The sequence below is a fragment of the Python bivittatus genome, unplaced genomic scaffold (assembly GCF_059951505.1).
Source record: "Python bivittatus isolate LINGU-HERP-01145 unplaced genomic scaffold, Pbiv_v1 ctg000980_np1212, whole genome shotgun sequence".
NCBI lineage: Eukaryota > Metazoa > Chordata > Lepidosauria > Squamata > Pythonidae > Python > Python bivittatus.
Window position 1 is genome coordinate 37,281,098 of NW_028277125.1, and position 62,730 is coordinate 37,343,827.

At 39.2% G+C, this 62,730-nt stretch overlaps 1 protein-coding gene and 1 long non-coding RNA gene across 3 annotated transcripts; one reads left to right on the top strand and one right to left on the bottom strand.

Annotated features, from left to right (window-relative positions):
- Positions 1-17,873: 17,873 nt before the first annotated feature.
- AMOTL2 (angiomotin like 2) lies at positions 17,874-35,561 on the bottom strand. 2 transcript variants are annotated; one of them, XM_007434747.4, is made up of 10 exons: positions 35,317-35,561; positions 31,752-32,604; positions 29,196-29,460; positions 25,999-26,143; positions 25,228-25,320; positions 23,352-23,647; positions 21,868-22,160; positions 21,347-21,546; positions 20,301-20,468; positions 17,874-18,831 (listed from the first exon to the last, which is right to left on the bottom strand). In XM_007434747.4, exons 2-10 carry the CDS (start codon positions 32,498-32,500, stop codon positions 18,773-18,775), a joined length of 2,268 nt encoding a protein of 755 aa, XP_007434809.1. In that variant the 5' UTR covers positions 32,501-32,604; positions 35,317-35,561; the 3' UTR covers positions 17,874-18,772. The 2 variants fall into 2 exon arrangements, with proteins under 2 accessions (XP_007434809.1, XP_087987915.1); XM_088131789.1 differs by lacking the exon at positions 35,317-35,561 and adding an exon at positions 34,406-34,673.
- Positions 35,562-35,675: 114 nt separating this feature from the next.
- Positions 35,676-60,392, top strand: LOC148213570 (uncharacterized). Its single transcript, XR_015794315.1, has 3 exons — positions 35,676-35,813; positions 60,031-60,098; positions 60,209-60,392. It is a non-coding gene; the product is annotated as an uncharacterized LOC148213570 (long non-coding RNA).
- The last annotated feature ends 2,338 nt before the right edge of the window (positions 60,393-62,730 follow it).

A 62,730-nucleotide genomic window follows, 5' to 3' on the forward strand; every position in this document is an offset into this window, starting at 1 on the left:
AAATGCACTTGTCCTGTTGTTTGTTTTCTTTGTTCTCCCCAATTGCTCACTCTCCTTCCTTCCTTCCTTCCTTCCTTCCTTCCTTCCTTCCTTCCTTCCTTCCTTCCTTCCTTCCTTCCTTCCTTCCTTCCTTCCTTCCTCTCTGCCTTATGTTTTAAAATATGTACAGGGCTTACACAATTGTAGACACTGAGTATATGAATAATAATAGTAGTAATAATTTACCAACTTAATATTAGAATCCATATTAGCTAACACAATAACATCTAAAACATAGATTATTAGAATCCATATGAGCTAAAACAATAACATCTAAAAGTTACTAATAAGCAACCTTATGTGGTGTGGAGATGAAAGGGTAAGAAATTTAAAATAAAAAAATGAGACTTACTCAAAGTAAGTATATGATTACAGCCTTGTCTTCCAAATTACTATTCTGTCAATATGATTGTATCATTGACCTTGTTTGCATAACATGCCAAGCACAAAGCCATAAATCAGGAATGGCCAACTTTTCAATGGCCAAGGGTCATGCTTAATACTTTTGGAACAACTGAGGATTTGTGCAGTCTCTTTTTGGAGAATATGAGGCTCTACTCTATCTTCTTTAAAACTATGATAACTTTTTTTACTGTTTGCTTATCAGTTAATTTCCATGAGCTTCTCACCTCCAAATAGCAGTTAAGTCTGCTGTGAGTTTTTAGTAGTCATGGTTAGAGTGGCTTCCAGGAGTTGAAAATAGAGAGTCAGTCACTGTATAGCCCATGCTTCTGCCATTAGCCATAGTTTACAAATGACAATAGATGGAACCGTACAACATACTAAGCCAAAATGAAATCAATCTAATTGTGGCTTAGCATGAGTCTAGTCACTGACTCTTAGGGATAACTGTAATTCCTTGTCCTTTCTGAGGTTGTATAATCAGATTTCTGCAATAGGAGATTGTCTTCCATGGTTAGTACATTTCTGACTGTCTGGTTTGTTATTTTTAACATGAGTTTATGCAGGCTCTTTTCAGAGAGTGTCCCTGGATCACAGGGCACATCTGCCTCATTCTTGGAAATGGAGGCAAATTTCTGAGCTTTCTGAAGGATGACAGCAGATATAGTTTTAAATACATGTCTAGTTACTATAAGTGCATCCACAAGCATGTACACACAGACGGCTTTCTATTTTTGCCCAAGATCTTTGACACTCCTTGACTCAACAGCACATTTACAGCCACTCCTAGTAGGAACATGTCATTGCACATACCTTACTGATGGGGAACTAAGGCCCAAGGAGAAAAGGCATGGCTGGGTGTCATGTAGGAAGATTTGTTTGCAGAGAAATTGACCCAGTTTTATTTCTCCCCTGAATATTCTCACAGAGAAATGAATCATAGACATAGAGCTGGAAGAGACAAGTACCTCAGTTACTCCAGTTCAAGAATCCAGGACATCCTCAGCTCAGATGTCTCCATGAATGTCAATTTATCAAACAACCTTAGGCAAACCAATCAACCAACCAATCTCAGCACTAAAAATAAGATAAAGAATAATTACTACAGTTATTTACTGTATATCCTATCTTTTACCTGAAGGTGATTTGCAATCAACATCAGTGATAAAAACCAAACAGAAAAAAATACAATTTAAAAAAACAATAACAGGGCAATTGACAATAAAGACATGGAAGGAAAGAGTCCAACTGGAACAGGCTTTTAGGGTTGCTGAGCTCTACCTTCTTCCTCCTCTCTTCAGAGAGCTTTATTACTAGGCAGTTGATAATAATAGCTATAGAGTGCAGAGTGGAGGGTGCAGTCAAGGAGACTTCTAAAGTAGTTTTCCTGCCTGCTTTTCTTCCTCTTCTGGGATCTTTCTTTTGGGGCATTTGTTTTGGAAAAGGGATAAAAGCCCAGTGGCAGCAAACTTCTGTGATAGTCTTTGAATTATAAGCTGGATCCATAAGCTGAGGTGGACAGCTTTGGCCAGCCAAGGGCCACCCTTAACCCTTGTGAGGGGAAGCTGACACCCACAAAGTGGCTGGAACCACTTCCTATTGATGTGCTGAGCTGAGAATTAAGAATGAATTTGTTTCTTTAATGTGATATGTCTGTTCAGGTCTTGCACTACAATTTTCATGTGTTTTCCATCTCAACATGAAAAGAAACCATAATTCTTTCTGTTTTAGCAATCATGGACAAAGAGTGACCTGAGGATGCCCCCCTCCTTATTATCTGGCAGGGATCCTAGAAAACAATTGTTGAATAGGCAGAAATTCAATAGATGAAGCTGTGCTGTCATTCTATCATTGCTCCAGGCAGTAGTTTATGGAATTCATCTAAACAGAATTCATCCCCTGAATTTCTATTTGTTATGTGGCAGTGAAAGTCACTTTAGATGGGAAGGAGGGAATAACTCTACTATTTGTGATCTGCCTTTCAGAGTTCTTGCACTGATCAGTGTAAACATTTCAGGGAGAGAGAAACATGTTTTTTTCCTCTGTCTCCTTTTAAATTATAACCATTCTTGATTAAGTTTTTTTCAGTTGTCTTAATAAATATATGGCTTTATTACTGATAATAAATACTTTTGCAAGTTAGATGAGTTACATAACAATGAATTATAAATATGCAACCAATTATATCTTGCTTCTTGTCCTCTTTGTACCAGGCAGTTGCTTTGATACAATTTTATCTGCAATTCTCCTTACCTTGTTAGCACAGCTTTTCTGTCATGCCTCCCTGCTTTGAACTTCTAAAGCTTTGTTTCACAGCAGCAACATTACACACTTTGCTCTGAACCAGCTACTGCTGAGGCAATCCTAATAAGGATTAGTATTCAGATAGATTAGGAACTGGAACTGAGAAAAGCACAGATATACATTTTATGGCACATCACTAGGAAATATCTAATTCAAAAAAGTAACTGAAGTTGGACTGGTGAACCCTTTGCTCTATTTCTTCTCAAGCCCTGTGCAGAGGGCAGAGGTAGATTTCATCATCTCTGGTACCAGTCCCCTGAAACTCTCCTTAGTTATCAGCTCAAGACAAGAGGACAAAGATCAATAAAAGAAACATAGGGTAGGATAGGGAATGACTTCAAGCTGTGCTCTTAAAATTTGGAATGGTTGTGTGTTAATCTTTCCACAGCTCTTATTGTGTATAGAAATGTACTATTATGTGACTGTGTCACACAAGTGACAGGATTTAGCATCCAATTCAAGACAACGTAAAACAAACACACAGCAATGAATCCACGACTTGCGCCAAGACAGGGACGATTTGATAATGTTTTGTTGAGTAAGATGTAACTAGCTGGGTTTAAGCCACACATAATGGTTTATAAATCTCAATGGCTGGGTTCATATATTGGGTTTAGCTAAAACCAAACCAGCCTCATTAATCATTCTGAGGGATGTTTTACCTGCTAGCATCTCCACTGAAGTGTGCATACAGCAGCTGGGTTATTTCCATGTAACCATATCTAGTAAGTGATACATTCTACATTCAGATACTTTGAAAAGCTATACTGAAAAGAGAACAAAGAAAGATCTCTCAAAACATACTGCATCTTTACAAACTGAATAAAACTAGTCTTTCATATATGTTAATTATATTAACCTATACAAAATATTTACTTATTTTAAAAGCTCCACCTTGGTCCTTCCTTACTAGTATATTTGCTAAAAACCAAAGGGTACTGGCCTTGTCTTGTCTTGAAAAGCTAAGCAGGGTCATATCTACTTAGTATTTGGGTGGGAAGCCCAAGGCTACAGACTGAGAAGTTGAAGTATATCCTGGAATAAGGCAGTGGCAAATCACTCCGGTACTTGGCCAAGTACAGTGAACATAGACATCTCCATGAAGCCACTAGGGTTGAGATTGACTCAGAATAGACTTTTTATTAAATGCACCACTCACTCAAACCTTAATTCATATTGCAATCCTTAAGCATATATCTGAAAGTATTCCACATTGAACAAAGTGGCTGGATTTGCAATAACATGCCTATTCATAGATAACTTAATAATGGTTTATAGCTTTAACTTGATTTTCGAGGATTGCATGGCACACTGAACCAAAAATGAGCTATATAGCCTGTGTGATTATGGTTTTGTGGTTCAGTGAGTCATGCTATGCAAGTTGAGCCAGCAAGACATATTTGAGTCAATACGCTTTGAATCGCACTGACTCGCATGAAAAACAGGGAATTTCAATTATTACAGAAACTGACTGCCAGATTTTTAACTGGTTTAGTCACAGGTGGAGTCATACTTCTTTATAATGGCTGTAAATTTGCTTCCCAGCTAAATTTAAGGCGGTTGCACTACATTTAAAATGCAGATGATCCAATGTTTGCTTTCTGTTTTTGCCCCAATACATTCTTTTGTTTGGGAGAGATGGAGGAAATTCTAAGAAAGTGGCCATCAAATCTTCATTCCCTTCTTATTTTTTCAACTGTTGTTTCCAGGCAGAGAATTAAGCATCTCATTCCCAGGTCAACTTTATCTCCTGGTTATTGACACATTTTTAGGGATGGGTCAAGAAATGCTTCAGATAAAGATCTATTATCTGTTTCTATGTGGTTTGGGCAGCTGAAATTCACTCAGCAGCATAATATAGTATTTCCACTATGAATGACTGCTGGAGTAAAAAAAACCTAACCCCTCACATTTATTAATAGCAGCCATCTCATAGTTATATGCTTTCCATAAAATTGTAGTAAGAAACAAATACTCTGGACAAGAGGAGTTGCTCTTCCTCATATAACTTTCTTACATCTTGTCTCTCCCCATCCCTGGATCCCCTGTCCTAGGGGATCTGTAACTGTTTCAGAAATACAAGCACATTTTCCTCATTGTTGTACTTTTATATTGGAGAAATTCTGTAACCACTGCATTTGTGTAGCAACAGTTAAACATACAGGATGATTAGTTTCATATAAGAAAGGGATGTGGCTCAAAGATGGTCAGAATTCACTCTTGATTAAACAGATTAATCTCATTTATTCAGATGGAGAAAGCCAGCTTGATGTAGTAGTTAAGGCAGTGTTTCTCAACCTTGGCAGCTTGAAGATGTATGGAATTCAACTCCCAGAATTCCCCAGCCAACATGGGGAACACATCTTCAAGTTGCCAAGGTTGAGAAACACTGGGTTAAGGCATCAGGCTAGAAACCAGGAAACCGTGAGTTCTAGTCTGGCCTTGGACATAAAGTTAACTGGATGACCTTGGGCCAGTTCCTCTCTCTCAAGCCTAGGAAACAGGCAATGGCAAATTATTTCTGAAATCCTGCCAAGAAAACTGCAGGGACTAATCCAGGCAGTCACCAGAGTCGACACTGACTCAAAGCTCCCCCCCCCCCCCGCTCCAATTCAGATGGAAGTGGAGAGTAGAGGAAGACACTGGTACTTTTTTTCTGAAAGCAGTATTCTGCTCATGCTCAAGATTAACCTTTTCTCTTGAACATCACTTCACATTAGGTTCCATAAACTATGGCCTAGGGTGCTAATCAGTCAAGTAAGTCATTAGGCTCCAAGGTACTTTCCTTAGGGTGCACTTAAAGCCATCTTTTCATTTTTCCTCCTGTGTTCCAAATAGGTATCAAACTCATTGCTTCCTCTGGAATAAAGCTCACAGCTGGCATGATTTCCTAGCTGAAGGAGGATAATAGAAATATAGTCAGGGAATATCTATTGCAGTGATTTTGGGAGTTGAAGTCCACACATTTTAAAGTTGCTAAGGTTGAGAAACACTGATCTATTGACCTTGAATGAGTCCAAATATGCAGGGCCAAGTGCTGAAGGAATTTGCTAGTGGTCTAGCTCAGGCTTTACATATTATCTTTGAGCAATCCTGCAGAACAGTTGAACTGAAGGAAGTGAAATCCTCAAAAAGGGGGAAAGAAGGATTCAGAGATCTATAGATAAGCCAGTTGGACATTTGGACTTGGAAAGATTCTAGAGGAGATTTTAAAATGATAAATTATTGATCACCTTGAAAACAATGGAATAATTATTGTAAGTCAGCCATAGGCTTGTCAAGAACAATTCTTGTAAGATTGATTTTATTTCATTTTTGTATGGGCAAAATACAATAGATTATAGTCAATAGATTATAGGACTACTGAGGGCATAATATATGCCACATTCATGAAGTGAAGAAGCAGGAGCTAGAAACATTGTTTTCTACCATGACTCCTCTACTCTGGAACAGCTTCCCTCCAGAAGCTAAGCTGGTCTGCTTGGTTGTGGACTTCCAGAAGGTAGTAAAGGCTCTACTCTTCAGGAAGGTCTTTGGGGAGTGGATTTCATTTGTTAATTAATTAATTTTTAATATACAGTACTTTATTTTTAATTGCTGATATTGTGTTTTTGTTTTATTATGTTGTAATTTCCTGTGAGTTGATTATGATATGGTAGCATATAAAATTAATAAATAATTAATCTTGATTTCAGCAAAGTATTCAACAAAATATATGTGGCATTCTGATTAGCTAATTGTAGTGTTATAGGCTGGATGGCATATTTCTTAGGGTTGTTGTGTTTTGGATTTAAACAGAGAAAAATGTTTCAGAGTGTCTACGGTTATACATGTAACACCAGTCAGCAATTCATTCCACCAGATACATTTTCTCTGGATTGTGCTATAATTATGAAGGTCAGTCACATAATCCTTGGGAAAAATGCAGCTGCTTTAAAAAGTATGTAGTGCCTACAGGTGCTACATTACCATTTCCATGAGCTCCAAAGGACTTTTGATTGTTTCTAAGTCAATGGAATGTTGGAAATAAATTATGTAAAGGGGTCAGGTCTTGGGTTGCCTGCAAGCAGGATAGTTCTGAAAACAGAACAGGACTAAATTTGATAGGAGGAGGAGAAGACAGCAAAAGAAAGATCAATTATGAAAATGGGCAGAATCCAGGCATGTGGTTGTGGAGAAAAACATCCAGAAAAAAAAATCCCAATCCCCTTTGGAAGGGGCAGTTGGACAGCAAGCTTGGACCTCTGCTGAGTGTTCCATTCTTAAGTCTGTCTCTTTTCTAATCACCAGGATGGAGCTGCTGTTAAGAGGTTGGAAGGATTCCAGAAATCACCATCGGTGTGCTTTCTCTATCTTGTTTCCTTTCAGATCTGAAGTGCTGCAGAGTCCTAATATTCATTAGTGGATCCATAGCCAACTTGAACATCATATTCAAAGAGTCCTTACCAACAGTCTTTATAAAACTGGAGTAAGGTATTTACTGTGGTGCTGCAGGCAGTTGGGGACTGTCCCACACCAACACTTTCATTAGTGTGTTGAAGGGGTGGAAGAAATATTTACCAAATTTGAAGAAAATGAGTAAGATAGCTAATACTCCAGAAGACAGAAGCAAAATTCAAAATGATATTGATAGGATATAGAAGTAGGCCAAAAATAACAGAGATAAGTTCTTTTCACTTCACAGTTCTTGGGGAAACCTGACTTGGTAACAGTGTGTGAAAAATATTTTGGAATTCTAGTCAGTCACAAACTGAATATTTGTCAGCCAGGTGATGTGGCTGCTAGAAAAGCAAAGGCTGTTGTTGTCTATACCAACCGAATTATAGCTTTCAAATTATGGGAAGCAAAGTTCCTCCATATTCTACATTGGTCAGATACCACTTCACCTATGGGGTGTAGTTCTAGGAGCCACATTTTCAGAAAGATTCAGAGAAAGTAAAATAGGAACAGAGAAGGATAGAAGATGATCAAAGGAGGGAAACTAAGTCCTGGGGGGAATTGGGCATATTTAGCCTTGGGAAAAGGTGACTGAAAGGGGAATATGATAGCACTTTCCAAGTATTTAAAGGGGTGTCACACAGGAGGAAGTGAGGCGTTATCTACCATCACAAAGTGAAGCATAGAGAACAATGGTCTTAGTTACAGATTCCAGTTGAATGTTAACAAAAACTTTCTAAACTTAAGATCAGTTCAACAGTGAAATGAGGCACCAAAGATGGTGATGGGCCTCCTTTTATTATATTATGTTGATATGTTCAGAACCTGGGCAACCATCTGTTGGGGATGCTTTAATTTGGATGCTTTAATTCTTGCACTGAATAGCGGGTTGGATTGAATGTCCATTTCCAATTCTGTGACTTTAAGTTTATTAAATATGACAGAGTTCTCTAGGTTCATACAACATGCTAAGCTATAAAGCATGATTTACAAACTGCAGTGGTTGGGATCAGACAAAATTTAACCAAAGCAAATCATGTTAAGACTATGTTTGCAGAACATATTAATCCATAATCTATGATTTACAAATCATAGTGGTGAGATAGGACCAAATAAACCAGGCCACTGCATTAAACTATAATATGTTTTATATACTTTGACTTCATATGTTATAGGAACACAGCCACTGTGCTTTGTTAACCACAGTCTTAGTATCTGTGTGTGAAAGCCACTATGAGAACATACTTGTATGTGCACTTATAGGAGAGGGTGGGGCAGGGGGAAAAGTTTCTTTTTTATTATTTACTTTTCTGAATGGTACTAGTGTTAAGATGTAATATAAGAGATGCTGGAAAATTATGTTGGGCCTTTTTTCTGGAGATGATGGAAGAGCACTCTGGTCCTGTTTAAGAACACCCTGTTCCCTAGAAATTTTCAAAGAAATAGCTCCATTTATTTGGAGTTGAGTGGGTGGGTGGAAATTGCAATTTAAAGCAGTATGGGAGGAGATCCTCAGGGACTTACTGAAAAGTGTCTTATGGGAGTTGGTGTGAATGTGAATATTGAACCCATTTGTCAATTTTGGGTGAGTAAATAAAAATGACATTAAAGGAAACCCTCAGTTATGTACTTTATGATTTGTGGAAACCAAAGAAGGTGTTTCTAAGCCTGCTGAACTACAGATCCCATCATACTGGAGTGCACTGGCTGTAGATGATCAGATTTGTGATCTGACATACCTGGAATGTACAACGTTAGGGAAGACTGAATAATCTGAAATAGTCCATCAATAAATCTTTTGTAATTATTTATGGTGCTGATTTGCTTGGAGGAATCTGATTAATCTTGGGATTTGGGGGAATCAACCTGTGTTCACTTGGGGGAAAGATAAATGCATTAACTCTACTTTGCTCGGGTCCTAAAATAGTTTATCCACTATTTTTATTACCATAAATACGGCTATGTTTCAGATCTCTGTTTATGTCAGAGAAGGAAAGCACAGAAATTTTTTTTAAGCATTGCTTTCCTCTTTGTAATAACCTTGTTGTGCTGGCTCCTTACTCAAATTCTTCAGGTTAATCACATACTGGGGCCAAATGCGTTGTTAATAGTTACAGATTAACCACCAAGGTCAGTGGCTACAGGAAACAAGCTGCTGTGGCAAAGCAAAATGTTAATGGACCTTGACAGGACATTTTGGAAGCATACCCTTCCCCACAGTGGAATGTGGTTGTGAAGTATGCGTGTTTTGCTCAGGGCACAGTGATTCCCATCGCTGCCAGCTCGGTGGAATCTGCCTCACCCTCCTTTAGAATTGCCACGTGCACACAGATTGTTCCCTTGTTAGATTCACTGTATTCACTCTCAAGCACCCAGGCAGAACCTAGGCCTTCAGGACACAACACAAAAAAGCAACCTGTGTCCTGATTGGCCAAAGCGGATGCAGCAAGCCGAGAAAGGGAGGTCAAGACATGGCAGAGTCCAGACAGTGGCTCCTGCGTGCCTGTTGTACCACATCTCTTACCAGGGCTGTCATGGTGCTTCTGCCAGCTGCTGGTGACATGTTAGCATACGTGTATGGCTTTTTTTACATTTCCCTTTACATTATCTTTTTTCCCTAATTATATTCTAGGGAGATACGAAGAATAATCCCAGCATGGCATCATTGTTTACACCACGATTAAAGACAGCCTCCTGGAGTTGTTTTTGACTGTATTTCCTTTTCATATATATTTAATTTAATTAATCATACTATAATGTATAACAATATAAGAGACAGCAAAAACGGAAAGATCAGAAGAATAATACATAATAATTCATTCAATTCCTATAGTTAGCTGCTAGGTTTGTTACTGTGAAACACAGAAACCTAAGTACACCTTTCTTTGGATCCATGTTGTTTAAAACTGTGGGACATTGTTTTGGCCAAAAAACTACCCCACAAATAAAGTGCTTTGAAGAATCGACAGTTAAAAACAGATGTGTTCTCATCTATTCATCAATTCTTAGTTTTTAACTGAGTTACTTAATAAGTTATATTAGCTTATTAAATTATATTTAACTTAATTATTTTTCCTAATAGATCCTTTATATAATTGTAAGTCTGAGAAAAAATACTGAATATGGATGTTTTAAATATCTGCATACTTCTTCTGGATCACATGTGTACCCACAGATATGTGTGTCTATGGGTATGAGTACAGAGGTATATGGAGACATGTATTTATACTTTCAAGTTTCTTATTTTTCTTTTCTAATTCTGTGGGTTTTTTAGTTTTTGTGTTGTAGGTTTGTTTATTCATTAAAAATGAATAATACATATTAATTAGAACACAAAAGAAAATGGAATGTATAACATATCAAATATAAAAGTGTATGAAGTGACATTTTCAAACATTGGTCTTTTTCCGTGTTCTGGTCATTTTGACTGGATTCGTACATTGTGCTCATTTAAAATGTGGCCTGTGTCTTTTTGGCTTAACATGTTTTGTGGACCCAACTAATTGTGATATATTCAATTAGCCATGGTTAAACATACTATGGAGAAGTGCAGTATAAAAAAGCCAACCTTGTTTGTTCAGTATTTCAGTGGACATGGTCTAAGGAAATCTTCATTAACCAAAGAAGGTAATGAAACCATATTTCAGCAAATAAATCTTGCATTGATGGCCTAATCCACCTATTTAGATATGCTGATTGCTTTCAAAGGTTCATTTGCTTCCCTGCAGCTTTTTCTTTTTTAAAGCAAACATTTAGCACTGCAGTTGTTATTAACAATGATTAAATTATTGTGTATCATTACAAGATAAAACCTATGAGAGGACTGACATAAATAGGATTAGATGAATCTGTTATGTTATTACTTTACCTATGATATAAAAAATCAATGACTACTTAAACATGAGGTGAAGTCCAACATGTGTGGAAAAGAAGGTGGTTCTCACTCCATTACCTCTGAAGTCTTCTTTTCTCAACCTGACACCCTCCAGATGTGCTAGGCTGGCTGCACTCAAAAATTCCCATCTGGCTGAGCAATATCTGGAGGGCTGTAGGTTGGGGAAGCCGCCTTACGCTGATGAAAGAAATGGCAATGACATAGCAGAACCAATATAGCAATAAGACTGATGTGCTTGTCCTCAGCACCCCTGGTAACCCTCTCCCAAAAATCTTGAGGTTGGTTAATGTGGCCTCACATGAGACAGTTCATAAAAGTTTTCAGTGAATTGATGCATCATAGTGATGGAATGATCCTAGGACTCAGCACACACCTGTTCCACTTAGAAAATGCATAACCAAGTTGGTGGGAAAAGCCCGAGACTGTCTGTGGAGTCATTAAGAATCATGCCCAATGAGATGATTGGGAGATGGAAGGAATATTCATTCCAGTGGTGGATATCTAATCTGACTGACTGATGATGTGCTGCTCAAGTCGATGTTGACTCTTATCAGCCACACAGACAGAGTTTCTCCAAGGGCTATCTAACTTTTTCCTAGCATAACCACAGAAGCTAGAAAAGAATCCAAAGTTCCCATCCATCTTACTGTGTTCCAGCCCTGTGCGCCTTTTGTTCTTTGTTATGATAATGCTTTGCCATGGTCAAGCTTTCCCAGTCGTCTGACTAGGCCACTTTACATTTTTTGCTGAACCAGCAAGGCAAAGGCTCCATCCACACAGGGGAGCAAGAGGAACGATCCCATGCTTCCTTCCCAGAATCACTTTGTAAGGGAATAGCTACTGGGAAACAAAGGGACATTATTTATGTAAAACACGAAGCCTCCAGATACAGTATAATTTTTTTTAAAAAGCCCTAAGGGAGCAAAATCCCAAAACAACACACAGGTCTGAGCAAGCACAACAGCCACAGGGGTTGACTATCTGTTCAAAAATAAAACTGGGAAAGTGGAAGTCGGGGCGGGGATGGGACAGGCAAGCTGTAATGCCTTTTGAACACCTAACAGTTTTCCCCAGCATGATGCTCTCCAGATGCTCATACATGATCCTACATTTATAGACTTAATGGAAGTCCACTAAGCACTTGTGGAGATCATCAAATTGTGACGGTCTCTATCTTGTTAGAGACTATGGAAGGAAACAGGATGCATTGACTGGCTGACTGATTGCTAGAAAAACATTCAGGCAAAGACCACTGTAGCTAGGAGATGCTGATGCCTTTCAACATTTTGTTGACTGCTTTAGGCTTTGAGGAATCTTTATAGGTCATTCTTGCATTACAGTCAACGATCTCTTATTCTCGTCTGTATTGCATTAAATGATATATTCAGTGCCCTCCCCTGTAATCAGAGGCATATTGTTAGTCCTTTTATTTTTCGTTTCCATCCCCTTAAATTGGACTTTTTCTTTTTTTCTTTTTTTCTTTTTGGCACATTTGACTCCTGGTAACTGCCTGGACAAGTCCCTGCAGTTTTCTTGGCAAGATTTTGGAAGTGGTTTGCCATTGCCTGCTTCCTAGGGCTGAGAGAGACTGGCCGAAGGTCACCCAGTTGCAGGACTAGAACTCACTACACCAAACTGGTTGTAAAAAAAAAAGAAGAAAAAAAAAGGACTGCTTCCTCTTAACAGTTTAAGATGTTTAGTTTGGACAGAGCATTAATCCAGAAATGATGTCTCAGAGTTTCGTGAGTCCCCTGAAAGCCTTGGATATGGCTCTATGAGACTTCCAAAAGTTTTTTTTTTTTAGCTTTTCTTTTATCATGCCTTTCTTATTTTTATAAATAACTCAAGACGATGAACTTAATATTCCTTCCTCCTCCTATTCTCCCCACAACAACAACCCTGTGAGGTGAGTTGGGCTGAGAGAGAATGACTGGCCCAAAGTCACTCAGCCAGCTTTCATGGATAAGACAGGACTAGAACTCACAGTTTTCTGGTTTCTAGCCTGGTGCCTTAACCACTAGACCAAACTAGCTCTAAAAGTTGTTACTGAATTGTAATTTTAATGCAACAGAAGGGTAAAATAATTAAACAGAAGACTAGAGAATAATAACGTGATGACATGCATTAATTATATTATTTTAATTCTGTTCAAGAGTAAATGAATTCAAATCTAGGTTTTGTTTGAAGTCCACCCATTATTTTTGGTGCAACTCCATTAGCACGCTCTTAAAGATCAAGTATCAGCCTTGAAAAGTTGTTATCCCTGATAACTAAAGCCATAGTTCAGCACCATAAATCTGCTGTCTCTCTCTTTTCTTCCTCTTGTATGATAATGTGGAGGAAACTGAAGTAATAGTTTATGGTTACATCTGAAATAAGAACTGTGGTTAATTCAGCTATAGTTCTCTTCCCAGTTTGGTGTCCTCTATATCCTGGCCTACAGCTCCTCTAGTTAGCAACAGGAAGGGACTAGCTTGAAGAAGCTTTTTAAAAATTAAATGCAATTTCGGTCCAGATAAAAACTGCAAGATGCAATTATCTTAAAATATCAGAAGAGAAGCTTGTGCATATAACGATAACCTATAGTTTAGCGTTATGTATTCTTTCTTCTCCCAGTAATTTATTCATCAGATAAGTAAACTAATACCCATAAGTACAATTTCCAGAATCTGACAAGGTGCAAAAGTCTTAATCATACTTTTAAATACAAGTGAGAACAAAACATTTAAAAAGTTTTCACATGTGGTTCCAAAATGCACATTTGAGTCTAGGTGTCCCCCTTTAAGCCATCTGTGAATGATGCTGTTGTGCAAATAAATCATGTAGGTTTTACATTTCTGTCATAGATCGAACTCGGGAAACACCAGTAAGACATTGATTTTTAAGGAGTGCCATCATTCAACGGGGACTTTAATACTTTCTTTTAACCCACGATTGAAAGTAACTGTTTCATCAGCCCTGCTAGTGGTATCTATAACCAGCATACTTCTTTTCTTCAAATATCCCCCCCTGCCTCATTCCCTAAGCATGCACAGACAGAGTAGCACTGTGAATGTTTAAAAAGGAAGTCATGTAAAAACATATTACAGAAAGGTATCACTCATGCAGTAAACTGTGATGCTAATAGCATATCCTATGTTAAGAAATCTTTGTTTCCTCCACAGATTTTTTGGAACTTGGGGTGGGGTGGGGAACTATCGTGAATTTTTTTCTGCCAGAAATTTGAAATCATAGCTTAAAATAATTTTATCAATTGTATTGTAATCATAAGCAACGGTTACATCACCTTCAGTGTCTCCAATTTTCAAATGCTAATACTAACATACAATGCATATCCCTGTTGGGACATGATTATATTATGTATTTTCTAGAAAAATGAATAAAAATGAAACAATTAAAATAATTTAAAGGATGTATGCTCCCTACATGTACTACTCAAGGGCAGTGTCCTTTTATTAGTTCAGACTTTTTTTCTCCAATGAGTCCCAAATCAAATCTATATTTTCTCTCAACAGAAATTCCTTATCCTTTCGGAAAGATTTTCATCCTTTTTAATAAAAATTGTGAGATCTCTTTCTCAAGTGCTTTCTCCAACACTGGAGTACAGTATTTAACAATGCAGCCAGCTTTATTTTTTTATTTAAAACATGACAGGAGGAGGAGGACTCCTGCTGGATCAGATCAAAAGCATCTCCAGGCCCAGGTTCCAATTCCCATCAGATAACTCCGGAGAACCCATAAGCAGGTAATGCTTCTGTTAATTTTGACTCCCAGAACCCATGCTGCTGCTGGATATGGAGATCCCCTGCAGTATCTCAGCTATTACAGCTGTTAATAAGCTTGTCCTCAGTGAGCGTTTCTATCCTTTCTCCAAACTACCCAGACTGTGGCCGTTGTCACAAGATACTATAGCCCATTAATCTGCTCATTCATGCACTATAAAAAGGAATTCTCTTTTTTTCACTCTGCCAGAGAGAATTAAAACTGCAATTTGTTTTGTTTGCACTAATCCATGAACTTATATACCTTTATCCTTTATCTTCTCTAACTTAAAAAAAAAAAAAGCATGGGTGTTGTTCCAAGCACATATTCTTTGAGATGCCCTTTTAAAAGCGTTTTCTGGAACAAGGCTGCACATCATCACCCATCAAATAGTACAGGATGATAGCAGCCTAAGTAAGCAATATGAAGGAAATGCACATTTTGGATATCAGCTTGTTCCAACATTGGCTGAGAATTATGATGTGAGGTTCAACAAGTCTGGAAAACAAGGAATTTGGGGTGCTTCACCCCAAATATTCCCTCTTTTAAAATTTTTCCTAGTCACCTAATTAAAACTTGTACCGATTATCTTGTCTAGCTGCCAGTCTACAGTGATTCTTAAAGGTTTGTGAACCCATCTGAATTTTCAATACCTGCATAAATATGATTGAAAACGTGATCTGTTCTCCACACAAGTCCTAAAATGAGATAAAGAGAACCCAATTAAATAAATGAGTCAAAAACTTTGTAATTGTTCATTTATTTATTGAGGAAAACTATCGAAAACTACAAATCATGTGTGATGTCCTATTTATGCAGAAATATTGAACATTCAAAAGGGTTCACAAACTTCTAAGCACCCATGTATCTTCAGGCAGGACATACTGCGCTGATGAATGACAGGTATTTTTAGTGCTGTTTTGAAAACTTCCAGTGACTAAAATTGTATAACCAGTTTGTTTCACTGATCTTTAAAATAAATAGATGATTTTCTGCCTGCATTTGAGTTAATTGTTCTGTGAATCTTAAATGAACTTTCCTAAAATGAACTCAGGTTTGCTGAGGACTCATGATTACATTAAGACTTGGAGTGAAGGGATCTTTTTTGAAATGTATGGATAGCTCACCCCTATAACAGGACAGGATTCCCATAAGATGTGTAGGCAGTGGCAATAAGAACTAATGCAGAACCTACCGTTTAAAATTTTCCACACTTTTGGATGTCTGATATGGTACTAGTGACATTGGGCCTACTGAAGTTCCAGTGTCAAACAGTTATGCTGAGTCTGTATAAGGCCACCCAGGATTCCAGCTAATGCCATCACTAGGACTGTGTAGTATTTTTGGTTTATTCTTCAATGATGCATTAGGACTTTTAACTAGAAAATGTGTAGATGTGCAACTTGCACTGTCTACTAGTACTGAGGAGGGATGATACGCACAGAATACCAAACCTCTAACTCCTGGAGTTTGCATAACAATCACCCGTTCTCCAGTTTTTAAAGATTTGTGCTATAAGAAGTAGAATAAGAGATAAGAAGTATCTCATTTTAATCTCATTTAACTAAGGTACTTCAGGAAGTAATCACAGCTATCCCTTTAGACTTACTCCTTCTCAGAGTAAGTGGGCAAATATTCTCCTGCCCCCCCCAACACATAGTTTCTAATGGAAGCTGTGGATGAGGCCTTGAAGACCATAAGGTAGCCTTGCTCCACAAGGTATCTAGAAATGAACTAGAATAGTTATTATCCTGCCACTTGGCAAGAGCATCAGGAGCAAATATCAGATGGCTGCACTTGGGAGGCCATAATAATAATGGTGATGGTAATGATAATTTATTAAATTTGTATGTACAAGAGTTTCAACATGAGTAGCCTCAAGACAGACCCACCCTGATTGCCTGTGGGTGCTTTAGCATCCTCGCATCTTCCAGTCACAAACATGCATCACATAGTAGAACATAACCTCCGTCTTATTAAACAATATTTTTATTAAAATATTGTTATACCAAGTGGAATGCTACAGCAATCTCGGTATAGGGCGGCATAAGAAACAGTCAGGTTTACATTTAAATACTTAAGATAACTTAAAATGCACCAAAAACAAAACAAAAGAACACCCCTCACTGTCTGGCAGAAAAAAAAAAAGTTCACAGCACAAAAATATTTTAAAAGGAATACCGAATATTAATACGAAATATATTAAGCTGTGTTTCTCTCTCATAACTTTTTGTTTGCTGTTTTTCACTTTGTAAACAACGCACAATAACCACACACCTTTTTTACACATTTATGGAGGGATTTTTCTTTTTTCAATGCAGTTGTCCAGCAATGCATATGTTTAACGAGGAAGCAGAGGTGGGGATGAAAGTGTGTGATGGCAGAATCAAACAAAAGATTTGATGGAGTAAGCAACGCACTCATCTCAGAGTCAGCTACTGTCAGAAGCCAGCTGTCAGTAGGCAGGAGAGCGCCAAGAGGGCTGAATGCAGATTCTGGAGTGGTTCCAAAGAAAAGAAGGGATGTGCCTTTAACAGATTCCTTCCCCAGATTCTTTTGAAAAAGACACATTTGGGATATAAAGTTGTTTTGCACCCCTATGTTCAATCACACATCATTCCCACAAATGCCCTTTCATTTACTAGAAAAATACCACTGTCAGCCACTTCAAAACAGTAACAGCTTAACCCAAACTCCTGCACACATACTTTGTCTCCTCTCTCAATGCAGTTTTGATTCACTTTTCCATTTTTTTACAAATAACGTCCATTCTCATTCATAAGAGATCTGGTTGTGATCTTGCTTTGGACCCAGATGGCATTCTCCATAAGAGCCCTTCATCCCCCATACAGCTGTGCTGATCTACAACACCCAGAGATGTATCCAGCTTAGAAGAGGATAACTTGGCAAGGGCAAGACAGAAACAGAAACAACTGGTTCCTGGCTGCTGCTCAGACAAAGAGCAGGGAAATTCCAGTCTGAAGCATCATGGGAAATGGCTTCAAAAGAAATGGAATCTGAAGGACTGCGAAGGCGGATATTTAACTGTAGACAAACAGGATATGAAATGGAAGGGGGAAAAAAGCAAACACTGAAGAAATCTGAAAACAAGACAAAGGGGGAAAATAGTTCTGTGATATGAAGCAGGTCCACTGCAAATATTAGAACAGAAGAGAAAAAGCCCAAAGAGAGGGACTGTGGCTAACATGTTGATTACTGGGCTTATAGAAGATATTTACAAAACAGTGGCACCTTTTTGGGGATCGCCCTTCCCCAGTGCCTATGACAGGTCATGTGCTATTTTTCAGATGATCACTTGGACTTCCCAATATTTGCAGCAGTCCCTCTGCCTCTGAACTAAAAAGTGGACACAGGGGGTTGGGGGAGAGTATGGCAATTTGATTCTAGCCACACCAGCACCAGACACTCTTTTGCTTATGATAGTTTACAGTTCAGGTCCAGGTACCTGCCAGAAGCCCTGTGAATTACACATATCACCTCTTCCAGCGCCAAACTTCAACATGCTACCACTTCTACGGCCTCACCCAGGCAGCATGAAAATCCCACTTGACTTCCCAGTTTGTATTCCCGTCTCTTGGGAAAAACCAGCAGCAGAGGAAAAAGTGGAGCAGCTGCCTTGATGCAAGCATTAACCTCGACTCATGGTGCCCCAGTTCAGTGTACTGCAGAGCAATTTGCCTGGGAGGCACTATCCAAACACAGGCATCTCCCACAGCTGGAGATCCTCATCCGCAAATATCTCTTCCAGCCCTTCTTGTAAAGTCTTTAGTCCTGCTTTCCATAGAGCATCCTAATTGGTGAAGGACTCCTCAGGCTTTGTGCGCTTGGTCTGCTACTGTCCCCTGAGAAGGCAGCAACCCACTAAGGCAGAAAAGAGCACCTAGGTCTGGTCCACAGAGGAGCTCCTGCTCCTCAGATGAGAATCTCCACCATGTCTGACAGGTCAAGAAGTTTAGCAGCTGGCAAAATCTCTGCAAAGAAAAACAGGCCAGGTTACTACAGATATTTGGAAGAAATACAAAGCTGCAAACTACAATTGGCTTAGGTGTCAGACAAACCATCAGTAACCCTAGCATTTGTCATAGCAAAACTTTCATTTTGATGCCACAAACTAAATTAAAAGCAGTCTTACAGACAAGATTTGAAAAGTAGGTTTTGTAGCCATGACCATCCCAATGGCTGGAGTTATAAACTGCCTTAAACTATGTTGATTAACCATGGTAACCAGATTCATATATCCTAAACCACAATTCATGACCTACAAATCACAGTGTTGGGGTTCAGACATTACACTAAGTCAAAACCAGAAAATGTTAGTGTTATGACTAACATAGGGTATGAAGCAGACATATGGGGGAGACATCAAAACCTGATTGAAAATTCCACTGTCTACTTCTGTAGCCCTTTTCTAATCACTAATAAAATATGCAGAACAGTAATCAATTCCCAAGACCATGTTATTATTAGGGATATGGGTTGGAGGAGGCTGATCAAACCTAGTTCCCTGTATAAATTCTATGCACATAGGAAACTCCTCTTAGGGTCATGGCTTTGAGCTAGGATACAGCCCGTGTCACAGAGACTGGAAATCACTATCAGCAACCAGTTGCTTTGATTGTACCCACTTGCCTTGAGCCAACTTTTGGAAGTTCTCTCACTTTTTCTCTCCAATATGTTTTAAAACAGGAATAGGAAACCCGCAACTACCCTGTGATCTTCCAGCTCCATTTTTGAAGCCAATCACACCACTGAAATTAGATGACAAAATTGCTAATCCATAGCAATTTTACTTGCTTTATTTTTTGACAAAAGGAAGGTTCAAAATGAGTGTGTTTAACCTGCAAAGCTCAACACACCTGTTTTGCACCATAGTTCTTATTCCCCTAAGAAGCACAAAACTGCCAAAGATTTTCAGCACCTTTCTTAAATGCCTTCACATGACCCCACCATGCCTTTTGCAGTCCATGGAGATTACACTGTGTTTCAGAAAAGAAATAGCCAGCTCCCCCTGAAAAACATTAGTTCACACCTGTTTTAAACAGTGGGATAGTAGACACTTTTGGGATTTACTGTTGAAGAAAATATCTATGACACTATTTAGTGAATACAGAGAGTTTAAACATCCATACAAGTTATTGCTTAATGTCTGTCTCTTGCTCTATTCCTCCCCCCTCTTCCTACTTCAGCCCCACCTGCTCCTCCAGGATAAGCCTATATTGCATTGCATGAAACTCATGATTAGTCACTATGGGAAGAATCTCAGTCCTGGTATTTGGCCTGCTGCAGGCAGCACTGTGTTCACCTCTTAGTTATGTGAACCCTGACAGGCATCTCTGGCAGAAAAGGCAGTTCACTGGGTATACTATGAGCATAATTATTAGGAAGGTCTAGAAGAGAAGGTCAGGCTCTATCTATGTGGGCTCACCCAGCTGGTCCTTACCTAGGGAACTTGCTGCAGCACCGTTTTTTTCAATATGGAGCTTGGGCTCCTCACATGGAGTATTCATGGGAAGACCTTCAGTTTGTGTACTTCCATCTTTGCTGCCATGTTTGGTGTGGAAGGGGATACAAGTTGTTGGGACAGTTGCTTCTACTGATGCCTTGAGTGCTGAAGAATAGGGAAAAAAAATTATCTAGTAGGCCAGTATAATCAAAGCAATTAACAGTATTATGGGTTCACATTGCTAAACCATGGTTTGATCATTTTCTGAATAGAATAACTGTTAATCTTGACATAAAACATCGTTCGCAAGCCACATCCATTCAAACCATTTAAAGTTATATATAACGTATGAACCCAGCCATGAAGTAATTAATAATATTTAGGGAATGGCCCTTAAGAAAAGGAAAATATCTACAATTGCATCCTAATTCTTTTGTATTTTCTCCTAACATAAGCACCCACAAGAAAATAGTTTGTTAAAAAGATTTCCTGTCTAAGCCATCATAGATATTTATTCAGCCTCTCATTGTAGGCTATATGGATGGAAATTCCACAGTTGGGCTTAGTTAATGACCAAGAGATGGCAAAGAATTGTAGATAACCATTTCAGTCATGGTTCTAATTAGTGGCCAATGGCCTCAGAGACTTAACTTGCATTCCTGATTTTCCACATCATAATCTGGAAGGCTAGGAATGTGACATTTGGAATACTCTCACAAGGAACCTTCTTAAAACCAGTTTGTCTTCACAGTTCCAGTTGTTTTCAACTGGATCTGAAAATCATAGTTTGCACTAACACTGTTAGACTGCTGACACATTACACATGTGTTATCCCAAACAGCTTCATTTCCCTGATCTTGCAAACCATGGATTTGGAAAATCTGAAGTGGGCCAAAATCACTTGGTAAAAACATGAGAGTATGGGAATGAAAAAAAAATGCAAATATTGTAAAAATGCAACCACCGCCCTATATTTCCTAAAAGGCCTAAATGGAACAAAAGGACAAGAACCCTTGTACATATAATATAAGTACCCTTGTTACCTGCATTGCTCTGGGAATCACTTTCACTGACAGAGTTTCCGGGCCAACATTGCATGCCAGAAGCTGCAAACACTGATGGTACTGATTTTGCAGGCCGCAGGGAGCCCTGATGAGCCTTGTTGGAGTCCTTCCGAGAGCGCTGCTGCAGGACCTTGATGACAGCATCCTTCTCAAGGATTTGGGCATGAAGTTCTTTTAATCTAGGAAAGAAAACAGACAGTAAGGAAGGAAACCACCAGCACCACATCACAGTTTGCAGGAAGCATCCATCAGATTTTCAAAGCTCAGCAGTTCAACAAAGCCTTCCTTCTAAGCATCCCATAACACATGCCCTCTTCTTGCATTTTGCAGATAAGGAGCTGCTGTTAATCTGCTCTTTTTTGGCATGTTCTGAATGCTGCCTGGTAAGGAAGCCATTTTTTTAAAGCAATGCAGGGTTAAAAGGATAAACTTCTGCCTTCCTGCTGGGACGAAGCCAATGGAGAAGTAACCCTGTCAGAACTTCCTCTAGCAAGACAAACCTGTTTTCCATCTCCTGATGCTTGTGGTTTGCCAGCAAAAGGTCTTCGTCAAAGCTGCTGTTGGGAGAATGGCGTGGGGAGTGGTTGATAATGGTGGTGTCCCGCTGTGCAGCAGCTGTGGCAGCAGCATCCATGGCAAATTGCCGCATAGTACACTCCTCCAGGTACTTTTGCTCCCATTTGGTCATGTCAGCCTCCAGGGCCAGGATTTTCTCTTCCCTTTCTCTCAGCTGTTCAGACAGTATGTGGGCATTCAACTCAGGAGATCCTCCACCTGGGGCTCCCATCTGTCTCTGGAGTAGCAAAGCAAGAGAGAGACTCATTTAATACTGTGTTTGGTGCTTCTGCAAAAGCAGCCTATTCCAGCATTTTGCATAATGGGCCCAGAGCAAGAAGAGGCACAGGTTTCTGGAATCTACATTGTACTTCACTATAGTCTACCAGTAAGAACCAGGCTTAAAGAATTTGGGAAGTCTGAACTCAGCTATTTGTTTGGACTACCAAAACCTAATAGTGCTTCCACATAACAAATTACTTCTGCCTAACTCAAAGCTTTTCTTTCCAGAAGTATAATGACTAAAATCAACCAGAGATCTACCAGCAGATCCTCATTTGCCTTCTGCTGAACCTTGGCATAGGGATATAGACCTAGAATGAAAGTAGTTTGAGAATTTGGGAATTCCAGATTAAAAGAAATATGCAACTATTAAGCACATTCTTTGCTCCAGGGCATTTTCCCCCAGGAATATACAACATATACCCTGCATTTCCCATCAAAGTTTGAAGGGACTCAACCTTTCCCTGTTTGGCTCATATGTAGATCATCTCAGTCTAGTAAGATGCTGCATATCTGGAAGTTCTCTTAACTTTTAAAATAAATACAGATTTGATTTTTGCATCCAGTCACTGTTTTCATTCAATTCCCTACTCAAACAGGACTTATTCTTGGTAGTGTGCATAACTTTTGCAAATTCTTACATTTTATGATTAACAAAATCTCAGTAAATGCTAATTAAAAAGGTCAACTTACAAACAGACTGCTAACCATTGCCAAACAGATTATTCAACTTCCAGTAGTAGAGCACTGTAATAGCCTTGGTATACTTGCATCTGCAAATTCTTAGTCACTACGCTATTTGATTAGTTGTATAAAAAGACAGAAGAGGAAGTACATCTTCCACAATGCTGTTAAGAGTTGTTCCACAAACATTCTTCATATTATTGGACTTCAGATAACACTAGTGAATATTCTAGAGATACTTTCTTAATGAAAAGTATCTAATAGTTTTAATGGACAGTGTAATGGACTGTTAATGGACAGTATTAATGGACAGTAAAATCGTTGGGTCTTCACTAAGGAGAGGAAAGAGGACAATAATTCATCACTAGGTGGTTGCTCCAAACTTTCAAACCTGCTTTCCAAACTTACTAAGCAAAGTATTCTTTGCCCCTTTCCTTCCATTATTACTTGGCCCTTCTCTTACCTGCTGAGCCCGCAGCATCTTCAGCTCCTGCTCTAAGCGAGTCCGGAGACGCAGTTCTAGTTGCTCACGCTTCTCGCAGGCAGCCTGGAGCTGGCCCAGTGCCTGCTGCAACCGCTCTACTTTTTCCACGTATGCTCGCTTCTTCTGCAGCTCATCTTCCATTTTAGCAGTGCGGGCCTGAGCACTGCTCAGAGCCTGTTCCAACAGTTCAGCCCGCCGACGTTGGTCTTCATTAGTGCCATGCAGACGTGCAATTTCCCGCTGTAACTTCTCCCTTTCTTGCTGATATTCATAGTCTGGAGACGAAACAAAGGGGAGAGGGCATTGGCATAAACCACAGCTACGTACTCTTTTGTAGTCAGGAGAAAACTGCATTTTTGACATACTATCCTTAAAGAGAACTTTTAACTGTAACACACTAAACCCAATTCCTAAGTTTTTGGAAGAAAAATGAGCATTGCCTTCATTTTCAACAATTGGACTGTTGACTATTTAAATAATTCCATGAAAGGGTTATATGGGGCGGACACCCAGGAAACTGCCAGACTCAAGAGGAAAACACACACACCCCTTTGTGCCAGAGTACTTTGATCTTACACAATGTTCCTACTATTTCTTAGCTCATGCTTCACGCCATAGTTTTCCATGTTGTGATCATGGCTGGGGCACATCAAGGTAAGATGAAGAATCTAAGGGAAGTTTGTAAACCATGCTGCTGTAGAACAGGTTTAAGAAACCTGTACCTTTCCAGATGATGTTGGATTGCAACTTGCATCATCCTAAATCATTGGTCATGCTGGCTAGCAATAACAGATATTGGAATATGACAATATATGAAAGCCACAGATTATCTGCTGTTATTATAGAGGAGTTCATTATGTGCCATACATATCTAGTGAGCTGTATCATTTCATCCCTCTTACCCTACCAGAGGATAGGGAAACATGACTATCTCTAGCAGTTTCATTCACGATTCTGCAGAGGGCACCAAACTGCTTTCCTCCATTCTCAGGAAGACTCCAGCAGTATTTGTAATTTTTCCTCATTTCCAAGACGTGCTAGCCAGACGGTCACAACTAATTATATGAGGAAGCTACAACAATAAAGGCATGATCCATACTATACCACTCTTTCACAATTTGCTGAAACGATTAGGAGGCAGAACCACTCCAATGAAGCAGAGCAAAGAGAGTCCTAACTCTTTAAACAATAAAATGGAGATTCTAATCCTAAACAACGGGATGGCTGCAGGGCTTTTTTCTGAGTAATTATGCAAAGGATAATCCTGTTTCCCACTGCTGTATTTAGAAGGCCAGGAAGAGAGCTACTTTTTGGAAGGAAGCAGAGCTAATTTCCTGGAAGGGAGAGAGGTAGTTTCTTGAACCAGATGGTGAAAAGTTGAGAATAAGTACATTCCCTCCCAACTTCCACTCCTTCCCCAGGCCAATTTCCATCCTTTGGCAACAATCCTTCTTTTCAAAAATCTAGAACAGCAGCAAGAAACAACTTGGACCTAGGACTCTAAGGAGAGGGAGTATAGCTTGTGTGCTGGAACAGCCAGAACAGCCATTGGAATGCAAGGAATCCAGGTCACACTGATGGTTGCTGTGATTAATGGCTCTAGTTTAAGTGCCAAGAATAACTTAGCGCTCCCCGGGGAATGGCAAAAAGCTTCCAAAGGAGGATCCACCTCCTCTTCAATCTTAAAGGGACCACAGGCTTACCTTCTTGCCCTGCTCATTTGAAGCAAAGGTACAAGGAACAGGACACTGGTATACCAACAAAAAAACTAGAGATATGCAATAGTATACTAACGGAAGGGCACATGTAGAGTAGAAATACAGATGAAATAGCAAAACGTTTCCAAGAGGCTTACTTTGGGCGACAAGTTTTGCCATAGTCCCTTGGTTTCCTTCTTGGTTTTCCTGTGTTCGGCTGGCCAGTTGTTTGTTTGCAGACTCTAATCGCTCTGTAACAAATTGAAAGAAAAATCAAGATTAGAACATAATTCAATGTCTGAATGTTCATGGAATTCTAGAAGTGACAGTTATTTGTCACTTGCCAAAGGTGCTATTCTGCTAACACTGTTGGAGGGCACAGTTTAAAGAAGAACAAGTATTTCTCTCAGTTCCAGGCTTTAAGAGTCTGCCACATTCTGTTCTATTATTTTATTTTTTCCCTAATAACAAGATTTACAATCTAGAGAAAAATCAGATAACTTTCTGGAACCTTTCAAGCTAAATGATTCAGTTCAAAAATGGTTTTGAAAAACTGTGAACAAGCCATGAAGTTGCACACTCTGTGCTCCCCTCACCTCTTGGTCACAACCTCCCTCTTTATTTTGATTACCATTAACCAGTGTGCCACTGGCTAGTGATGGTCAACTCTTGCCCTCCAATGCACAATCAAAACCCCACCACTAAAGAGGAAAGAGAAGCCACCTGCAGCAGCAGATGCCCAAATCTTAGGCTTGTGGATAATACTGAGCCAATGGCTGCAGCTGTATGAACCTGACTGCATCCTAGGCAGGATCATGTTAAGTGGCATAGAGTGGTTGTCTAGTATGTGAAATCAGAAACACAACAAACATCTTTCTGACACACAACATCACCCAAATTTAGAATATGACCTTTTCAAATTGCCTTACCTTTGAGATCCCGATTGAAGTCTTGCAACCTCCTCATTTCCCCATCCTTTTTGTTTCTCATGGTCTTCTCCAAAGCCTCTCGCTTTGAAGATGCTTTCATTAGATTTTCATAATCTTCTGAAATTTGTTGAATTTCGCTTTCCAACTAAGTAAGAAAACCAGGACATTTCGGTTAAAACATATCTGTACAATAAACCCCATAAATTATACTAATACTAATGAATATTTCCTCAAGAACTGAACTTCAAAAATTGCAGAGGAATACAAATTAACAAACATTTCTTAATATTTAGATTTCACAATCTGAACATAAAATTGAACACTGTAGTCTTCTTCAGTTCAAGAACTAAATATACATGAGTTAGAAAAGCCAGTCTCTCACAAGACATAACTGAACTGGAAACTGCAATAGTTAGAAAGAGGTTTCTTGATGTTATCACTCTCTCAAGTCACTGTTTTCATATTTAAGTTCCAGACAGTTTATCTGGGGTCAATCATCACTTTCCAACATTTTCTATAGCCAGACCAGAATGTAGGCTGTGTGCTGATGCTGAAATGGTACTATGTTACTATAATAATTTTTATTAAAGATAGTATTTTATATATGTAACGTTTTTATAATATGTAGTATACACATATCACACACACATGGCTCTGAGAAAATGTATAAAACCTTCACAAAATCTTAGTGAGAAAACAAATTAATATTTATTTTAAAGCAATTTAAAAGCTTTAAGGCAGATATATTAAAAGCAATCATATAAAGGTTAAGTCAGTGTTACTGCCATCTCCTTCAGGATAATTTAAACAAGCCAATACACTATTCTGATTTCTCAAGTGCCAATTTATCATTGCTCTTTTTCATTCTCCACCATTTGACACACATTCAACATATTCCTGAGACTCTTTAGAGTAGGGCTTGGCACCTTTTTGATAACCAGCAACAATGTTCAGTACAAAATTATAAAAGAGCAATGGTGGTTGTATCTTTCCCGTATACAAGGAAGTTGATAATATGAACTAGGCCCAAATAATACTGAAGCTGCGAAGCAATAAAGTCAGATCAGTAAAACCATGACATTAGATTTTTATAATTTATGACCTAAAACCTACTACATTATTCTATTAGGATACACAACTTCTAGGGCATGGCATGTTGTGGTTTTTCTCCTGTTCTCTTCCACACTTCTGTCCTATTCTTCCCTAGTTCCAACTGACATGCAATTTCATGTTCCATTGTTACCACTTTACTTTGCAGGCCTGGCACATTCCCCCTGCAGCCCTGGCACGTGCCCAACCATCCCCAAATAACTCAATGCTCTGAGAAGAGTATTCTTGCCCTTAGCTGAAGCTGGGCTACCACAGCCTCTCCTTGTGTGTTTCTGCACAAAAGCCTTCTGTGACTTGCCTAGCAAGATCCCAGGAGGGAGGGCCAGATAACAGGAGAGCACAACTGTTAGCAGAGGAGGTGAATAGGCTCTTTTCTCTCTCCACTCAACAACTGCTTCAGCTTAAGATCAGTTGGGTACTGTTAGCTTGTGCTCCACAGCTGTTTAAAGGAAAGGGGGAGGAATTGAAAAGTATTAAAGGAGATGGTTTTCAGGACAGCTGTTTCTGGGAAACCAAAGGCAAGAAGGAGAGAATCTGGGGTAATGTTGCTGAAGACAAAGCTGTATGAAGCACTATGATGAGCTCTCTGCTCTTCTAGGGAGCATCATGATTGTTCCAAATACAATAGCTGGATTCACAGATAGCTCCAAGCTCAAACCAATCTCAGGGTGATAGAACAGGGCAGAGGTAAGCGATCTTTTCAGTCTCCCTAGGCCTCACAGAGTTCTCTTACATGATAGTAGTATGTAAGAAAGTAAATAAAACCACAATCTCACAAGATTGTGTGGAAGTTTTGGGCAAGTTTTTAGAAAATCTCAGTAGTATCAATATTGTTATTTTATCGTAGGGGAACAGAGTGATGCTTTGGGTGTTTAGTGGATGTCATGTTGCTGATCCATAACTTGTGCCAACTGTGAATTCAGTCTTAACTGAATTACCACAACAGAGCTCTGTTTTGCTTTGGCTTAGCAGAGTGCACGAACCCAGTTATTGGGGTTTGTAAAGCATGGTTTATGGCTAGGTGTTATATGTGAACCAGGCCATGGTGGCTTGTTTTTAAATCATGGAAACTGTAGTTTAGTGTAACTTGTGAATGGCTACTTCAAAATGGACTTGATACACTTCTTTAAAAAAATAAACTCAGGCAGACAACTATTAATGTTATCATACTTGATGACTTCAAGTAGCAGAAAAAGCTGCAGATGTTTTTATTTTGAATTTATCCTTCCCCCTAGAATGGATAATTCTACTCCTCATAACTTAGATACTGTTTATTACTTGCTCTGCAACATATCCCATCCTTTGACTTGTTTGGGACACATGAATCAACTTTCACCACTGACCACTGTTCCTTCATTGAAATAAATGATATACTGGTGTTAGAAAGATCAATGATTAGTCCTGGTATAATACTGTTTTCTATGTTACCTATGTACCATTTCCAGTTTCTAAACTCCAAAAGGCTTCCTTTGCTTTTAGTAACTGTGCAACATGAATTTATAATGGTTAATTCCATCTAAATGATGTGGAAAAGCAACACCAATCAAAATTTAAAAGTGGGAAGCTGACATAATATAAAGCAACGTAACATTTCTACCATTTTCTTTATCTCCAAGTAGGCATTCTGGCACAAAGGCCCCATAAGGATTCTTGGAAAATAAAAATGGTGGATGGCTGCACCCCAGTGCTTTGTAACTATGCCAATCTGCTCAGAATACAAAAATCCAAAATAAAGTTGTGATGGTAGAGAGCATGCTGCGGCATCACATGACAATTATTGTGAAATATTCCATAATATGCTTTCAAAATTCCAAGCATGCCTATTAGCCTGAAAAGACCTGCTTTGGCCTATCAACCAAGTTTTCCTACAGTTGGATAACATAAAACCAGATTCTCCACTCTTGCTGCCAAGGTGGAGAGACAGTCAACAAATATCTTTATCTTACATTGAATGAGGATTTAAACTTTAGAAAGTTTAATTATGACCATGAGTTGCCTTGACTGGAGCAACTTCATCTTTCATGGCAATTTCTATCTGTTGCATGTATTTTGATTAGCTAGGCTGGCTACTATGCCTGGTCCTTTACCTTTTGAATCCGGTTGGCCTTTTCACTGTAGCTCTCCAGTTCCCTCCGCAACAGCTCATTTTCTCTCTGCAACTTCTCATTCTCTCTTAACAACTTCTTATTTTCCATCAACCCAGCTTCCATTTGGGACAAGTGGTTACTAGCAGAAGCAGCCTGAGCTGCCATCAAAGCTGCTACCCCAGCTGAAGTGAGTGATCCCAGGTGGTTATGGCAGAGAGCAGCCTGTTGTGGCAGGAAAGCTTGGGACATCGGAGCTTGCATCACCCTAAAAAATCAAAAGGGGAAGAAATTAATGATATGTACTTTCCAGAAGGAAGGCCCCAGACCTACATGCAGCAAAACTCAAGTATCTGGGTCAGTCATCTGAACACCTTAAATACCCTAAGCCTTAAAGATTCTATACCTTCAATTTTTGTTACTTGAACACTGACCACTTTCACTGACTTAAGCTTGAAAGTGCTGCAAAAATCCAGACAACCACTAGATGGTAATTAGGGTTTCCTGTATCTCTTTGCTGCCATCTGGTATTATCCAGATTTTTCCAGTCCAGATATGGGAGCCTAGAATAGGTAAGCCATTCAAGAGTGCTTTAGACTTCAGTTATGCTTACTAATAAGAAGAAAAAACTTATAGGAAGAGCAGCATTCTTGATTACCATTTGCATAATGGGTCCTGCTTTTTTGAGAAAAACACAATTCTGGTTTCATAAAGCATGGATTCCATGGTACAACTGATGCCATCTGATTATTTATTATTTGCATCTTGACCCTTCATTCAGTGGTTGAGTCCAACATTGTGCTACGCCATGCTTATATCTACCCAGATTTCTTAAACAAGCCACAAATGATTAGTTACACATTGTGCTAAGCCATAAATCAACATTTACAAGCCACAATGATGAGGTTTTTACATTGCATCAAGCCAAAACTAAACCAAACTTAATATGGCTTTGTGTGTTCTGTGAACCCAATTGCTCACTCAGTTCTCTGTTGATTGCTACAACTCCATAATAAACTTTTATTAATACTTAATCAAAATTAATGGCAACCACATTCCCACTTGACTAACTCCAAGGTCCACTTAATTCTGGAATGTTCAAATGCCCAAACAAAAACAAGTTAGGTTCAGGGGTTCTCTCTCCTTCCACCCTCATTATTAAACTGCTATGCAGGCAGCAGCAGTCTGAAATGTGTAGAATTCAACATGGTCGCCATTCTGGTGCCCAGAGAGGAAAGTACTTCCCAAGAAGACAGCTCCATCTGACTAAGGCTCCTTTGATGCAGTTATTCAGACATTCTTGTGAAGTGATCTAGAGCAAAGAAGAATATATACACCTTCCTTTTAGCACGCAGCCACCCCCACCTCCTTTTATTCCCCAGGAAAGGGCCGGTTTCCTGCCGCCAGCATTATCTCTTCCTGCCAGTATTCACTAGAGCAGTGTTTCTCAACCTTGGCAACTTTAAGATATGTGGACTTCAACTTCCAGAATTCCCCAGCCAGCCATGTTGGCTGGGGAATTCTGGGAATTGAAGTCCACATATCTTAAAGTTGCCAAGGTTGAGAAACACTGCACTAGAGGTTGTCTCCAGCTAGAAACTATGGTTCAGTTCCCTCTTCATTCTCCAAAGAGACTGCTTACCAGTAAGCCACCATGGGGGCAGGCAGTTGTGAAACTACTTGTAGATGCCACTCTAAGCTATCTATAAAGCTATATTTCTAAGTGAACAGGAAGGCTCTACAGGACAACTTCAAAAAGCAAGTGGCATCCAACCAAGATCAGCCCTCAGCATTATCAGCCATCGTTGCTGGCCCAATTCATGTACTTAGAAAGAGAATTACATGCTAAAGAGATAGGATGTTCAGATAAGCTCCCATTCATAAATACAAAGTTTACACAAGAAGTATAACTCTGATTCCTCCTCTACCATTTTTGTAAGAGCTAACTGGATGATGAAATGGAATCTTGACCTACCCTCTCCCAAAACAGGATCAAATGGCCTTTGTGCAAGAGGAAGAATAAGGTGTGTCTGCTATTACTCTGAGAACTCCTTTACATTTTTGCATGCAATCTGAACCAGCTGCTTCTTTATCTTTGGACAAGAGTGAACACCAATTCTTTTTCACATTGTTCATGGAAGTTTAAGTGTGCCCAGTCTGCCCTAAAATTAATCAGAATCTCTTTACAAAGCAAAATGAAGCAAACATCTTCAAAGGAAAACAAATCCCCTTCCACAAGGAAAGATAAAGTTGGGGGAAGAGGAGGCACTAAAACTCCAACAGGACAAAAGAGTTCAATTTCATACATCACCAAGTTCCACTTAGGGTAATAACCACCCATAGTCACTTCTCTTCTTCGGGGGGGCGGGGGGAAGGAAGATGCTTTCCAACAAGATGGAAAGGACTGGATTTAAGCACCTGAAGAATTCCAGCCAGTGATAGATTTCTAGCCATATGTCAAATGAATGACTAACCAGAACCCACATTTTTGAAAGTTATCCTGTGAAATTCCACCTTTCAACATAAGCAAAGCAATAGAAAACCAACACAAACAGTTACCTGATTTCAGGATGTTGAAATCCTGGACCTTCTCTGTAGTGCTGCCTGGGGTCAGAAAGGTAACCTTCTGGGGCCTCCTGTGAAGGGATTATGTAAGGATATTCTGGAGGAGGACCACGGGACTCTGAAGCCTCAGAGGACTTCCCTCTGGAGAGACAGAGCTGGTGGTGCCTGGAAAGTTGAGGGTAGCTGTGAGAGGAACTCATGTGATTCTGTGCTTGGGCACCATTCCTCTCCAGGGACACCTGCAGGAGCTGCTCACTGAGTGACCGTACATGACCGTGCTTCAGCTCTTGCAGCGACTCATCCTGGGGTTTGCTGCTCATGTCAGAGGCATAGGTCCTGCGCTGTCCTCCTCCCGCAGGGGCTCCAGACAAGGTGGCCCCAACCTGTTGTCCTCGTTGTGAGGCATAATACTGCGAATGAGCTTTGGCCTCTTCATAGGTGGGAAGCTCTTCTCCCTTGGGCTGAGGCTGGTAGAACCGGTACATGTTATTCTCCAGGTAGAGGTGGTCGGCATGGTGCTCCTGGCCCTGGGGTTCCTGTCGTGTTGACTGCTGAACCATCTGGCTCTCATCCTGCGTGAGGCTCTCAAGGGAGGACTGTGGGCTCCCACCGCTTCCTCCTCCCCGTAAGGCCTGCTGCTGTATGGCTAGGAGTGTACGATTCTCAGTGAGGTTGCCATACCTCAGCTGCTCTTGGATCAGGCGGTGAAGGACAGTTCCAGAGGAATCCTCAGCTGTCCTCATTCTCAACTAACTGGTTTTTCTCTAGTGCTTCCCGAATGCACCAAAAGAGCAAACAAACAAAATCTGATTCTGGAAACTAGCAGCCACTGTCCAGCCAAATGATCCTGCAAGGGGAGAACAAAAGTCAGGAGGCTGAGCAGCTTAATAAACTCATTGAACAGGGCCAGTAAATTCCAATTGTATATCTTCTTGAATAACCTTTTGCAATGTGGGTGCCTTCCAGACATCCTTGACCATAATCCCCATCACTCCCAGCCACTATGGCCAACGCTCTATATAGTTGATTGGATTTGTAGCCCAGCAGATTTGGAAAGGACAGATTGGAGGAGGGGTTCAGTGGTTCTTGGATGTTCTGCAGAATGATTGCTTTAGAGGCTGAGACCTAATTTAAAAGTTTCCCAGAGACTTTCTAGCTTGCTGCTCCAAAGATATGACAAAAGTATATCTATTTTTATACTGCACTTCTTGGAGGGAGCATGGAGTGAAAATGTAACTATTAACATGTATTTATTTGTTGGATTTTATTTAATTGATTTATTTAAATTTGTTGTAAGCCAGTCCAAGGGCTTGGACTGAAAAGAAAGTACACATTTAAGTGGAGCCTACTTCCAGGAATTCTCAGAAATTCTTTACTATTTACTTTACACAAGAACTGCTTCCTGTGGTTTTGATTCAGAAGCACATTCTTCCAATTTCATGAAGTATGGAGCAAAAATTAATCAGATTTCAGAAAGCATGTGGAAATGCACTTTTAAAGTGTTGTTCTTCCATGTAACAATCTTATGAAATCGGCTGTGGGTGATCAGGCCAATAAATACCAAAAGGAACTGAAGCTCCACTTTCCTCAACTCTCACCCTATCCAACATTTTGCCCAATAAACCAGTTGCACTAAATGTGAAACTATGTTTAACTGTCCAAAATGGAGCTCGGTGACATTCTCTGTAACTGTATTATGATGGTCTTACTTTAAGTACAAAGTGTATCTCAGTGGGAATCTGGACAGCCCTGTTAAAACAGGACACAACTCCAGGAGCAAACTTCTTGGTGAGCACCAGCGACTAGTTAGCTTTGGAAAAATTCTCCTCAGTTCACAAGGGCTACTTAATCTCACTCCAGAAAGGAGCTAAAATCCTTTTATTTGCATATGATTATTTTATTCTAGTCCAAGATGAAAAGCAGAACAAAAACTGTTCTCTGGATAAGATCTGGTTGAATGTTCATATCCTTTAAATCTCAAAAATAAGGCATTGTTGGTGTTGCACAGCAGCAAAAGTTAATTTCTACAAGAAGAAATCCACAGCTGAAAACTAACCATACTCTCTGATCTAGAAGCCCTGCCTTTGGATCCCAAATGCAGGAGGATGGAATTAGGAAAAGGCACTCTGCATATGCCTAAAGGCACTGTCTTTAGCAAAATTTTACACTGTGCAATGCTGGTGCTAAGCAACAGGGGGAGCAGACAAAAGGCAAAATAGGTATCCATAATTAAACTATTTGGAAATATTGTCCTATTCTGGGGAAACAAATAGAAGACATAGAATTGGAGTGAGGCTATGCTGAACTTTCCACTTTATAAAACCATCTATGATTCTACAAAACGATCTTGTTTTAAAAATGCCTTTATGACAGGGAGAGAAATGGAGTATCTGATCAGCACTCCTGTTTATTTTTTGCAGATTTATTCATCATTACTCTTCAAAAAAGTGGTTAAATATAGGGCTTTCTGTAACAACAAAAATATTTCTGCAAAGCTTCACAGTGGAGAAGATCTGATACTAGTTCTCTTAAAGCAACACATTCCTGAGAAATACTTGCAGCAAACCAAAGAGAAAAATAAAATGCCTTGTGAATCTTCAGAATTTACGCACAAACAGCCGAAAGAAAGGAAAGTTCTGACACATCACCCTGGAAATATGCTGATCCAAGGAACAGACGCATAGCTTCAGTCTCAGGTCGCAATCCTCAGCATGCTTTCCTCTGGACCTCGCTGTTCCCTTCTCAAAAGCCTCTTAATAACCTATAACTAGATCCGCTGCTAGTTTCTCAGAGAAATGGCCAAAAGCAGAGACTGGAGGAACTGGCGAAGGTCTGGCTTCCACTTCGCCTCCCTCCCAGGCCAAACGCAACGGAGAACTCGCTCGCAGCGCACTCAGCAGATTGCCATCTGCGCCGTCTTTCGAGTTTCCCTGCCCGCTCTTTGTTTTCCAAATAGTTCTGCACTGACATCATAGGGGTTTGGATTGCAATTAACATTCCTGCTAAGTGAGAACGAGAAGCATCGGGCAGCGGCAGGCAAGACAAAGCCAAGGCTACCGCTCGCGGGGTATAACTCTCCCAGCACCTGCATTGCCAGCAACCCCTTCCCCTCCCCGATCAAAGAATAGCTGCTCACACTCCCCACCAACAAAGATTTCGAAACGGTTGCGGGAAGGTATTGTCATTTTGCAAGCAACTGGAGCAACAGGGAACGGAGGGCCGTTTAGCAAAGTTGAAGGGAAATTAATAGAAGAAATTGAACGGGGAAAGGGGGTTATAGCCGTAAAGGCGCCCAAGGGAGACTTTTAGGCCTCGAGATAGAGAAAAAAATAGCCAGCGCTTTGGGCTCGCCACTCTGCTTCTGCGGGAAGAAGCAAAATGGCAATAATTCGTAAAAGGGGTGTCGGATCTGGAAGGGGCATCGCTTTACCCGACACGCCAGGAAGAGGCAGGGAGAAGGGGGTCGCTGCTTGCAGCCGCTCTCCGCTCACGCCGCGCGACATATGTCACGGGCTCCTCTTCTCCCTCGCGACCAAGCCTCGAGCGGCGTGAAACTTACCCAACCATAGCAGCCGGAGTGGCCCGGTGACTCTGCCGCACGACGGTGTTTTCTCCGGCTGCGGAGCGTCAAAGAGGAAAGGTGCGCTCAAGCCCGGCCAGCGCCGTCACTCGTATTGCTGTCCCGGGCAACTGAGGGAATGTATCTGTGTATGTGCGTGTGTATGTGTACGTGCGTGCATGGAAGCCTAGCTTCCTTGCCGAGAAGCGCCTGCCTGCGTCCGCCCCTGCTGGAAGGAAGGCGACTGCGCGCGGCTTCAGCTGCAATGAGAGCCGAGGAGAAAGAGGCTGGGCTACGCAAGAGGCTGCTGCTATGTCAGGAATGCGAGAGTTTTCAGGTTCCCCGCTGGGATCAAAGCGGGCAGTTCTGCTGCTGCTGCTGCTGCTGCTGCTGCTGTGCAGTTGTGCTCAGAGCCAAAGGCCGGAAGAGGGCGTGCTCCAGCTCCCCAAATCTCCCAATCCAGTACGCGATCGGCTCTGGCCAAATTCAGCAGCCCGGTAAGGCTGGCTCAGTCTCTGGCTTCCATTGCTGGACGCGCTTTCCTGGGCCGCGGTGGCTCGGCAGCGCAGGGGTAGCTCGGTCAGTAGGGCAGCTTCTGATGGGGGCTGCTGCTTTTGAAGGGCGCAGAAGGGCATAATTTGGCTAAAACGGGAAAGAGGCATGGAGGGAGCCTGTGGATTTAAGGGAGGTCCCGTATGACCCGCTTTCCCATAAATCAAGTGCTGCACTAAGGGTTTATATAAAATAAGTGCATAGCTATTCTCCCTGCTGTGTGTCCTGAAATGAGATGAGTCTGTGGAATTTATGCTTAGGTTTCTGCAAAAGATCAGGTCAGAATTGGGCTCCAGGCTTCCCATATCTCAGCCACACTTTCCCCATAATAAAATATGTGTGCCAAGACTCATCCAACAGAAGGAGCAGAAAAGTCCTCCAATGAAACAGCTGATTTCCTAGAAACTGAAATAAGAGAAATGATACACAGTGTAACTTAAACCTCCTCCTGTCCTCCCCCATCCAAAGCACAGTGAGGCCAGAGTGTAGAAGCACCTGTCTGTCCCACTAGTTGCAAACTCACTTTGACAATCCTGAATTCCACACTGTGAGCTGGTGCAGATTTAAAGTTCATATTTGGGAGATTTAGCTCAGACTGACACATCCATGAACCCAGGTAGCTTGTTGCATTTTGCAGATTGCTTGGCAAACCTTCTCTTAATCCCAGACACATTGGTCATAATCCCAAAGGGGAAGGAAGGCATATTCTTAGTAATGAAGACCTTGGCTAGAGAACGTTGGGATCACTGGCAGTTCAGCAGTCAAACGGGAACAGCTTGACTATTCAGGACCTTCTGACTAGAGAGATGCAAAGTATTTGACAACTCCATTGACGTGCAGGGCAGGCATGTGATGCCATTATTAAAATTATTTCTGTATAGTTAAAGCAGAGTTCAGGGCATGGGAAAGGAAAATAATATACATGATTCCAATCATATAAACTTTGCATGATTAAGTACATGGGTTACTGGATTGCTAGATATCGTCTAGTTTGCAAGCAGCCTTATTTCCACAGCCCTATAATAAAACACTATTTTTCATGTAGAGGTTAGAACTGGGAGAAGCCATGTAGTCTGAGCTCACAGTTGCAACCATGACCCCTCTTTTCTCCCTTCAACATTTTCCACATCTACCTTGGTCATCTCTGGGTTCACAGCAGAGATAGACAAATAATATTCTGGGACCTACTAATAAAGCTCCAGGCGATTTGAAATAATCAACAAAATTCCCTAATGCCCAACTGATTAAGAATAGCTTGTTAGAATCTCTGTTCTGATGGAGCTTTATAACTGCAGGTTGCATCCAACTTGGTTGAGCCGCTAATGAGCTCTGGGTCACCCTTTGTGTTTAACTCCAACTGATGGACTGTAGGATTCTAAGAAAAAAACAGCAGAGCCCATTAATCTAAAGCATGTTTCTCAACCTCAGCAACTTTAAGATGTGTGGACTTCAACTCCCAGAATTTCCCCACCCAGCATGCTGGCTGGGGAAATTCTGGGAGTTGAAGTCCACACATCTTAAAGTTGCTGAGGTTGAGAAACACTGATCTAAAGGATGCCGTTCCTAATCTATTGTTGTGCTGATGATTTTCCATTCAAACATTGCATTCTCTCCCTCCCTCTCTGTTAAGTCACTTTCTTCTTCCTCCACTGCTTGCCCTGTTTCTGCCAATTCAGTGAAGCACAGTTGCTCCTGGCTGTTTCAAAGCTGGACCAAGAAAAAACAGGACATGCCAACAGTAGTCGTTCTTTGGGAACGTCTTAGTTCCTGGCATGCGACAGCCTGGTCCAGTTGCTTTTATACCCACGAGGCATGCTCCTGCAAATGTTTCCCTCTGGAATCACTACATTGGGAATTCACCAAGGTTTCTCAAACTGGGGGCCCTGGATTAACCATTAAACAAAATAAGCAGGTGCTTAGGGCACCAAGGGAAGGGGGACACCACAATGTTTTTTTCCTCTGACTCTCATGTCCTTAACTCTTTCACCACCACACTTGACTTTAGTGGCATTTTTTGTAATTGTCCTTATCTACTAGGTTTGACTTTAATCTACATTGTTAAAAAATGACTAAAGTTTAAAAGTTGGTTTGAAGATGTCAGCAGATGTCACATTTGTTTTTGTCTCTGGCGTGAGAGTTTTTCTTCTGTCAAGGGGTACCACTGTTGGGTTGTGCTTAGGGCATCAGCTGGCTTTTATCCAGCCCTGGCCATGACCCATAGGGGGTCATAAGCATTTTAGAGGGGGTGTCACAATCTTTTTCAGACCTGGTGAGGCTCGTGCAGTTAAAGTGGGAGCATGGGCAGAGCGCACTTCAGGCTTCTTCAGCAGCTTCCATTTTGTAATGGAAGGGTGGTCAAAACTCACATGGAACTTCGCTTCCACTAGTTTGCTTCTGCAGAGTTTGGGAATTGCTGAGGTATAGAGATGAAATGCTATTTGTTTATTTATTTAGCTATTCAAGATAAACAACATAACATGTTCAGAGTAAATGGAAATAAAATATTCTTAAAGAAATAACAATCTCCCACCATCACCAACAACTCAACAAAAACCCAGAGAATAGCCACTCACTCCACACAAGGTTTTTGGAAGAGTTCCATTTTCAGCATCTTCCGAATGATTGAAAGAGCGAGATTTATTTTTGCCCAATGAAATCATTAGTTTTATTCATGGGGGGAGGTCACACAAATTCATATTTCATTTTGGGAGACTGTGGTACCCCACATTTGGAGAACCTCTGCTTTGCATTAGGGATGCATCTGATGAAAGGAGCCAACAGAGGGAGACAGTTACAACCTGCTTTGCCTACACATCAGTTGTCTAGTTCCAACAGAGAAGGTTGACAGTTTCACTTAAGTGGAAGTTAACATGACTGAATGTGAATTCCTTCATGTTCCCAATCTTCCAGAAAGAAAGCTAGCAGCCCCTAAGGCTTCTCTGTCATGCTGGTTATGTATATGCTTTAAATGGTGGGGGGAGGGGGAGGAGAAGGGGGATTCTGGATGACAACTACTAAAGTCAGATGATATTCAGGTTAGAATCTCAGTAAGAGCTGGAATTTGGCTTCTGTGTGCAATCCCCAAAGTAAGGCTGCCAGTTGCTCTTTTGACTTCAGTGCAGAAGAAATCAAAACCTCTTAATACCATTTACTTTAGCAGGGAGATGATCTAAGAGAGCAGATTTCTTTTCTTATTATGAATCTGTTTTGATTAATTGTGCCTCTCTTGAGGTTTTTTTTTTTTCCCTCCTCATTCCTCTCCTGACTTCAGCAACAAAGCTGTATGGTTTGCTCTCTTCCTAGATTAACTATTGTTCATTGCTACACCATGTCAAAACCAGTTTCTGGATTTATATGATGTACTAAGCCAAAATTAAACAAATTACATTACAATGTAGTGACTAGTTCTGTAACATGCTGCTCATAGACACCAATGTGCAGATGGACATTTCCCTTGATACCTGCTAGGATTCATATCCCCAAATTTTATTTTTGTTTTATTTTATTTTTAAGATACTATTATTCTTATTTTAACTAAAGGGGAAGCTTTCAAAGTACAAATATAATTACTACATGAGGATGCTTCTGGGCCCTGCATATCATGCAAGATAGTCTTAAAAATAAACATGCTAGGGGACTGCAGCCCAGTGCTTTGTATGGAACTGAGTCCCCCTACCCAGAATATAGACATTAAAAATTTGAGGTGGTAGAAAATATCTTAAGGTAGTGGAGAGCAACCTCTCTAATTTGTCTTCTGGTAAATAAATGTTCTACAACTTGCCAAGTTCTTCTACTTGGCTCCAAAAGATTCAGGGACCCATGTATAACTTACTGTGTGAATCCATCTGGTTGTGGCTTATTTAATAAACTAAGATCAAGCAATCCATGGTTTAGCATGATGTGTGAACCCAGTAAGTCCTCAGAATTCTGTTCCCCCCTTCCTTCAACCTACAGTTTCAATCAGCCAAACATATCTCATTTTACAAATTATTTATTTGTTAAATAAATATTTTTACTCTCCCATTCTATTCCATATCATGGTGCTCAAGATAACTGACAGTTACTATGCAAAGTTAAAAATATGAACTCTTCCCCAAAACAACACATAAAACACTGTCTAGAATTCAATACTACAAAAATTAATGCAAAGCAAGGGATCATCTTTACCTGAGAGGCATTCACGCTGAGAATTTTTTTTTTTCAGAACAAGACCTGACTTTTTCAAGTGATTGAGACCAAATTGGGGGAGTGGGGAGAGGGAATGCTTGTAAGTTATAATTTGGGGGGCTGAGAATACATTTTGGCAGTTGTGGTTGGTTATGTGGTTTTAGGGGCAGAAAGGAGCATTGTTGCAAATTGTGGTCATGGATTTGTGTGAGGGTGCCTGAAGAAAGGGTCAGCAGTTTGTGGCTGAGAAGGGACATTTATTGGCAGGGGATCAGCCTGCTGCCTGCCAGCTGCCTATGGAAATAAATCTTCTTTAATCAAAGCTGGGAGAGGATCTGTTGTCTTCCATGCCAAACAAGCCTGATTAAAAAAGAAAGAACCCGCCTTTGCCATCTGCTCTTCTCACTGCATGCCCCACAATGCGGCTTCTCTCTCCCTCTCCTCCTGTTGGCCCCCAGTTGACAGGTGACGCCTGTGTGGGATTCACAAAGAAAGCACCCGTCTCCTTTGAGTTGCAGGTACATTCCAGAGGGAGGGCTGGGAATTCCTCCTGTCTTTCCAATGCCTTCCTGACAATGTTTTCAAAGTATTTCCGGCTGCACCCAAAGGCTGTATATCGAACCTGTGACTGAGGATTTGGCTGAAGACATAGTTTTCTAAGGATATCAGTGCTGAGGCTTTATTGGAGTAGGCAGACAGATGTAAAGTTGAGGACAATTATATTAATTAACTTTTAAATTTAGTGGCAGGAAGTGCCTGAGGCAGTTTTCCCAACCTGGTAACTTCCAGACATATTGGGGTAGCTTCCAGATATATTGGGAGTGTAATTCCCAGCATTCCCAGCTCTGGGGAATTAAATAAATTCCTAGAAACAAAAACACAAATGTAAGAGTCATAACATGTCCTAGTTCAATGTTTTTTAACCTGGGCAACTTTAAGATGTGTGGACTTCAACTCCCAGAATTCCCCAGCCAGCTGCAGAATTCTGGAAGTTGAAGTCCACACATCTTAAAGTTGCCAAAGTTGAAAAACATGGTCCTAGCTACTGGCAGGTGAAGGCAGAGTATGCTGCTCCTCATTAGCTGCATCATAAACAGATTCAGTAATTCCCACAATATTAAAGAACCATATTTTAGTCAGCAAGGAGGGCAAGAATGAATATTTATGAAAATGTATTGTTTTTATATCTTCATTATTATACAGGTAGTCCTCACTTAACAACCATTCACTTAGTGACTGTTTGAAGTTACAGTGGTGCTGAACAAAGGAACATACAATCAGTCCTCGCACTTAAACTGTCACAGTGCCCCCGTGGTCACATGATTGTGATCCAGGTGCTTGGCAACTAGCTCACACTTATGACGGTTGCAGCATCCCAGTGCCACATGATCACCATTTGCGACCTTCCCAGAAGGCTTCCAGCAAATAAAATCAATGGAGAACCACACGATTCACTTAATGAATGTGTGATTCACTTAATGGCCACAGTTATTCATTAATGATCGCTGCAAAAAAAGTCATAAAATTGGGTGCAACTTGCTTAACAACTGCCCTGCTTAACAATGAATTTTCCGGTCCCTATTGTGGTTGTTAAGCGAGGACTCCCTGTATAAAAACAAAGCGGTGTACTTTTGCACGTATAAAATGTGGTTGTTTTGAACTATTGGGTGCAATGAAGCAAGCCAGTCACAAACATAAGGGAAGTCATGAGGACTATGTGCAACAATTGAAAATAAAAGTGCGTTTATGGCACAGTAAGAGGATTGTGCAGATGAAACATTCAAGGCTGGGAATGTTAAAAAGAAGGACTGATTAACATAGATACAATAAACAAACAATGGGTTGGATTAGTTGTACTTAATGTGGATTCATTCATTTTAATGGGCCTACCCTAAGCACGACAAAGTCTGGATCCAACTCCAAAAGTATTTCTCCAACCTAATACTAGTTATTGAAAAATGGCATATTTTTAGTTTTCCATAACATCTGGAAAATGCCCAAGCTTGATCTTTGGCAGACCTTAAATAGGGATAGAATTGAAAAATTGGGAAGCAAAAACAGAAAATGTGTCTTTCACTCTTCTAATTTGATATATGGAGGTAGGGAGGTGTTTAGAGATTCTAAACACATTTACCTAGTTATTTTATTTTTGAAATGATTAGATTCTGTATCTGAGCAAATTCTCCAGGTACTGTATAAAATGTTTAAAGTGATATAAAAATAATACAATAAAAATCAAACATGTAAAGAACCATAGTTATAGTACAGTAGCTGGCACATGAATGATAGGTGTTAAGGCCACAGAAGTAACTCAAAATAAAATCAAAACCTTAGGGATTAAAATATAATAAAATATTTTCAAGAAGACATACTCCAAACATTATACTGTCTAGGCATTCAACAGTGTGATTCAACAGATAGTAAAAATCATAACCTGTAACCATAATTTAAAAGACCTGTACAAAACAGTTTTAGCATGGTCTCAAAAAGTTAATAATATGGGTATCAGAAGAGTCTGTCTAGGAAGGGCATTCCATAAAAGATGGGTTAGAGAGATTGCTGAGAGACCTTCCTCCTTATAATCTTCTTGAAGCTTTCTGATTAAAGGAACATTTGGGGAGAACCTCTTCAAATTACTCTTGTAGAAGGGTTGCATACTCTAGGAACCCCCAAATACATGCTGAAGAATGCAGCTGTGAGATTTTATGCATTTCCCCTAAAATAAGAGTTAAAATAGAGTATTAGGATTTTGGTAATCTTAACAGCTACTTTGCATAAAAATGTCTCAGATGCGAGGTAGGTTAAAAAAAAATCCAAAAATGTCAGCTCTGTCTTTTTGAACAATGGAATATGGCATTTTGCCATTGCATGACCTCTGTGGACTTCATAACTGAATAATAATAATGATAATAGTAGTAGTAGTAGTAGTAGTAGTAGTAGTAGTAGTATAAATACAGGTACATCACTGTCTTCAGAGATAAGTAAACATTATAATTTATTTTCAATGAACTGTTAAAGCCTCGAATCGTATAGAATTTTATAAGTCAAACCAGCACATATTTATTTCAGTTGGGCCTGGAAATTAATGGGAAATTAGTAAAATGTCAAAATGGATCGTTCATTATCTGGAGCTCTATGATTCAGGTGTATTAGAGTTACGAGGACATTCCCTGAAGATGATATCCATATTTTAGAACCCCTCCAAAGAAATTTCTGAATTGTAATTTTGAATGTAACCAAATGAGAAAATTATTAAGTACATGGGGAACATTGTATTAATATAATTTAAAGTTAAGATTAATTCAATTTTACATTCAATTGAATTTATAATTAAAGCAAATCATATCCAGCTTTTGTCCTGTTCCTGCTCTCCAGCATCCCACTCAATATACCTGGGCAGAAAAGAAATGTGTTTTTGTGCCAGATGCAGAATCTTGGAATGTAATATAATCCTCTGTTAGCTGAAACCATCAGGTTTATCATCTGACAGGCACATGGGGGGAAAATATAAGAAGGGAGAACTTGCAACAAAAGAACAATATAAGCCATGGTTATAAAAGCCATACAAGTAGGAAAAATAAAAGGAAGGAAGGAAGGAAGGAAGGGAGGGAGGGAGGGAGGGAGGAAGGAAGGAAGGAAGGAAGGAAGGAAGGAAGGAAGGAAGGAAGGAAGGAAGGAAGGAAGGAAGGAAGGAAGGAAGGAAGGAATTCTGCATCTCTAGGCAACTCTAATTGTATATGTACCACCTGGTAATCTGGTGGCCTTCTGAAGGCTGACAAGAGGTCAAGTGAGAAAATATGAGGAATGAAAGCACTGAAAAGCTGGACTAGGTTGAATCCATGTGAAGGAAACCCAGCTTTGAAACTATTAACTCCGTAGTGCATTTTAAAAGTAGGATTAGTACTTGCCCATTGGTCATCAGAAGTTAATGTTTCCAAGTGTCGGAGAACTGTAAAAATGTGAAGAATGTTGTGGCACAAATATCTTTGGATTTCATGTAATGGTGCATCCTGAAACAAGGTGTGACTATCTGCAACATTATGTATAACTCCAAGATGTTATTGCAAGTGCTGAAAGCAATGCTACACAAATAACAGCAAGAATAATAATACTATAAATTGTAGTCACTTGTCAGTCCCCCTCAGGTAATAACTCTGTAAGTCATTTTGTAGGACCAAATCTGCAGGGACAACATGCAGAACCCTGCCAGGCATCCTGAATCTGTTTGCCAAAATTCACTATCCTAATTGTCCTACTGTTTCAACCACTTATATCTCACAATTACGGTCTCGTTTCATGGACTTTCTAAAACATATGAACTACTATGTACTTGCTGAGGAAACTACAATTAATTGACAATCTGCTAGGCTTCCCTTGGCTGGCAGGCCAAAATTTCAAGAATAGATTTCCAAGGACACAAAAGCTCTGTTAAGTAGGTTTATTATAGAAAAGCTCTGAAGCCATGATGAAAGAATTCCAGTGACTACCATGTATCAAATGCAAGCTCTGTTTCTAGTGAAACCAGTGTTCAAATCCTTGTGCTTCGTTCCCACCAGTGCAATGCAAAAGACAAGGAATCAGTCTCTTCTGGGTGGGATGCAGAGTTTCCATCTGTTTCTTGATTGGGTAATGGAATTATCTGCTCTTAGTCAGTTTGTTTCCTTCATCTTTTAGATAACATTATTCTAGTCATTATACGTCCCTTTAATATCCCTTACAAAGATATCGCAACAAGGACCATCACTACTGATTGTGCAATGACCTAACTGCAAATTCACAATTGCTCAGCTTTGAGGAGAACACCCATCTTTAGGTTAAGGGTACTACCATGGCTAGTTTTGTGACTTCACAGTATGCCAACGTGATTACAGTTAACTTAAAACAATGTTTTCACAGCTGTTGTCAAAAGTTTCTTTCACTCAAACATAGGACTATCTTCCCTTACTATTCTACTTCAAGCATCTAATGAAATGTAGTCTATGAAACTTTCGGCCTTAACGAATTTCTTAGTTTTTACCAGCTACTGAGTTTTAGTGCTATCCGTCCATCCATCCATCCATCCATCCATCCATCCATCCATCCATCCATCCATCCATAAAACTATATTGGCATGAAATTAGCTCCCCCTCCTTACAATTCTTACACTGTCTCTATCGCCTCTATTTCCAGTCACTGCCGGTCACTTGACTTCCCTCCAAGGTAAGGAATGACAAAATCTACCAGATTTTAGATACCTAGAAGCAGCTGCCCTTGGATGATGTTGGAATAAGGGAGAAAGGATTACTGTAACTCCAGTACAGCTTAGGATCACCTAAGTTTGTTTCACTTGTGCGCTGGGATGTGGAGAAGGCGATGTCATGGGGATATAGCAAAACAGAGAGGGAGAGAGAGAGAGAGGTTGCTGGGGCATATTTATGCTGTGGTTAAGGATAAGGAAGAAAGATTCTCAGTTTAAATCCACCAGGGTTTCAATAATTTTCAGCCACTACCAGTATGAGTCTGAAGCATTCCACATTGTTAGGCTATCTGTTAAGTGGGATATAAATTTGCACAATAACAATTCTGCTGGCTTCTGAAGGAACTACAAGTCTCTGGGCTGCTTTTGCTGTTAGAAAATACCAGGGCTCTCCTTCAGAAAGTATAATTCAGATTCACTGTAATGTTTATGTTAATACCAAATGTAGTTTTATGTATACGCAGTTTAACTTTGTCGTTTCATTAAGAAATCCTTCTTCTTAATGCTGGAGGTGGGACTCTTGGGCAGGGAGACAAGGATCCCTTTGTATAAAGTCACACATGCCCCAGCCTCCCTCCCCTCCCCTCCCCTCCCCTTTCCCTCTTCTGTTTACATTGACATGGTAATGTCTGGAATGCAGCTATTTCCTCTTCTGTTCCCAATACAATGCAAAGGACAGAAGCCAGCAATTTGCTCACCTCGGGTCAAAGACTAACTCCCTTGCCTTTCCTTGAACACCAGGATTCCCTGCTGTATATTCCTTCTCACTGGCCCATTATCTCAGCAGGGGGATAGAGAGCCCCATGCCTTCCCATCAGGAGGCCTGCTCCTGCATCAGTCCCACTGGAAGGAGGAAATCTTAACACAGAGACCCACACATCCTCAGGTCCCTGCAGACTCTTCTGTGACATGTCTTTCAATAGAGTAAACCTGGTGATCTCTGTTGCTGGTGGAGAAGGCTTTGAGCATTGAAAAACTGTTCCTCTATTTTCTGACATATTGCCAGTGAAATAGTCTCAGACTCTTTCATGATTAAATTTAATTGTACATGAGAAAAATTGGAAAACAGCCCTAAATTCTGTAATGTACAACCATACGTGTTTAATTGATGAAAAATCATTTTCAAAGCCTATCTGGATAAGTATTCGTCCAAATGTATAGGTAATGTAATTTATTGCTATGTTTTAAACTTGGTTTATTTATTAGTTCAGTAAACATGCCTCGGTATGTGAACAAAGGATAATATAATTTTTAAATAAACTTTAAAGTAAATATTGTGTGTGCTTGATGCTGAACCTTCCCCCCGCCCCCAGCATAGACATAAACCTGAAGTTAATATTGGTGCACGTATATTAAAAATCATTAATATCCAAACATTCAGAGGATGCTTTGGGGTTTTCTCCTAATTCCTTCTGTCCTCTGAAGCTCCTCTAGCTTCTTCAGTAGTCCAAGCACCATCTAAACTGTTCGAAGAGCAATGGAACCATTATCTCCTGTGCATTACTTTTGTTAATAAGATTGCACTGGCCTTTTTAACTGCTGCATCACTCTCTTTGCTCATATTTGGTGGGTGGTCCACTAGAATCCCAATGTCTTTCTTATATGTGCTACCACTCAGCCAGGTCTTCCCAGCCTAGTACCTATGCATTTGATTTTTCCTATCCTTACATAAAATGTTCAGATACAGATTAATCTTAGGTGCAATGGGATTAGTCTCATATGAAAACTAGATTCAGTTTAGATAAAATACTTTATAACAGAATCAAGCAACCACAGAAAGAAGAAGAGCCATTTTTAACAAACTGAAACTTCGCTCCATTCCCAGGTTCCTTGTTTCCTGCCTTTCCATTTCCAACTCTCATCTGTTGGTTTGGAAGATTCTGGGGTGTTGAGATCATTCCTGGGAATGGGAAAAACAGTCATCTGAAGATCTACCAGATTCTCAGAACTCCCCCATCCTGAAAATCTATTCAAATGGTTAAATAGTTTCAAATGAAGTATTAACACATTGTTTCAAAATTTATAATTTAAACAGTAAAATATTTGTGCTTAATTATTTTCCATTTTTAAGATTTTTAATTATTTTTATAGAACAGGAATAGCAGAGCTATACAATAGGGAATAAAAAGAATTTAAATAATTCTAGAATATCTTGTTGAACATATTAAATATTCCCAGTGCTAATTCTTATATGGGGAAATATCTGGCTTGCTTTTTAAAACCTTTGGTGAATACTTTTCTGTTTTAATTACCAAATTAATAATAGGCATCCTTTCAACCATTTCATCTCCCTCAATTCCTTGGTAAGCGTAAGCCAAGGGGAATTTTGGAATTCATGGGAAAAGAGAGGTTGCACACATGCAATTTGAGCCAAAGCCCCCTCTTGTTCCAGGCAGTGGCCAAAGCCTTGGTCACATAACTCCAGTCCTTCAGGGACCACCCAAGCTCCCTCTGGAACCCTACTGGGTCCAGCAGTCACCTGGGATGGATCAATCAAATAGGTCCAGCCTCCCTGCAATGGGAGGAGCACCAAAGAACTCCAGGGCCAACAAAGAGTGATCTGACCATGACAATAGTAGTTTCTCCCAACTTCAGATCACATTGCTACTGCTCCGACAAAAAAACAAGATCTAGTGTATGACCACTGTTATGTGTCAGGCCCTTGATGACCTGGGTCAGGCACATGGCTATCATGATGGCCACAAACTCCCAAGCCATGTCTGACTCTACTCCCAAGGAAGGCAGGTTGAAGCCCACAAGGACCATGAGCCTGGGGCATCCCATTGTCAACCTGGCCCAACCACAGGCTCAGTGAGGTTGCTGTGCAGCATGGAGGCTAGTGCAATATAAATGTTAGCCCCAGTAGGTAGACTAGACCATGAAATAATTCCACAGGAAGCCTAAAACTACTTTTATTGAGATTGGCTATAATAACAGAATTTTGCAATTCTGATTGCTCCTCCTCCTTCTTATACTCCAGTGAATTAGAGAGGGATTTTCCTGAGCCACTTCTGAATATTATCTCATGGCTCTGGACTTAAAGAAATGTTTCAGCTCCTTTTGCCTAAGTTCTTGCATATTGCTGTCAAGGTCATCTTCCTTACCCTCTACAATAAATATGGTATTCTGTTACAATGGGTTCCTTATTTTGCAGCACCTCAAAGATTAAGGCTAGCTGGCATTATATCAATGCAAATTATAAAGTGCCATATCTGTTGTTGCCTTTTATATAAAACTATTTATACAGATAAACTCTTTGTGAGAAAGCAGAGCTGTGGGAGAAAATCCCCCCCCCCATATGTTTCTTCACAAGATAAAGCTGGTTAAAATATCTATCAAATGAATTATATCAAATTAGTAAAGTAATTCTGAGTCCACAAAATAAAGGTCAGCAGCTTAGGGACTGATTTTAATACCCTAAAAACATTTTTTTTAAAAAAGGCAAAGTTAATATAAACACTTCTGTGACAGCCATCTTGACAGGATTTGAAGAACAGTTATGTCAGTTATGCATACTTAGATTTTGTGAATTTGTTGAAGTTTCAGCCTCTTTCAGTCTGTGCTCACCATTAAGCCCTTTTTAAGTATTATAAGAGGCTTTTTCATTCATAAATGCAGTCAGACATAGTAATTTCTCAAACTAAAATGGATGTAAACTGTTTTAGTTCTTTGGCTAATCTTCACAATGCTTGTCTTAAGAACACATTAGAATTATTTTATGCAATTGTCTCCACCACCAAATTCTTCAGAGAAGGATTCAGGTACTGTTCAGAGAGGAATAGAAGAACAACAGAATGGGCATGTGGAAACTTCTCAGTGGTAGCATGATCAAACAGTACAGTCAAGTCTTGATTTTATGTACATGTATGTGCATATTAAGAGAATAAGAGACGTGAAAGTTTCCATGGCTAGTTAATGTGAATGCATGCACTGCCTCTTTGCTGATATTCTACATGGTTCCTCAACTTATCTCAACCACATGCTTCTGTGTTAAGCATGATCTACAAAGACAGAGTGGCCATTATTTCTGTTTTGCATTAGCTGGAGTTTGATACCAGCAAATACCCATGGCTTCAAACCAGTTTAATCAAAAGTGTCTGGAGCTCCATATTTGCCTGCCATCCTTAACCACAGAAAAGGCGTCAATTTTGATTAAAAGTCACATAAACTGGGAGTAAAACAGTGGTAAAACATTCATATAAAGGGACAAGCCAATAATTTTCATTTTAGAATTGTCTTTATTATATAAAAGCGTATTTGCAAATGAACGTCTGGTTCACCAACAGATACATCTTATATGTATCTGCTGCTCCCAGGCTATTGTATTCTCATGAATAGGTTATCAGTTAAATCACTCTACTGGGTTATGAATCAGTATGTCTGCAATGAGCCATGATAATATGCAAAGAGGGACTTGTATATTATTATGTCATCATGCAAATTCCATGATGTTTGTACTTGTAGCAGACATTTGGATGCAAGTAAGTAAAGGCAGCACTGGTTTGATGATGTCACTGCATGCCTGTCATACGTCTGATATTCTCACGGTTTGCTGCGGACTCCACTGATTCATGTTAGTCAGATAGGGTGATTTATTGGATTTAACTCATGACCTAGTCATATCGATAGAATAACATGGGAGCAGCAGATTTACATAAGGCATCTGCTCTGTTGTTTTCATGAGTGTAATAAAAAAATACAGGTCTAAAATAGTAGCCAGCATGGACATTGTTTTTTCCTTTAAGCTGAGTGAAAGAGGGAGAAGATTTAATGTAGCCCAATTCACATGCAATAGACCCAATCTGGACTGCCCTCTGCATAGGAACTATCATGCAGTTTAATGTTCAGAATATTCTTAATGCATTTTCTGAAGAACAACATAGTGGAATGTACAGTTATTGGAGTTCATAGTCCAAATGTAACCAAAATTAAATATCTTATTTATTCTTTTGCTTGAAGACTACTTTTTAAAACCAATAAAACTTTAGTTAGAGTAAAACTCAATCAATTTCAATTTTATTTGCTTCTATAACAATTTGAGAATCAGGGTTTTAATTCTGTAAAGCTGCTTCCTTATTTTTGACGAAGGCGATTGGCAAAATGGCCCGGGACTAACAAAAGCTCCTGTATGTTGTGAATAATTATCACCTAACAATAGCAGCCAAGAAGCAGCTCAGATTACTTCTCGGGGCATCAAAAGCCCCTGGGCACAGCATAGAAGAATGTGGCTGGCACTCAACCTTCCCGCTGTTTTCAAGGACACTGTCAGCAGAAGCTGAAATAAACCCCTTCTTGTATTCTAACTGTTCTCCGGGAGATACATGTGTGCATAGAGCTGCTGACCCAGATGCAGAGCTGCTGCTGTCTGCCTGGGTTTGAGACAGCAGATGGCCAGAAGGATGCCCATGTGAGGCAGCGGAAGAGAGAGACAGGGCAGGTGCAAGCAAAATTGCTAATTAGGCATGGAACATTAAACATGCATTCTAGAAAGCTGGTATTCAGTACCTTTAAAAAAAAAAAAAAAGAACAAACACCCACAATGATCTTGGGATTTCCTGGCATCTCCACAATAAACCAAATTCTCTGGAAAAGACTATAGATCCCCAAGCAAGGAGAGGAGACATCTGTTTGGGGGGAGGGAAGCAATGAGGGAAGCAATGAGAAGCAATTGACAAAGCAACTTTATTTCATCTCTTTTTGAGCTATAGACAAAAGTTCAGAGGGAAACTAATCAGAAGGAAAACATCTCTCCCAGTTATTTATTGGGACTTTGTTGCAACAGTATATTTTGGTTGTATGTATTTTTATATTATTATTTTTTTCTTCTAGTGTTTTCCCACAGGTGCAGGGTCCACGTTTTTGGGGGTGTTTTTTGGAACAACCAGATGTTGATCCATTAGTTTTGATTGCATTTTTATATTAATAACTGAGGGAAAACCAAAATGAGTGTCCTAATAATAATATACACAATGGTTAGGTTTGAGTATTTGATGGGAAAGTGTCCAGAGTATCATACAACCCTTGTAAGGTTGCTGTGTATGACAAGCCATTTATGATTGGTAGATCTCAGTTTCAAGATGATGCAGGTGGACGCTTTCAGTTCCAAGCTGCAGAGATCCAGTTGATCACTGGATGGAAGCAAGGGGTTATGATATCTCATTGCTGATTTTAGTGGTGTCCAGATTTATACCATCCAGATCCAATAGCCCTACTTTGTGCTGGGCCTCTTTAGCATTTCTAAAACAGTGGCTTCATTAAAATGTCAATCTAAACCCTATTTTTGGTGGATTGTGAGTCAAGCATAGCATCTTCAAACTTTCATTCTCCCCTTTCCCTTCATTTCTACAGCAAGATGGAGTTCAGAAGCTTACACTTCTACTTTTAGTTAACTACAGCTTTCTGGACCTAGTTAACTTATCTGGACTTAGAATTCTGATCATCATTAACTATGGTTATTTCAAACAGTCTTCATATCGTTTGAAGCTGGCTTGTTTTATAGAAATCACGTTAATGATAAAGTATGGCTGCATAAAAGTGGGAGGTTTCAGCACTTCTTTGGGCCATGTGAGGAGAAGGAAGAGAAAAGGTAAATCTGAAGCTCACTACAGCTTCTTTATATTATGCATTAGCATGATTTAAATTTTGAGGCAATTGCTTCTCTGCAATCAATTACAAATGCTATTGCTGCATTTCCATGTATGAGAAATTATGGGCAAATCACGTATTTGATAGGGGCTAAAACAAATAACACATTTAATTATAGACTTATAAGAAAATAAATTCAGTTGTAAATGTAATTATCTCAAAAATATAAAAGAACAGATTTTGTTCAATAGTTCTATATTGATTAGATATATATAATGTAGATATTTCTTACTGAATTTATTGACATGTTTATCAAATATATTAAAAATGTTTTAAAAAGGACGAATTATACTATTTTTCCCTTGATGTGTGTATACTTTGTTAATCTATATTCATCCCAAATGAGAGAAATTGTGTTATTTAATGAAACTTATAAAAACAACACTAACAATAAAATAGAATGTTAGAGTTTGTCTTTTTTTTAAAAAAAAATTACTATATTCCCAATCCCTGCAGTGCCCACTCATAGAATGAAGGCAAAAATATAGTTGTGTTATTAAAAGCATGTTAGCTATCCCCACCATAAGCCTTAAGCATTTACTTGTTACTTTTAAGAACGTTTTTGTTAGTGCATTAACAGTTCAGCATAAACTCAAAGAACTGAATAAAATGAAAAGGGATAATTGTTTAATTAATTTACTCTGATTTTGTAGTGAATTAATCATCCAGAGGTATAGCCTGAATGAGTTCTGTCATCTTCTTTGATAACAGATTATTTGTACAGCATTTTCAAATTGAAGCTATGAGCAAGATCTAAAATGAGGTAGGATTTGGATTTATCTTTATGAAAAAGATTCATACGCTGTTGCTTCCAAAAATCTATCATCTAACAAGTTTTCTAGCTTTTCCCAACTTGGTGCCCTGTAGACTTATTGAAGTACAACTCCTGTAATCCCTAACCAGCTGCATAAATCTGGAATAATCCTAACGTTTATTTGTTTTATTGCTGTTATTTGCCTATTATTCCCATGTAATTATTCTCATAAACATATATAGATATTTTAGCCATCCATAGAATCAGGAAAGCATTATACAATTGACTTATAAATTTTAGCCTTGTTTTTTCCAAATACCATCTATAGCATTCAACCCTGGTGTAAGCAGCCATAGCAATAGCAGAAAATACGGCTGATCTCTGTTCCCCTCCCTGCAGCTCCCTCCCTAGCTTCTAAGCAAGCAAATGGTGAGAAATTTAACAGCTTGGGGCGCTGGTGTGTGTGTGTGTGTGTGTGTGTGTGTGTGACAGGATACCTTTAATGCAAACTGCTTCTTTCTTTTCCCTCTGAATAAAAAAGTTTTGGTTTTGAAAACAACCACCTAGGTTTGAAAGAACGTTTCCCATCCTGCCTCTGTTTTTCCATCTCTGTTGTCAAACTTCCATTTGCTATTTAGAAGGAGTGAGGGAACTTCACACGTCTGTTGCTTTTACTGATTTATTTGGGGAACACTGTTTAAGTCTTAGCCAATTTTCTGTTGATCATCTTTCAATCACCTGCAGCCAGTTAACAGAATGGGAAAAGTAACCTGCTTCAAAAACAAAAACTACCAAACAAACAACCCCTATAGGCTGAGGCAATTTTGTCTCCATCCCTAACTAAGTGAGTAAGCTAGCTGAACTAACAAGTTTGCCAGTTGAATGCAACAAGAGGAAGAGGCAAGGAAGAGAGAAAAGTGATTACAAAAACTGGTTTCTGAAACAACTGAAGATAAATGTAAAGGAGTCTGCATCTTCAGCCTATAATATTTTGTGACATGAATGTTTTCCTACTGAAAAAGAATCTGGCATATATTTGCAACAAGGGCAATTTACTAGATTGAACAAATGAGATACTACAACAAAAGGTGAAAAAAAGGAAAATAAGCAAAGGAACAAGCCCAACCAACAAAAGTGATAACCACAAGCAAAAAATTCAGAAGATACTCTGCAGTACTGGAACTCAGAAAAAGTTTTCAGGCCCTTGCAGAAGAAATAGGCTCCAAGTTTTCAGGAGAATTAAAAGAGGTGCTGTAGAACAGGAAACTGGATGATGGATCTCTGAAGAGCAGAGAGGATGCAGCTGCACCTACAAAAAAATAAGAATCCTGGTGGTCAATGTTTCTTTTTTTATGATGGACCAAAACAAAAATGTGCTGACTGGATCCATTGGCTTGTGAAGTGTGCTGACTGCCAAGAGCAAGGATCAAGGATGTTACAAAACAACTTCCAGAATTTAGCAAGTTCACTGACAATTGTTTCTTCCTACTAATCCATGTTGGAATAAATATTTCTGCAAAGAACAGAAAAAAAAAATTGTTATCAATATGGACTGTGAAATCCTGGAAACTCAAGCCCAGGGGTATGGAGATGCAACCAAAAGAAGATCACCTGGAGTCCTCAGAGACGATTGAGTAAGATAAGACAGGACAGAAAAAGAAAAGAATACAGCTCCCTTCCTCCTAGACTCCTTTACAAGGACTTTCTTGGAAGGATCTGCTTTATGCAAAAGTCTTCAGCTGCTTGTGTGGTGGAGTCCTTTGGGAGCTGAAGACAGCAAAGTAGACATTACTTTAACAAAAATGAAATTGTTGTAGCTTCAGCTCTGACCACCCACACAATCTAACAAACCTTGAGAGGAGATTCCTATCTTATTATAGCTGAAACCTATAAATCATGGGATCTTGCCTGGTGAGGGATGTGGTTTGATGAAGGAGGAGACTTCAACCCCCCTGTTGGCTTTCAAGTGAAACCAATCTGGTATTTGGCACATTGAACAATCTGAGGAAGCTTATCCTGTATGTTGCTGAAAGGCAAGTCCAAGGAGATTCAGGATGTGTAAGGGTACATGACCCAGTATCTATGTGTATTCCTTTAGGAGGCTTCTTCTTCTATTTTATGTCCACTCATCTTCTACTTCATCCTTGAATTTCTAATGCTCTTACCTGCTGTGGTGATATTAGAACATAATTTCCCTAGAGGTTTAATGTGGCTTCTATGCCACAGGGTTACTACCACTTATTTTCCTACATAGAACAGAAAGATCTGATAGTCCATGAACATTTACTTAGCTGGAAAATACAGAAGAATATTGAGGAAGGATTGGAATTCCATGGGGAAAAATTTAATTAACACAATACTTGAGTTTGGCATCTTTTTTTTTTTTTTAAAGAGAGAATAACAGTTGCTTTATAGATTTTAAACTAGCCAGATGTCAAACCATTTAAGGAATTAGTTTGTCAGAACAGAAACCAAAGCAGATTGCAAAATATGGAACTCATGACCTCCTTTTGTGACACACAACTTAGCCATTCAAGTCAGTTTTCTTTGTTAGCTTCAGTCTGGCTAGACTTTGGGACAAAGATGAAATGAGCAGTCAGCAATATCCAAGAAGTGAACTGATCCTTCGTCTTAAACATTTTCTTTCTCAAAATGTTCTGCTTAAATAGATTAACTTTCTCTCATAAATAATCACACCTTAAAAATAAAATGGAGATACAGTCATAACTGGATTTATTTGATTTGATTATGTACCAGCAAGTCACTCTCAAATCTATATGTATATGTATATGTATATGTATATGTATATGTATATGTATATGTATATCTATATCTATATCTATATCTATATCTATATCTATATCTATATCTATATCTATATCTATATCTATCATCTCTTCAGGCATAAAGCAGACTTTTAAAGTGCAGTTTGTTAGAGAGGTGAAATGCATTTTCGTTGGTAAACTTAGCGTTTGACTTATAGACTAGAAGTCACTAAAGCATTTTAGTGGTTTAACAACAATTCAGTGATGTTATTCTGTGAAAAAGATACCACAAGCTGATGAGATCATAAGGGGCTTTCAGAAGGAATTTTTATAGCAGATTCATTCCATGATTTAATTTTTCCTGGAAGATTTGGCATGTTATACTAGAAAATGGGCAAAAACAGAAAAAATGTAAGACCTAAAATAAATGCATCTGGTGAAAATTTATGTTCTGGTCCATGGCCTACTTAAGCCAAAGTATGTGATTATATGCTGTGCACTGCCTGTTTCTATTCATTATTTTTCCCCAATATGTCTCTAAACGTGTTGAATTTCCACTCCCAGACTTCCAGCTTGTAAACCGTTACTCAGAAAGATCCAGTGTCTACCATAAAACATACATTTAGGTAGTTCTGAATAGCATTGTGAAGTTGATCATACTGTCTTTATTGCAAGCTTTAATCTCAACATTTTAAGGTATTGATATATTTATTGAACTTTTAGGTTGGTCAATTAACTAGAATTTCCTGGGCAATATAAAATTAAATTAAAAGATTAAATGGTGATAAAAGCAATGCAGAGTAAATTAAGATAAAAACAGCAGCAAAGATACACTGAGCTACAACTGACAGCAACATAAACATGCAAAACTCTAAATGCACAAAACGTTTAAAATTACATTTATTAATTATTATTAATTAATAAATGTAATTTTAAATGTGTTGAGAGAGCTGTTTGATACAGTGGTGAAAGCATTAAGCTAGAAACCAGGAAGCATAATCTCTAATCTTAATTCAGGCATGAAGCTAGCTGGGTAATTCTGGACCAGTCATTCTCTCTTAGCCCTAGAAAGCAGGCAATGGCAAATCACTTCTGAAATCTTGCCAGGAAAACTGCAGGGACTTGTCCAATTGCCAGGAGTCAACACTGACTTGAAGGCACAGTACTTCTAACGACGATGATAAATCCAAGAGTAGCCCCAAAGTGGGAACCTGATGTTTTAAAGTTAACATGATGAAGGACCACCTTATATACATAGAAAGAGCTAGGATTTTTTATTGGTCTCCATGAAACAGTGAAAATGCCCTTGTTTTTTGGCAGTTATACTGTGTAAAGGAATATAGAGCAGACCTTGGAGAAGCTATAAGGGAGCCATTAAGAGGGGAAGGAATGAGGGACCTGTTAAGGAGGACTTGAAGGAAAGATTATACAGTCCTGAGGAAAAAGAAAGCATGGGAAAGAAACTCAAAATAACCCTACCTTGATTTTATTTAGTATAAGATGGGACAGAGAAAAACCTGGACAGGCTTTCAAGATTCTGTTATTCTTCCTTGCTACAATAAGGAGCATTCATGTAATCTTTGCCATGCCTGCTTCTTGACATGGTCTAACCTAAGGGCTGACATACTGCCAACATTTAATAGGAGGAGCTTTGGAAGCTACAAAAATGATGGTTGGGAGCCATATTGACGTCTGTTCCTGGCTTAAAGGATAAGGCTGTGCTCTTCCAAACATGTTAAGTGTGGTTCCAGGTCACCAAAGGTCTCTCACTCCTGCTTAAGGAGAATGCAACCCCTTCAGAATGGAGTGAGCACTACTTACAATAGCTGATCAGAGAAATCATTCACAACCAGAATCTCTGACTTGTCTGGTTGGGTCGTAGTTCATTGGCCCAGTGCCCTCCTCTAGACCTGGTTCCGTAACAGATGGAAAGGAAAGGTAAACTGGGTACTATTGGCATAGTGATGACATCTCAACCTAAATCCCTCTCCCCTGGGTTTCATGTAGAAGTTAAAAAGTCTTAGGAAAAGGGCATTCATTAGCACTCTGAAGAAATTAAAAGCATAAACACCATGAAGGACAGCAATCTGATGATATTATGATGTGGAAATATCAACCGTCTTGCAAGATTTTACAGTTTTTGTGTGAGATTGCAGGAGATTTTGACAATTTAAAAAAAAAGTCATCATCATCATCATCATCATCATCATCATCATCATCATCATCATCTGTGAGGAGGCTGCAGACACCCACCTGGGTTCCCAGCACATTTCCTATCATCCATGGGCACTAAATTGCAGCCTCTGTCACAGTTTTAAAAACTCTTGACATAGCATTACCAGTGAATTCAGTCTCTATAAGCTTTCAAAAACTCTTTGTTAGGTTTGATGGTAGACAAAGTAGGAGGATGGGATAAAGAAGGTGATTGTTGTCAAAGCTGTGGAGTCCATTATGGAGTCCACTATAAGTTTAGCTTTTCATCTAAATCTTGATCTTGTGCCAGAACCCACAAAAGCAGATGTTTCTCAGAAGGTTTATGATATAGGATATAATACATAGACAAGTTTTTTTTCCTTTTTGTTTGTGTCTCCTCTGCAACATATTTCATCAGAGACCACATCAAATAGTAGCATGAGAAGGCTGATAATTCTAGGGCAGTAAAGAAAAGTCAGACAATACTGACAGCATTCCTCGGTGGTGCATATGGAGCCCCAAGAAGGGGGAAGGAGAAAGCAGTTATTTGTCTCAACATGACTACAGCTATAACTGCAGACATAGGTTAGGACTAGGTGATTTAAGTGTCCAACTCCAATATTCAGTGTGGGAGTAGGAAGAGTAAGGGAAGCTGGCTCTCTGCTTTGTGTTTTTTTTCATTCCTGAATTTGTAGTTCTGTTTTTAAATATTTCACTACTTACAGAATTTGAATGTTTCTGTCCAGGAAAAGCAAGTCAAATATTTTATGATCAGGTTAATATATTTTCTTGTCATCTCAAAACATTTGTATTTCATTCATTGCTCTAATGCCACAAAACTTGTTCCATCTGAACCTCTTTGAAGGCTGATTAGCTACTGCATGGTGTCTAGCTGGCACTTTTAGATGGATGATTGAAGGAACTCAAATGGTGCAGTTGCTATTACTATTTAATTCTGAAAATTATTCTAAGGAACTCACTTATCTTATTTTAAAGCAATCCTTTGTGGAAGATTAGACTTGGAATGTCAAGGCTATGTCTAGTCAGAATTTGAATCCAAGTCTTTCAAACTAGTATTCACACTCATTTCAAATTATTAAACAGACTGGATTCTTTCTAGCATCTCTGTTGTGCTATTTTAGATAATACAGCTAATTACTTACAATATCACTGTGATATTATGTGATTGCGCATAAAGATATGTTGTAAACTGTCTGCCATTTTGTGATATGTAAATGTAGAGTTCTGCTTCATTAATCTGGAAAAAGCTAGAGAACAAAGTTATTTACCTAGTAAAAACCGACTATGGCTTCTTTGCTTTTTTCCCAAGTGAATAGAGCCAAAGTCCTGTGTTTGCACATCACACAAAATCTGGTTAACTAAAGCTTAGGTGGGCGGATCATGGATAGAGGCAATGAAGGTGCCCTTTGCAGCTAAGCCAATATTATCACTTAATGCAACTTGTGAACTAGCCCAGAATGTGTTTACCACAGATACTTCTGGTAACCTTTGATCATACTTATCAGAACTCCTAGTTATAGTCAAGTCACTGTGCTTTAAGCATTTTTACAATACCTGTGGTTTGTTTGGGTTTGGCTTAGCACCATGTGTGAATCCAGCTGTTGTGGTCTGTAAATGACGGTTTATGATAGGGATGTGCAACTTCCATCAGCTTGAGAGCTACACCTGCCATTGTGTAGACCCTAGAACTGAGTGGAGCCAGGAGCCAAAATACACAGGGCTGCTTTGATTTTTAATTTTTTAAATTACTTTTAAATAATTTACTTTCATCACAACTTGATAAAAATAATCCACATTTGCTATAATAGTAACTTGATCTTTCACCCACCCAAATCTCAAGAAAATCCTATCCTTGCCTCTATGTATGATGCAGCCCTGCCTGTTTTGCATAAGAGTTAAGTATGGCCCCCAGTCCCCCAAAGGTTAAGTATTTCTACCTCCATAAAGAAGCCAGTAACATAATTTAAGAAGAGTACATTTTTTCCTCCAGCACATGTAAAATTAATCTTATATCTTCCAATTTAAGATCTTTCCATTGGGTTCACTGTAAGAAGGGTATGTTTTATTAACAGATTTCTATCTTGTTTAAAAGTCCACTTTCCATTCAAGATGCTATTCCACTGTTATTTCATGTGCTGTATCAGATATGTTTTCTGATTCTTTTGCCAAATGATAGACATGAACTCTCCGAATCTTTTCGCCAAGCCAACTGCGCATTCCAGTTGTAACACTGGCGATGTAAATAACATTCTCTAGTCACCAGAAATGCCACTTATGCAAAACCGCACTACTTACATAGCTGCAAGATGAGACACAGGCCAACAGAGACAAGATCTTAATTGTTCCTGGTGTAATATTACTCTATATTTTTTTCTTTTCAGATGCAGGAATGTAGCCACAGCAGAATGATGGTTTTGTGGGATACCTTAAGCTTCTCATATACAATGAGGTAGTGTTTTTTATGACTCAAAAGTTGGCTCCATCATCATGGAAGCCAGGAATAAAACTATGGCTGGAACTTGGAAATTGGAATCCAGCTGAATTTCTGCTTCTTTCCAGTGCTATGGTTTGTGATTCTGCAGCAATATCCAGTTTTGCTGTTTGAAGTAGGGATTCACAAGAACATTTATGGGATTTTCCTCCCAAAAAATGAAATATGAAGAAAAGGAATGGTAAGGAATTAAAACCCATCCATTTAAGGAATATCAATTCTGTATTTGTACCAAATCAATTAAATATTTAGGTATGTGCATACCAAAAGATATAACTCAGTAACATAGTAATAAAAATAAAAAATAGAGAGGTTTCTTCAGATATTGATAGATGGGAGTCATTAAATCGCACCCTTTGGAGAAAGGTGAATGCTCTCAAAATGAATATTATTCCCAGATTAATTTATATTCTGAGAGGAATTCCTGTTCAAATATCTGGAAAATATTTTCAGAAAATAAATTCTTTGTTTAGAAAAAAATTATGGTGTTCTTTGATTCCGAGAATATCTTTACAAAAAATGCAATTACCAATGAATGAGGGAGGATTCAGTTTTCCAAGTCTGAAGCTATATCATCATGCTTACCTATTGTCAAGAATTAAATACTGGAAGCCAAAAATTGGTGTTAGTTTTCAGATTTGGGCAACATTGGAATATACACATATAGCACCTTTGGTTGGATGGACAGTATTAGGATCTAAATACAACAGAACTCTAGTATCTCTGGAAACGATTATGTCAGTCAGAAAGCTATGGAATGGAATGTCTGATAAAAAAAGATTTGATCCTTTTTCCCATGCTAAATTGACTTTATGGGGAAACCCAACATTAAAAATTGGGGAAAAGATGGTGATATGGAAAAATTGGATGGAACCGGGAATATTAACTTTGGACCAATTGATAGATGATGAAGATGAATTTTTAATATATGCTGTATTAAGAGATAAATATCATCTACCAGATGTAACCCAATGGCAATATTTACAGCTACAACATTTGTTAACAACACTATTTGGACCAGCAGCATTTTCAGCTTCTGAGACACCTGAGATACTAGAACAACTTGTTGAATCATTTAAAACTAAAAAAAAACACCTATTAGTTTTTATAGATATTTGTTATCAATAAATCAATTTGGCATGCATATGTTAAGAAATGAGTAGAATAAAGAATTAGAGGTTTCTATATTGCCTAGATGATGGGAGAGTGTTTTAATTTCTATAGCAAGAGTGTCAATGGATCTTAAACTATGACTTATACAACAAAAAATAATATTTAGAATTTATTGAACTCCATTATGTTTGTATAGCAAAGGACTGTCTAAGACAGCATTTTGTTGGAGATGTAATAAGGACCATGCTTCTTTAAAACTTATGCTTTTACAATGTCCTATACTTACTAAGTTTGGGGAGAAAGTATGACTGTGTGACAAAAGCTAACATTTTCAGAGGATAATATTCTCTTGAATTACATACCTAGTACATGGAATTTGACAATTGGACAATGTAAATGGATTCTCCTTGCCCTTACTATGGCTAGAAGACTGATATTGCAACATTGGAAAGGTAAATGTATGGCCCCATTCACAAGTATAATGAAATATTTTTACTCATTTATACGAAATACAGTAGATTAGGAAAAAGCACAATAGTTATATAATTGTATTAGAAATACACACACAGGCACACGCGCACACACTCACATAATATTTGTATTAGATAAATATATATAGGATTGTAACTGTTTACTGTTGTAATGAAATATTAATTTTTATTTTTTTTATTTATTGTTTGCTATTTTTTCTGTTGTATTTTTCCCACTTGTTTCTTAAGCCCTTGTTATGCAATTTTCTTTTGATAATGTATGTATCTTTCTGTTTCTTTCTGTTTTTCTTCTTTTTCTGTTATTATTAAAATAAAAAAAAAGTGTGATTATAAGCAAGAGATAAGGACAAAGAAAGCTCACCCATAGTTGTTTAAACTGACCGTGTGTATACCTGGAGCTCAGAGATCCAGCCAATGCATAACAACAGCACACTCCAGAATAGGCCGCCACTTCTATGACATTGCAGTAGAGTCTGTATTTCATTTCAGACATTTTCTTAGTTTACTCCTATCTTACCCTGTTATGAAGACAATGCCCAACATACCTTCCATGACCTCACTTCTCAGAGCACATAGTGACATTTGGAGATAGTTTCTCTAGCTGCCTAAATTGAGGAACGGACGGGCTTATACAAAAGGTCTATCAATGGAAATCACACATCTTCAAAGATCCAGCCAGAGAAAGGTGCTTGTTATCCCAGCAAGGGTAAGAGGGTTAAAGAAGCAGGAAATCCACCAGTTGGGGATGTGGTAATTGCCCTCCTAATAAAATGCCTAGCCAGTATTGCTGCCAAAAGTGAAGAGTGAAATCCAGACAGTAATTTCTGAAAGTGGCTGCATTTCCAGCTGGTTTCAACATGGGAGGCAAGCAGTTTAGGCTGCCATGTGAAAGATCTCATAGATCAGATGGAAAAAGGCTAAAGTAGTCCTATATAAAATGAGTTATCTCTGTTTAAATGATTGACATCTTAATAACGTTAGTATGA

Excerpts from the sequence above, each read along its gene's own strand:
- AMOTL2 (XM_007434747.4), bottom strand. The coding sequence starts at position 32,500 with ATGAGGACAGCTGAGGATTCCTCTGGAACTGTCCTTCACCGCCTGATC. Across the intron at positions 23,648-25,227 it reads GGCAAAACTTGTCGCCCAAA|ACTATGAATATCAGCAAGAA; the intron begins GTAAGCCTCTTG and ends TTTCGTCTCCAG. Across the intron at positions 18,832-20,300 it reads TGCTGCAGCAAGTTCCCTAG|AGATTTTGCCAGCTGCTAAA; the intron begins GTAAGGACCAGC and ends TTTTCTTTGCAG.